The 72,089-nt window shown below is 45.5% G+C and overlaps 1 protein-coding gene across 1 annotated transcript; it reads right to left on the reverse strand.

Moving 5' to 3' along the window:
- Nucleotides 1-41,265: 41,265 nt before the first annotated feature.
- On the reverse strand, nucleotides 41,266-58,955 carry LOC118092454 (aromatase). The gene is made up of 9 exons (XM_035130480.1): nucleotides 58,811-58,955; nucleotides 54,144-54,294; nucleotides 50,635-50,789; nucleotides 49,031-49,207; nucleotides 47,177-47,291; nucleotides 46,376-46,490; nucleotides 43,837-43,999; nucleotides 42,097-42,338; nucleotides 41,266-41,520 (listed from the first exon to the last, which is right to left on the reverse strand). The coding sequence occupies exons 1-9, from the start codon at nucleotides 58,953-58,955 to the stop codon at nucleotides 41,266-41,268; spliced, it is 1,518 nt and encodes a 505-aa protein (XP_034986371.1).
- Nucleotides 58,956-72,089: the final 13,134 nt, after the last annotated feature.

Here is a 72,089-nt window from a genome sequence, read left to right on the forward strand (position 1 = left end):
CAACAAATTTTGCACCACTGGGCAACTTCCCCCAGCCCTCCCTGCACTACGCCACTGGTCTCTATTACTTAGCAAACGGAACTGTTGCCCTGATGTGGCTAATTTGGGCACAGTTTGCCCTTCAGGACTGAGGTCCAATTAAGGTCCATTTAACACTTTAAGGATGTGTAAGGACCTTTCTTTCATTTCTCTATTCATTTTCATTCTTAAACTTTATTCACGTTTCTTTCACACACACACCCCAAAAATGTAACTAGTTCATTCATCCCCCCCCCATTTATTTCAGTGGGGGACCTTTCTCTTTTTAAAGAAAAATTATTTATAATTTTCACTTTTACAAATTTCACATTTACATTCATCAAAAACAGGGGTCAGCAAACTTTTTCAGCAGGGGGCCGGTCCACTGTCCCTCAGACCTTGTGGGGGGCCGGACTATATTTTGAAAAAAAGATATGAACGAATTCCTATGCCCCACAATTAACCCAGAGATGCATTTTAAATAAAAGGACACATTCTACTCATGTAAAAACATGCAGGGGCGTAGCCAAGATGAAAATCAGGGGGGGCAAGGGGCGGGGAGCAAGGGGCGGGGCCAAGGGGCGGGGGCGGGGCCACATCGGAGCAGCCCGAAATCGGGCTGCTCCGACTCCCTCCTCCCCCTCCGCGATAGGAAGGGACGAGGGGGAGCCAGGATCAGCCCGAAATCGGGCTGCTCCGACTCCCTCCTCCCCCTCCGCGATAGGAACGGACAAGGGGGAGCCAGGATCAGCCCGAAATCGGGCTGCTCCGACTCCCTCCTCCCCCTCTGCGATAGGAAGGGACGAGGGGGAGCCAGGATCAGCCCGAAATCGGGCTGCTCCGACTCCCTCCTCCCCCTCCGCGATAGGAAGGGACGAGGGGGAGCCAGGATCAGCCCGAAATCGGGCTGCTCCGACTCCCTCCTCCCCCTCCGCGATAGGAACGGACGAGTGGGAGCCAGGATCAGCCCGAAATCAGGCTGCTCCGACTCCCTCCTCCCCCTCCGCGATAGGAAGGGACGAGGGGGAGCCAGGATCAGCCCGAAATCGGGCTGCTCCGACTCCCTCCTGCCCCTCCACGATCGGAAGGGACGAGGGGGAGCCAGGATCAGCCCGATATCGGGCTGCTCCGATCCCCTCCTCCCCCTCTGCAATCGCTGGGGCAGGTGGAGGGAAAGCCCCAGAGCCGCGCAAAGCGGTTGCCTGGCTTTCCCTCTGCCCGCCCCACAGCCAGCCGGCTAGAAGGGACGTCTCCCTTCTCCCTTGCTGGCTGTGGGGCGGAGGGGGGGAAAGCCAGCCAAACGCTTTGCGCGGCTCTGGTGCTTTCCCGCCGCCTGCCCCACAGCCAGCCAGGGAGAAGGGAGACGGCACCGGGCGGGCAGTGGGGCAGGCTGGCCAGTGGCCCTGCTTCTAGGGGGGGCAATTGCCCCCTCCTGCCCCCCTGCCTACGCCCATGAAAACATGCTGATTTCCGAACTGTCTGTGAGCCGGATTTAGAAGACGATTGGGCCGCATCCGGCCCCTGGGCCTTAGTTTGGTAACCCCTGATCAAAAAGAAAAGAAAAACCATTTATTCATCAACTTCCCTCCCCACCTTCCACGGTTCATTCTAATTATCCTCTGCTGCTACATATTTTAATTACTCCATATTAGTTTTTTTTCTCACTTTATCCCAACTTAATTAATTTACTCTAATCCTGCTGGCATTTTAATTAGCTCACAATGATTCTTCAGATACTCTGCAAATATTTCCCACTCTTCTTTAAACACTCTTTCTTCCTGATCTCTTATTCTGCTGGTTAAACTTGCCCTTTCTGCATATTCCATCAATTTCGTCTGCCATTCTTCCGTCGTTGATACTGTTCCCTCCCTCCATTTCTGGGCCTATACCATTTAAGCTGATGTGGTTGCATAAAGAAACTGGGTTGGGGTTTTTCATTTGCTCTCCGGGTCTTCCAATACCTCTGGTTGGTTGGCATCCCTCTGTCTTGGGAGACAATGGAGGAATGTGGTTTTGGGGATGAAGTCAAACTGTTGGAAGGCAACAACAAATGGTGTGCCACTATCTCCAACATTGGTGTTTTCCATCCAAGTGACATGACATTTTCAGGGGTTCCTCCAGACCGACCAATTTTCAAACAGATTGGAAAAGGCATCCCTTTTGTAGCAGTGATTTTTTTTTAAAAAGCAAGCATACAATAATATTCCCATTGCTTTCACTCAAAGACCCAGCTTTATTTCTCCTGCTTGTAGCTTCTACGTTTACATCAGCATATTTTTAGGCATTCTGCTACCCCTTCAATGGCTCAGGCTTGCAAAATTTCAGGTAGCTGGACAAAGACTTTCTGTTTGGAGGCAATAAAAAAATGGACAGAGATGCAACCTACAGGTATCTAAGCAGAATTTGTTATACTAAAAAATAATAATGAAGTACAGTAATTTTATTTTATGTTTTGTTCAGAAATTGCTCGCCCCATTTGTATTCTCTCAGAATCTCCATTTAACAAAGAGCAGACTGTTAAGAGAATTCTGCTTCTACCTGTTAATGCCACCTACCAATTAAGTGGAGAATTTTGAGAGGCATTTTCCATTCAGCCTAGGAACGAGTGCAGCAGGGAATTCTTTAATCATGGTTCAGGTACAGCCATCAGCACAGTAACCTCTCTGCTTCTTTGACAAAAATCACTGCTGGCAAGAGCTTCAGGCAATGCTAGCTTGTTCCATATACTGTATGAACAAGGAACACCCCTCTGTCAAGTTCCTCTTACTTCCTGTACCTTCTCAATATTTCCCTTCCATGGGAATACTGATGAGACCTAACACTGCCCTCACCAAAATGAGTCAGAGAACCTTGAGCAATGCATAAATCTGGCGGCAGCCCACAATACCCAAGAGGTATGCAGAGATCTTGCTCACCAGAGCAAATGCTTGATTTTATTCCAATGCGATTCTGTTTTTTACTGCTGTGGTGCTTCTGAACCCTGCAGTTGGCTGCCAGGGTTCCAAAGTAGCCTTCAGCCAGTTGCCACCTAGGTTGGCATTTTAATTCCTGCAGGTGACAAGGGGAGAGGCACACAGATCCATAGCTGCCAAGTACCCCGTTTCCCCCGGGAAACCCCCGTTTTTTCTTACCTGTTCCCGGCGGTCCCCCGTATCACTTTGTCTCCCGTTATTCTCCCTTATATTCTCCTGCCAGCGGCCTCTCCCCCCCCCCCGACTTGCCTATCTATGGGCACTGAAAATGGCCGGTGCCGGCTTCGAAAGTCACGTCTACGCATGTCCAGAAGTGCGTAGATGCGACTTACAGTGTCGGCGGTGGCCATTTTTGGTGCCCATAGATGGGCAGAGCGACACCAGAAGTTGCGTCTATGCACTTCCGGACATGCGTAGATGCGACTTTCGAAGCCAGCGGTGGCCATTTTTTGTGCCCATTGATAGGCAAAGCGACACCGGAAGTTGCATCCACGCAACTTCTGGTGTCATGCGGCTGCCGGTCCCGGATTCTGCAGTTCGGGACTCAGCAGGTATGCAGATCCCCACAAAAGGCACACACATCTCCAACAAGGCACCTGTCTCCTCGGTCACGAGGTGGAGAGGGTGGTTGCTGTTTTCTCCCTTGAAAAGCACATAGAGCTGAAAGAGGAAGTGGAAAGAGAGGCACTCTTCCCCACTTCCTCTTTCAGCTCTATGTGCCTTTGAAAGCTCAAATGAATTCTTCTGGAGATCCAGCTTTTACCCAGATTGTTTGGGAGCTAGCATGGAAGGAACACTCTTGATTTGCAGGGGGTGGAGGTTTTGACCAGGACTGCAGAGGGTGAAAAGCGGCGGCCCTGGGCCCTCCTTGATGAAGGATGGTCCTCTATTTGAAGGTGGTCCTCTGTTTGAAAGGCTGCCCATAAAATCACCGAATCGCAGAATTGTAGAGTTGGAAGAGTCATTTAGTCCAGCCAGGAATCTTTTGCCCAACGAGGGACTCAAACCCACAACCCTAAAATGAAGAGTGAGCTACCGGTACTTTTATTCCCATACCTTCTAATCTTTCTTGGATAAAAATAGGGCCATCCTATTCCATAATAATATATATATATATATATATATATATATATATATATATATATATATATATACCCCACCCATCTGACTGGGTCGCCCCAGGCACTCTGGGCAGTTTCTAACATATATAAAAGCATAATTAAATGTTAAACATTAAAAAAACTTCCCTATAAAAGGTTGCCTTCAGGGGTCGGATAACTCCAGACCCTCCAACATCTCCCCAATGAAAATAGGGACGTCCTACCATACCCTCCAACATTTCTCTGATAAAAATAGGGACAGCCAAAGGAAAAGCGGGACCTTATGGGATCAAATCAGAAACCAGGAGGGGCATACATTAAGTAAAATAGAAACATTGCCACCAGACCCCACCCCCACCCACCATGTCCCCCTCCACCTCTTCCCCCCTTTTCTTCCTAATGTAACACTAATGCCTCAACAAATGAAACTGACTGGTAGAAAATGTAATTTGAAAAAAGAGACATTGCACATAATTTTGTAAACCAAGAAATCTTTAATTAAAAATACATTTTTTTTAAAAAAAGAGAAAAATAAACCAGGAGGGCTTCTGTAAATCTTGGACTTTCTCTGGAAATAATAATAATAATAATAATAATAATAATAATAATAATAATAATAATAATATATTTATTATTTATACCCCGCCCATCTGGCTGGGTTTCCCAAGCCACTCTGGACGGCTTCCAACAAAATATTAAAATACGATAGTCTGTCAAACATTAAAAGCTTCCCTAAACAGGGCTGCCTTCCCATGTCTTCTAAAACGGACACTTGGAGGGTCTGCATTGAGAGTCCAGTTTAAAGAAAAATCACGTCTATAGTTTTTCTATAGACATCATTTCTGAATTTGCAACGTATGCAAATTGTTTAACCTCCTCCCTCATTTTATGCAAATTGCCTTCGCCTTTTGTCCTCTTTTTCTAGCGATGCATCACTGACCAGGCAGCGATGTGCTCAGAGAATCACCATCGCACACGAGAACCGTTGCTTCCTTCCTGGACACGCCTTTGCAAAAAGTTATTCTTGGATCCCTTCTAGGAGCAGAAAGGAGGAAGGGGTTAGGGTGTTACACAGAAGACGGAGATCTGCATACGCAATGCTTTTTCTCTCTCCTCCTTCTCCATGTGGCACAATTGAACTTGCCTCGCAAAGCCTTTGACATGCATCATGGTGATGATTCACTGAGCCTTAGAAACTGTTCCAACAGCACAGATTGTGGTGGGTCACAACTTACCAAAGATGGCAGAAGGGACCTTCCTGAGCCAAGAATCACATGATTGCATGATATAGCATCCCAAATGAGCTAGTTAGTATGCTTAAGGGACTTGGAAGGATGGAACTGTTGATGAGATTATCATCAATCTGTTAACAGTAGCTAAGCGGTGGTGGTGTCTAGTATCTTCACTGTACAACTTTCACTGTACAGTGGAACCTCGGTTTATGAACACCTCGGTTTACGAATTTTCGGTTTACGAACGACACGGACCCGTCTGGAACGGATTAATTCACTTTCCATTACTTTCAATGGGAAAGTTCGCTTCAGTTTATGAACGCTTCAGTTTATGAACAGACTTCCAGAACCAATTGTGTTCATAAACCGAGGTACCACTATATGCTGAAGATGCACATCTTTATCCCTGGCCTCTGACAGTTAAAGTATTTTGATGATGATGATCGTGTATATATCTCAAGGGGATGTATAAAACATCATGAAAATAGAAAGAGCACAACTGGGTTTCTTTGAATAACTTCACTGACACTGGAGCAACCCCACAGAGGTTTGACTTTACCCCCCAGAAGTGCACTCCATTATCTCTCACGACAGATGCCAAAATGCATACTGACCGGAGAATGTGCATATTGCCCAGGGGTCCTTTACCTTTACCTTTTCCTTTTAAACACACTGCATGAGAGGAGCACCACAAGGAGGGAGGTTTGCAGGAAGAGGAATGTTAAACCTTTCCTCCCATGAATCTTATGGAAATTGCACCCGCCCCACCAATGCTGCCATTCAGCTAAGGAAAAAGTTGCAGAATGGGGTCAGTCATCATGCGAATTGAAATTGGGCAAAACATCCTGTTTACATCCAGTTATGATGTAGGCTGCCAGCCAGAGTCTAGTTCAGCATGGCCACCGTAGAGGAGGAAAGGAGTCAAATGACACCAGGTTTTTTTCAGAGAAAAGAGCTTTTTATTTTTGCAATGCAAGCAGAGCAAAAAGGTGCTGCGTGATCATTCACAGCAGCACACTGTGCAGAATTTGTAGCTACATTATATACCCTTGTTCCTGTGGGGTGGGGCAGTCCAACCCCTCCATTTTGGAGTGCCACGTTGAAATATTCCAGCCTTGGACTGCCACGTTGAAACATTCCAGCCTTGGCTGCGTTGGGCAAGCGAGGTCCCTCCTAGCCCCACAGCAGGGGTCTTGCAAGTTCCCATTAAGCAAGATGATGGGGCAAAGTATTTCCTTCTTATATTATTTTACAAGCTCATATATTGTCCATGTAAGAGACGTGGCTTTCGGGCCCCCAGAAATGTAGCCTGACAAGCATTCATTTCCTATCTTTAAGGAATGCCTTTTGAGGAACAGCTCAGGGGGCTGGGTATGTTGAGGGGATGCCATATAGAGGAGGGTGAAGGGTTGCTTTCTGCTACTCCAAAGAAGGAGACACAAATTAATGGATTCAAACTAAAAGAATATTCCACCCGAGCATCAGGTGAGAGCATTACAATGAGAGCTGCATCAGGTGAGAGCATTACAATGAGAGCTGTTTGGCAGTAGAATTTGCCAGCAAGTAAAGGTCTCCAAGCAGAGGCTTAACAGCCACGTCAAGAATGCTCTGATGGTGTTTCCTGCTTGGCAGGTTTAATTAGATGCCCCCCCATGGTCTCCTCCAACCCAACTCCTTTCTTTAATATGAGAAAATATTTTGCCTGAATTTGAACTACATGAAGTGGGGAGAAATGAGATTCAGTTCTTGCTTAAGACAAACTTAACACACACGCGCACTTTACTTTGTAAGGAATGTTGTCCCTGCAAGCATGACTATGCTTTGCCCGCTGCTCAACCTGTTTGGGAGCTGTTCTTGCGGGGGTAGGTATGTGATTATCTTATCTATAGCCGAAGGCTATCTACTTCCTTCAATGAAAAACTGTAACAGACACTATAGAATAGGTTCCTCCTCAACGTTAAATTTCGATCGAACTTTTCTTTCTTTCTTTCATTTATCATATGCAACCCATTGAAGGAAAAGTTGCTACGGTATATAAATATATTAACTAATAGGGGTAAGCATGACTCCCTTAGAATCACCTTGTCTCAATACATTCGTGTGGCCAGGCTGCAACAGCCTCAGCCCCCAGGGATCATAAGGAAGGAATAAAGATGCTGACATTGTTATATGGAATTAAAATTAGGCCACAACTTTATTAAACTTCCGAATGTAGGAAGACCTTAGCTTAGGCCTTGGGCGTGTATCCCTCCCAGCCCCCCAGCCGGGGGGGAACTGGGGCTCATCAGGGTAAATGGGATATGGGGGGGGTGCTCTGTGAGACGTACGTGTAGCAGGCAGCCCAGCCCATATCCCTGCACGCAGGGTAGTTCACTGACGACCTTTCAGTGTATGGCCAGTGACACCCATATATATAATCCCTTTAAGAGGGGGACCCAGGAATCGCCGCTGCAAGGGGGTGAGTCACCACTTCACCCCCATGCCCCCATATAGGGAAGAAAAGACTAAAGGATTCCACCCAAGGCCATAACTGCCAAAGTTGTGACGAATTGCTACAGGGAAGACAAAACTTGCCACTGCAGGAAATTTCTTCCCGATCCTTCAACAGCAACCAGTCAAAGTCTGTAGAAGTGCCCGCTAAACAGAAAGAAAAAGTTAACCTGCAAACAAGAAACATTATACAAAGGGAGGGTGAATCTCCAGAGCCGACTGCCTGGCTATTGTCGGCTCCACCCCCTATTTATAAATGGGGCTGGTCCCACCTCCCAGCAAGAAACTTGATTACTGAGGCTGGGTGTGAACCCCCAAAATAAACACTGAGAGGCAAGCCAGCCCCTATTTGCCAGTAAGCTCCCTGGGAACTGTAGCACCATGTGCGATCCCGCAAACGGGATGTAAAGTATGAGTGCCCATTTTAAAAATCCAATCTGTTCCTGAGCTCCTCTATGGTCCCTTTGCTTCAAATTGTAATTAGGGTATTGAGCCGCTCTGTACAAAATGAAGCTCTGTGACTTCCCTGTTTACTCTAATGGGGAGTCTAAAAAAATGACTATAGATTTCCCTCCTTTTGGACAAATTGAATGAAGTTTGCAGGCAAAGGAGCGCCTCCTGAGGGAATTCAGCCTGCCAAATCGTAGGCCAATGCATCCAGAGTTTTTCATTTTTTCAACAAAGGAAAAGCCTACAATTTTTCCAATTTCTGGCAGAATTAGATGCCATTTGCAGGTGTAGGATCAGCCCCTTCTGAGGCGATGAAACCTGCCTCATCTCAGCCTGACAATTGTGCTGTTTCTGTAGCAAAGGCAGATGTTCCTATTTCAATAGGGTATAATAGGATTCATAGAGGAACAGGGGGTTTGCAGGGGTGGAGGGGGGGGAAGAGACCATGGATTCCCAGGAATGACTGTGGCAGGGCAAATGTTACTCTTCCAGCAAGGAAGAGTCACTGGAGAATGAACTTCTTCCCACCACCAGCCACAGATGAACAGGAAAAGCAAACACAGTTTTTAACTCGTCCTCTAAATTGCTGTGATTGGGGTACCCTGGGAAAATAAAGCACTGTGATGCAAAACTAGACCTGTCTGTCGAAATGAAATATCTCCTCACCTCTGCACCCTCACAGCTTGGATTTGTTTGTTGTGGGGGTGGTACTTAGCAAGTAGATCTGACAAGAACATTGATCAAGTCAGAGCAAAGTCACTTTTGAGTACGGTAGGTATGGATGAATCTATCAGTTTTGCTTTCTCATTTTCCCCCTCTTAAGTTCACTTTTCTATATTTCCACATCAGTTTGTGATTAATTTTTTTTAAAGAAAAAAGTCCTCATGAAAATTCATCAGTATTTTAGTGCAGTTTGCACCTATTTGCTTGCAATTCTGCCCAATATACACATTTTTGCAGAGCAATCGTCCTTTATGTAATCCTTCTACAGTGGTACCTCGGTTTATGAACACAATTGGTTCCGGAAGTCTGTTCATAAACTGAAGCGTTCATAAACTGAAGCGAACTTTCCCATTGAAAGTAATGGAAAGTGGATTAATCCGTTCCAGACGGTCCGTGGAGTACTTAAACTGAAGCGTTCATAAACTGAAGCAAACTTTCCCATTGAAAGTAATGGAAAGTGGATTAATCCGTTCCAGATGGGTCCGCGGAGTACTTAAACTGAAATGTTCATAAACTGAAGCATGGGTGTAATTGGTTCCGGAAGTCTGTTCATAAACTGAAGCGTTCATAAACTGAAGCGAACTTTCCCATTGAAAGCAATGGAAAATGAATTAATCCGTTCCAGATGGGTCTGCAGCGTTCATAAACCGAAAATTCATAAACCGAGGTGTTCATAAACCGAGGTTCCACTGTATATGCCATTTCCCACTAATCCTTTTTATGCACACTTCACCCTTGCATGTGCGTTTTTATTTTATTTTTTTGTGGCTGGAAGACAGCATTGCAAAATTTGGAGAAGCGCACCTTTGAAAGGATCACTATGGTCTGAGTTGCATATTGTTTTGGAAAGTGTGAATTAGTTCCTGAATTCAAATTCTCCCCTAACCCTGGAGATGACCACATGGTTTTTTGACATCCAAAATTGGAAATCTGGGGCATCCCTGACTTGCCTTGAGGTGCCTTGTTGTTAATGGTGTAGTCCAACTTAGAACTGTGAGAATCTTCCCTGAAAGATCCCCATTTGCCTCGTAATTCAGGGTACACCCCAACCAGCCTATCAACTCCACCCCACCTGGGGACATCTGAAGCCCTGCCATTCATAACCACCAGATGAAATGAATCCAAGAGCTCTGGCCAGGTAATGGAATAATTTTTAGAAAGTTTTAAGTTGAGAATAATGAGACAAATTCCAGTAGCAATCCAGTTTTTATAAATCCAGGACAAGGCCCTGAAAAACATGAATGGTTTATTTGACCTTGAAACTATGAAACTAGAGCTGATGAAGAATAAACCGATACAGGGCCTTGCCGAGCAGGCAGCTCAGTTCAGGGGCGGCTCGTGGGCCGGTTAAATGACCCTCGTGTGCCGCTTGTGGCCCATGGGCCTTAGGTTGCCTACCTCTGGTCTACACTGATTGACAGCAGCTTTCCGGAGCTTCAGATAGGCTTCTCTACAAGCCCTACCTAGAGATGCCAGGGATTGAACCTGGGACATTCTGCCTGAAAAATGGATGCTCTTCCACTTAGCTACAATCCTTGTCTAAAAAAAAAGTGTGGGGTGAGACATGCGCTGGGGAGAGGTATGGCCTGCAGAGAGTCCCAAGCACCATATAAGTGAGAGCCACAATGTACAGTGGCACTTACCTTCCAAGTCCCGGACTGCAGAATCCGGGACCAGCAGCCGTGTGACACAGGAAATTGCGTTGACGTAACTTCCGGTGTCGCTTTGCCCTTCTATGGGCACCCAAAATGGCCGCCGCCAGCTTCAAAAGTTGCTTGTACGCATGTCAGGAAGTCCACCGACGCAACTTCCGGTGTCACTCTGCCCATCTATGGGCACCAAAAATGGCCGCTGCCAACACTGGAAGTCACGTCTATGCACTTCCGGACATGTGTAGATGCGACTTTTGAAGCTGGCGGCGGCCATTTTTTGTGCCCATAGAAGGGCAAATCGGAAAGAAAAAAATGGCCGCCGGCAGGAGAAAATAATGGAGAAAAACGGGAGATGAAGTGATACGGGGGACCACCGGGAAAAGGTAAGTAAAAAAGGGGTTTTCCCGGGGAAAACAGGAGACTTGGCAGCTATGACAGTGGCACCTCGGTTTAAGTACACAATTGGTTCCGGAAGCCTGTACTTAACCTGAAGCGAACTTTCCCATTGAAAGTAATGGAAAGTGGAGTAATCCATTTCAGACGGTCCGCGGAGTACTTAAACTGAAAGTACTCAAACCAAAGCATAGTACAGGTCTTTCTCTGTCATTGTGAGAATGCAATGGGTTTATATGCATGAAATGCCTTCAACCTGACCCCAGCTCAGCCACGTCTCACCACCCAGCAACCTTAAAGGCACCCAGCTGCATGGCCATGAGCAAATGCCAAGGAGCAAGACTGCAATCTGTCCGTCTCCACCACAATGGGTAAAGAAAGAAAGAAAAGATAATCGCATTACAAAGACTTGGCCAGCTGCGGATCTAAAAAACGACCGCAAGTGATGCTGAATGATAAATATTCACAGAACTCAAACTGAGCCAAAGAACTTAGCAAGACGCTATGCAGACTTTTCTTCCGGAGGCCTTTTCTTCAAGGGGCCTCAAGTTTTGAAGCGTTTGCTCTCAACCTGTCGGAGCAGAGCAGTCTCGGTAGCGTAAAACAGGCATGGAGAATCTGTGGCCCTCCTGATGTTGTTGAACTCCAACTCCCATCAACCCCAGCCAAGGATGATGGGAGCTGTAGTCCAGCAACATGGTACGGCCACAGGTTCTCCACCATTGTCATACGGTAATAAGGGATTTCCATTTGTGGCTCTGTGGTTTCCAACAATGCCCACCCACTCCATTTTCAGAAGGATAATATAATGGAGACATCTTTGAGCAATGTTTCTGTTAATGCCCTAGGGATGAAACCGGAGGCGTCTGTCCCGTTTCCTAGTTGGGGACCATCACCACCTCTTGTTAGAGTTCAAGAGACATTCCTTATCTACCATGAAACCTTCATTATATAGAATACACACCCTTAATGCAATGACATCCTCCCAAGTATTATAAGAATTCTAAGGTCTCAAATTAAATGTCCGTAAATGTACAAGGCAAACACATACATAAGTATATAAACCAGGTGTCTGAAATAGTACAGGAGAGCAATCCTGAAGCCATTTTGACTCTCCCAAATTGACCTCAAATATTTCTCTGCAAAGAGGAAGGAAATGAGAAAGCCTTCCCATTGTCTTTTCGCTTACAAATCCTGTCTTAAGAGCATATTTGTGTATGAATAGGGTGAGCCTGTGACCTGGATTCAGGAACTAAAGTATTAACCATCACAAAAGAATGACAAGAGTGGTAATAGTTACAGGTCGGTAGCCATGTTGGTCTGAGTCGAAACAAAATAAAAAATTTCCTTCAGTAGCACCTTAAAGACCAACTAAGTTTTTATTTTGGTATGAGCTTTCGTGTGCATGCACACTTCATCAGATACACTGAAACAGAAGTCACCAAACCCTTATGTATATTCAGAGGGTGGGGGTGATGGGAATGGGTGATGGGCTGATAGGAGTGGTAAACCTGTAGATGACTGTTAACGACTGTTAATGACTGCAATTGGTCTTGAGGGGGGGAAGCAAGGGCTGAGGTGCTAAGGAAAGCTTGATCATGTATAATGAGATAAGAATCCTATGTCTCTGTTCATTCCAGGTGGTTCCATGGTTTTAAGCTTGGTAATGAGTTGCAATTCAGCAACTTCTGTTACCAGTCTGTTTCTGAAATTTTTCTGTAATAAGACAGCTACTTTGAGATCTTGTATAGAATGTCCTGGGAGATTGAAGTGTTCTCCTACCGGTTTCTCTGTTTTGTGATTCCTGATGTCAGATTTATGTCCATTTATCCTTTGGCGTAGGGTTTGGCCTGTTTGTCCAATATAGAGAGCTGAAGGGCACTCTTGGCATTTGATAGCATACACAGTGTTAGAAGATGAGCAATTAAATAGTCCTGAGATGGTATGTTGGACGTTGTTGGGGCCAGTAATGGTGTTGTCCGGGTGTATGTGGCAGCAAAGTTGGCATCTGGGTTTGTCCCAAAGAGTGGTAATGCAATCAATGACCATTATCAGGTATCCTGGCAGACAGGATTTCTGCTGTAGACCACCTCTTTCTGTGATGTCTGTATGATGTTTTAGGGGGGTGGCCTTGGGCTACAGGATGGGCAATTTCAAAATCTATATAAGGGCTTGCACACCATTGTTCTAGGTGCCTCTCCTCTCTCCATGCGTGGGGTGAATGGGGGACCCTGTTGCAACAGTTTAATAAAGATCTGGCTTACTAGCTGCTTTCCTTCTCAATATTCTCTGGTTGGCCTCTGTTATTTTCTCCTACCAATAGGGAATCCACTTAAGTACTCTATACAGGCTCTTGGATACCACATAAGGGAAAAGGAGCAGGTTTTTTTTTCTTATAACACAAGTGAGAAATGAAATTGCCCTTTTAGCTGCTTGGAAGATTTTCGTTGTTCCAAAAACAGAGCATAGGGTGCAGATTATTGCGCTGAAATCCTCATGAGTAACCAGTCTCCCTATTGCAATGAATCACAGGGCCTCTCAGATGACGAAAAGCCACTGTATCAGATAGCTCTTAAGAATCCCATTAGATCTAATTCTACTGGGGAAATAAAAGCTAGGTAAGACCTTTCTATAAATCTATCTCCTTTTTATTACTGTACTTCTGTTATTGTCCCAAACGGAATTGTGTGTGTGTGTGTGTGTGTGTGTGTGTGTGTGTGTGTGTATAAAAATGCCTCACCCATAAAAACAAGTTGCAGCTCCTAGAGTTACCTTGCATTTGAAGCCTGCTTAATATTAAAGAAGGGACCCAGGTGGCGCTGTGGGCTAAACCACTGAGCCTAGGGCTTGCTGATCAGAAGGTCGGCGGTTCGAATCCCTGTGATGGGGTGAGCTCCCATTGCTTGGTCCCAGCTCCTGCCAACCTAGCAGTTCGAAAGCACATCAAAATGCAAGTAGATAAATAGGAACCGCTATAGCAGGAAGATAAACGGCGTTTTCATGTGCTGCTCTGGTTTGCCAGAAACGGCTTTGTCATGCTGGCCACATGACCTGGAAGCTATACGCCGGCTCCCTCGGCCAATAATGCGAGATGAGCGCCGCAACCCCAGAGTCGGTCACGACTGGACCTAATGGTCAGGGGTCCCTTTACCTTTACTAATATTAAAGGAAGAGCAGAAATCAGAAATGATTCCCTTGTGGAACTCTTCCCCCCCCTCTCTCTCTGAGGGGGGAGATAAAAACAGAAGGGTTGCTGGATTTAGACACCAGTTGCATCTCTCACATATGTAAACAGCCTGACCAGAAATAATTATACTGGGTTGCTGACCCATCTTTCTGTTAGATGGGTGAAGAAAAGTCACTTTGGGGGTTTATAAAGGTATTCTAATTGGTTTTGTTTAGGATGCAATCCAAACTTCCTTCATCTGGGTGCCCCAATCCTACCCACCTTCACCCAAGAAGTAACGCCAGCTTCATTCTGCTAGAGCAAAAGTCCCACTTCTGCCAGCTGACTGGGGAGGCAGAAGGGCCACTGGTGGGATTCCTGGTGGTGGAAGCCCAACGAAAACCCCAAAATGGCGCCTTCTCAAGAAAAAAAGTGGCCCAGGATCTGCTGTGACCTGCGGGGACTTGTTTCCGCGGGGCTGGAAATTGCATCTGCGCATGCTCAGACGCTGAAAATGTAGACATTACATTCTTGATCACTGGCTGGGACTGATGGGAGTTGATGGAAGTCCAACAATACGCAGAGAGTACCACATCTTCTCCCTTTGAAACACATTACTGTATATGATCTTGGTGCATTGCTTTCCTTTACATTACTTTCCTCTTGAATAAAGATACGGTCCTCTTTAATAAATGGATCGACAATATAATAACACTTGCAGCTTATGAATGGACTGCTTACCATGACTTTGCTTGGATAAATATGACAACATTTCGAATGAGTTTATACAAAATGTAGCAGGCTATTAATATTTACACCTGTATTAGGATAATAATATCAAATTTATAAACGAATGTATGGGTGAAGGTATTTTTTGTATATATTCATAGATTGGTTTATTTCCTCTACACATTTTTGTGCCTTTTTATTTCTCTTTTCTTTTTCTTTGTATCACTTTATTTCATTATAACTGACAACTTTACACACAGACCCACACAAACACGCACACACACGTATGTATCTTTCCCCCTTTTTGGTTTTCTGTCTTTTTTTTTAAAAAAAATTTTTATTAAGTTTTACAATTTTATATTCAACACAATCATTTTTATCACAAAAAGTGGTTTTCTATCTTTGATTTCGTCATTGCTCCCTGTCCAAAACAGGAGCAACAGTCGCCCAGAGGCCTGTCTTTGAACGACGCATCTGGGAGAACGTCCTGTTTGATAAGGCGTTGTGTGTGTCTGTGTCCTTAACCCAAAGCCTAAAAGGGACGGAAGAAACTTTCGTATTCTTTGAAAAACGGTGACTCGGTATAAATGAGACGCAGTGTAGCTGGAAGCCTTTAATAAATCAAAAGTCAAAGTGTGTCTAAACTGGACACATTAGAGATCTTTGACAAGAATCCTAAACCAAAACAAACAGAAAACTCAAATGGGATATCAAGTTGATTTGAAGGCTCACGCCTGGGATTTGCCTTTAGAGATGTCATTGGGTCACAATGGAGAGGATTGATGTGCAGTATAAGAGTAATAAGAGAGCCTCTATGATTCTGGATGACTTACAGAAACACCTACAGAATGAACAGCCTATTTTGAGGGCAGCAATATTGCTTTGATCTCAGGGCTACAGATGGCTCATTGCGCCAACAACAGACCCTCATCTTCTAATATGGAGGCATTTTTCTTTTGCCCTTCCTACTAGCCTCAATGTCAGGCAGCAGAGGAACTAACCCCCATGGCAGGTTGCCAGGAACAGATAAAACAAGGAAAAGTCCTTTGTTGTTGTTTAGTCATTTATTCGTGTCCGACTCTTCGTGACCCCATGGACCATAGCACGCCAGGCACTCCTGTCTCGCACTGCCTCCCGCAGTTTGGTCAAACTCATGTTCGTAGCTTCGAGAACACTGTCCAACCATCTTGTCCTCTGTCGTCCCCTTCTCCTAGTGCCCTCAATCTTTCCCAACATCAGGGTCTTTTCCAAGGATTCTTCTCTTCTCATGAGGTGGCCAAAGTATTGGAGCCTCAGCTTCACGATCTGTCCTTCCAGGGAGCACTCAGGGCTGATTTCCTTAAGAATGGATAGGTTTGATCTTCTTGCAGTCCATGGGACTCTCAAGAGTCTCCTCCAGCACCATAATTCAAAAGCATCAATTCTTCGGCGATCAGCCTTCTTTATGGTCCAACTCTCACTTCCATACATCACTACTGGGAAAACCATAGCTTTAACTATACGGACCTTTGTCGGCAAGGTGATGTCTCTGCTTTTTAAGATGCTGTCTAGGTTTGTCATTGCTTTTCTCCCAAGAAGCAGGCGTCTTTTAATTTCGTGACTGCTGTCACCATCTGCAGTGATCAAGGAGCCCAAGAAAGTAAAATCTCTCACTGCCTCCATTTCTTCCCCTTCTATTTGCCAGGAGGTGATGGGACCAGTGGCCATGATCTTGGTTTTTTTGATGTTGAGCTTCAGACCATATTTTGCGCTCTCCTCTTTCACCCTCATTAAAAGGTTCTTTAATTCCTCCTCGCTTTCTGCCATCAAGGTTGTGTCATCTGCATATCTGAGGTTGTTGATATTTCTTCCAGCAATCTTAATTCCGGCTTGGGATTCATCTAGTCCAGCCTTTCGCATGATGAATTCTGCATATAAGTTAAATAAGCAGGGAGACAATATACAACCTTGTCGTACTCCTTTCCCAATTTTGAACCAATCAGTTGTTCCATATCCAGTTCTAACTGTAGCTTCTTGTCCCACATAGAGATTTCTCAGGAGACAGATGAGGTGATCAGGCACTCCCATTTCTTTAAGAACTTGCCATAGTTTGCTGTGGTCGACACAGTCAAAGGCTTTTGCATAGTCAATGAAGCAGAAGTAGACGTTTTTCTGGAACTCTCTAGCTTTCTCCATAATCCAGCGCATGTTTGCTATTTGGTCTCTGGTTCCTCTGCCCCTTCGAAATCCAGCTTGCACTTCTGGGAGTTCTCGGTCCACATACTGCCTAAGCCTGCCTTGTAGAATTTTAAGCATAACCTTGCTAGCGTGTGAAATGAGCGCAATTGTGCGGTAGTTGGAGCATTCTTTGGCACTGCCCTTCTTTGGAATCGGGATGTAGACTGATCTTCTCCAATCCTCTGGCCATTGCTGAGTTTTCCAAACTTGCTGGCATATTGGGTGTAGCACCTTAACAGCATCATCTTTTAAATTTTTAAACAGTTCAGCTGGAATATCATCACTTCCACTGGCCTTGTTATTAGCAATGCTTTCTAAGGCCCATTTGACTTCACTCTCCAAGATGTCTGGCTCAAGGCCAGCAACCACACTACCTGAGGTGTACGAGACCTCCATATCTTTCTGGTATAATTCCTCTGTGTATTCTTGCCACCTCTTCTTGATGTCTTCTGCTTCTGTTAGGTCCTTACCACTTTTGTCCTTGATTATGGTAATCTTTGTACGAAATGTTCCTTTCATATCTCCAATTTTCTTGAACAGATCTCTGGTTTTCCCCATTCTATTGTTTTCCTCTATTTCTTTGCATTGCTCATTTAAGAAGACCCTCTTGTCTCTCCTTGCTGTTTTTTGGAAATCTGCATTCAGTTTCCTGTATCTTTCCCTATCTCCCTTGCATTTTGCTTGCCTCCTCTCCTCCGCTATTTGTAAGGCCTCGTTGGACAGCCATTTTGCTTTCTTGCATTTCCTTTTCCTTGGGATGGTTTTCATTGCTGCCTCCTGTATAATGTTACGAGCCTCCATCCATAGTTCTTCAGGCACTCTGTCCACCAAATCTAAATCCTTAAACCTGTTCCTCACTTCCACTGTGTATTCATAAGGGATTTGATTCAGATTGTATCTTACTGGCCCAGTGGTTTTTCCTACTTTCTTCAGTTTAAGCTGGAATTTTGCTATAAGAAGCTGATGATCTGAGTTACAGTCAGCTCCAGGTCTTGTTTTTGCTGACTGTATAGAGCTTCTCCATCTTTGGCTGCAGAGAATATAATCAATCTGATTTCGATGCTGTCCATTTGGTGATATCCATGTGTAGAGTCGTCTCTTGTGTTGTTGGAATAGAGTGTTTGTGATGACCAGCTTGTTCTCTTGACAGAACTCTATTAGCCTTTGCCCTGCTTCATTTTGAACTCCAAGGCCAAACTTGCCAGTTGTTCCTTTTATCTCTTGATTCCCTACTTTAGCATTCCAGTCCCCTGTAATGAGAAGAACATCCTTCTTTGGTGTCATTTCTAGAAGGTGTTGTAGGTCTTCATAGAATTGGTCAATTTCATTTTCTTCAGCACCGGTAGTTGGTGCATAAACTTGGATTACTGTGATGTTAAAAGGTCTGCCTTGGATTCATATCGAGATCATTCTGTCATTTTTGAGATTGCATCCCATTACAGCTTTTGCCACTCTTTTGTTGACTATGAGGGCCACTCCATTTCTGCTACAGGATTCTTGCCCACAGTAGTAGATATGATAGTCATCCGAACTGAATTCGCCCATTCCCTTCCATTTTAGTTCACTGATGCCCAGGATGTCGATATTTATTCTTGTCATCTCATTTTTGACCACATCCAGCTTACCGCCATTCATGGTTCTTACATTCCAGGTTCCTATGCAATATTTTTCTTTACAGCATCGGACTTTCCTTTCGCTTCCAGGCATATCCGCAACTGAGCGTCCTTTCGGCTTTGGCCCAGCCGCTTCATCAGCTCTGAATCTACTTGTACTTGTAGATTGTACATGCTCTTCCTCAGTAGCATGTTGGACGCCTTCCGACCTGAGGGGCTCATCTTCCAGCGTCATAACTTTTATATGCCTGTTGTCTTTGTCCATGGAGTTTTCTTGGCAGGGATACTGGAGTGGCTTGCCAGTTCCTTCTCCAGGTGGATCACGTTTAGTCAAAACTCTCCACTATGACCTGTCCATCTTGGGTGGCCCTGCATGGCATAGCTCATAGCTTCTCTGAGTTATTCAAGCCCCTTCGCCACGACAAGGCATTGATCCATGAAGGGGGGAAAAGTCCTTACCACCTGCTTTTTCTTCAATATTTCCAGAGAGAGGTTTGAGAATGCACCCTCTTGGAATAGTGGTGTTGTCCGGAAGAAATCTCCACGCCCCTTCTCTCCCACTTCCTCACTCATCAACAGCACAACCCCCTCTATGGTTGCTGCTTAGGACCCTCTGTCTCCGAGCTCTTTGCTCTCTTACTTTTAAGGTTCACCGGGTTCTGGGAGATGGTGGGTCTGGAATGCTTTCTAGTGATAACATGTCAGCCAGCTGCTGCTCCGGCTCTGCCTCCTCCTCTCCCATTATTTCCCAACTTTCCCCCTCATCTTTCTCTGAGCTGTGACCTCCCTCCAACCCCTGTTGTAATTTGGAACTGTCTCCTTCTTCTCTGGGAGGGTTAGGCTGGGGAGGCAGTCTCCACCATTCCTCCTCTGCCCAGTCCCTGACACTCAATAGCTATGTTCTACCCTCACTGTCGGAGGTAGCATGCCTTTGAATAACAGTTGCCGGATATCACAAGTGGGGTAAGAGATGCTGCAATCAAGCTCTGCTTTTGGGCCTCCGATAGGCTTCAGGTTGGCTACTGTGAGTACAGGAAGCCGGACCAGGCAGGCCACTGGCCGAATCCAGCAGTCATGCTGCTTTCATACGCGCCAACACTCCTTGGATGAAAATAGGGACATGCACATCATGCTCTCACTACCTGATTCCAACTCTCTGACAATGCCCGAGTACAATGGCTGATGGGATTGCCAACTGCTGTTTCCCGCTCTCCCAACCCTTCTGGCATTTTTTTTCTGCTGTGCATTTTGATTCCCCCCAGGTTTCCCCAACATATTGATTTGTTTATCGCTCGCTCACATAAGGTTGCAATCGCGAAAGAGCAGTTCGGAGGATTCTTTCCCCAAAGAATCATGTGAATTGTAGTTTGTTAAGGGTGCTGGGGATGTAGCTCTTTGAGGGGATGGGAGTCTCCTCACAACTGTCGCCAACTCTTAACAAACTACAGTTCCCAGGAGTTTCTGGGAGAAGCCTCTATGTGGGGCTAGCTTTGAAGGTGACCCGGAAACTACAGCTAATCCAGAATGTGGCAGCTAGACTGGTGACTGGGAGTGGCCGCCGAGACCACATAACACTGGTCCTAAAAGACCTACATTGGCTCCCAGTATGTTTCCGAGCACAATTCAAAGTGTTGGTGCTGACCTTTAAAGCTCTAAATGGCCTCGGCCCAGTATACCTGAAGGAGCGTCTCCACCCCCATCGTTCAGCCCGGACACTGAGGTCCAGCGCCGAGGGCCTTCTGGCGGTTCCCTTGCTGCGAGAATTGAGGTTACAGGGAACCAGGCAGAGGGCCTTCTCGGTAGTGGCACCCACCCTGTGGAACGCCCTCCCACCAGATGTCAAGGAAATAAACAACTATCTGACTTTTAGAAGACATCTGAAGGCAGCCCTGTTTAGGGAAGTTTTTAATGTTTGATGTTTTATCGTGTTTTTAATATTCTGTTGGGAGCTGCCCAGAGTGGCTGGGGAGGCCTGGCCAAATGAGCGAGGTATAAGTAATAAATAATAATAATAATAATAATAATTAATTCCATGGCTGTTGACATGGTATAAGACTTTTTAAAATGTATGGTGTAGATATGCCCTAAATCATAGAGGAACCACCCCTGTGTCATGGAGGGTAATGTACCATGGGGGGTGGGAGAGCCAACACACTTGCTTCTTCCTCTCCCCACTCCTGTGATCTGTTACGGAATGTGCTCTCTGCTGCAATATGAGAGTTTGTATTGAAATTCCATCAGCTTCCAAAGATGCACCTGTTTGCACTAGCATTTCCTTGATCTCTCAACCTGCACCTCCTCTTCCGATTGCTGGGTTGCTTTCAACGGGATCATTTTCTTGCATATGTTAATTATGGATGCCTCTATTTTAACGTTTAATGGGTTCGCGATATTGCATATTTTAATCACGGAGGCTTAATGTCGTGCAATTGACAAATTAATGTTAAATAACCCATTTTCATAGGTTGGTAAACTTTAGAAGCCTATTTTGGCACGAAGCGTGATAATGATAGGTGCATGTATGTGTGTTTTAAATGTGGGGAAGCGGGTGGAAAAGGGGTCGTCCCTTAAGTGGTAGAGTCCAGAATTTCTTCCACCTCGTTCTGTGCAAAGTGTAGACAAGTGCTTGGATTCCATCTGTCACCCTCGCTTGGAAACGACGAGAAAGTATTGCATTTTCACGGGGCAGGTGACACCAGCATTCATTACAGTGACAACAATATTTCTTCAGAAATGCAGGTCTCACCAAATAAAGCAAAATAAGCCTTGCGTGGCAAGTACTACATTAATATGCCTGGAGAAAATTGAGTGTCGGTGCTGAAAATATTGTCACTTCTCTTGATTCTGAAAAAAAAAAACACGAGGGAGAAAAGGAGAGAAGAGCGGAGAGTGATACAATGGTTTAATGATCTTATGTGGAGGTTGAGTGGCGCCTATTTCCAGATGTCTTAAACGTTCTATGGGAATATATTTACATGGTTTCGTAGCCCACCACATCCCAAAGCCTTGTGGTGGGCACCAATGGCAAAAAAACGTACAATGATTCCATGCAAGGGGTGAATGAATATCTATGCCAGGAATAATAATAATAATAATAATAATAATAATAATAATAATAATAATAATTTATTTGTACCCTGCCCATCTGGCTGGGTTTCCCCAGCCACTCTGGGCGGCTTCCAACAAAGATTAAAAATACATTAAAATGTCACACATTAAAAACTTCCCTAAACAGGGCTGCCTTCTGATGTCTTCTAAATGTCAGATAGTTATTTATCTCTTTGACATCTGATGGGAGGGCGTTCCACAGGGCGGGTGCCACTACCGAGAAGGCCCTGCCTGGTTCCCTGTAACCTCAATTTTCACAGTGAGGGAACTGCCAGAAGGCCCTCAGTGCTGGACCTCAGTATCCGGGCAGAATGATGGGGGTGGTGACACTCCTTCAGGTATACTGGGCCGAGGCCATTTAGGGCTTTAAAGGTCAGCACCAACACTTTGAATTGTGCTTGGAAACGTACTGGGAGCCAATGTAGGTCTTTCAAGACCAGTGTTATATGGTCTTGGCGACCTTCCCCCGAACAAGGGGAGGAAGAAAGATCTAGATTGGGAACAAAGTGGGACAGGTGGGGAAGAAACCAGCAGTGCCTCCTAGTCATTGAGAGACTGCTGTAGAAGTGGCAGGGGGGGGGATTGCCAAGGAGGGGACATTTCCTGTCTCCAAGGAACGCACTGCAGCCGTCACTGCCACCATGGCAGCCGCAGTGGGCGATGCATCCCTAAGAGGCCAGATCTGCTGCCCCTGTGGATCCTGCTGTCTGAGGCAGTCACCTCACCTTGCCCCATGGGTTGTCCATATCTGGCCATCGCAGCTAGTAGCCATGGATAGCCTTTAGCTTCCATGCATTTGCTTAATCCTCTTTTAAAGCCATCCAAGTTGGCGGCCATTGCTGCTTTAAGGGTTGAACCCCATATAGTTTAACTCCCTTCCAACTCTCTTGCTCACGCATGCCGCCTTGCCCCCGCGATTGAGGGAGCCTCGGGCTGTGCGATGTCAGTGCGCCATGCACACACGCCCCATGGCGTGCACACATAACATCAGTGCACCCTGTGGCATGCACACATGACGCCAGCATGCTCCGAGGTGTGCTCGCACCATGTGGACACACTGTGGGGTGTTGTCAGGCTTCAGGGAATCAGATCCCTCCCCCGGTGGCAGTAAATAAGCAGAACCAAATGAAAGGAGCATTCTTACCAGTTAGTTCTTTAATAATCACAGTGAGAGACAAAGGAATGCATATCTCTGTGGAAATGTAGAAATGGTGTTGCTCCCAGTAAAGGTTCACCCCCTCTGTTCCTATTAATCTACATCATTCCTACATTGGGTAATCTGAGTTTGTTGCCTCTGCGCTTTCTGTTCTATCACTCTCAGAGCCTGTCTAGTCCTAGGCAAGGGGGGGGAGGGTCAGGGATGCTGTCTGAGGACACTGAATCTGCCAGCTGTCTCTCTCCTGGTGTTCCCTCTTCTAGCTGTTCCTCACCTAGTATTTCCCAGCTTTTCCCCTCTGGACTATGCCCTTCTGCAAACCACTCTTCTAAATCAATACTGTCCTCCTGCTTTTGGGAAGGTTCAGCAGAAGGGGCGGCGGCTCCCACCATTCCTCTTCAGTCCAGCCCCTGACATGTGTCTGGATGTGACGCGCGGATGCCCCATGGCATGCATGCATGGCTGTCACAGAACTTTGGGGGGCTGACCCTTAAATTTGAAATTTTGGCACCCCTGTTCTTGCTCCAGTACGATGTGGAGGCCCCATCCCACCAGTGTAGCTGAAGTCAGAGACCCTTCCAGATCTGATGAATATCACCAAGTAGATACTGGTCTACCTTCTCTCCATGGCTAGCAGAAGGTGTACACTCACCGCAACTCATGTCAAAAAAGGCCTTGCTGTGCAGGATGCCTCCACGGTGCCACTGGGGTGTTCAGGTGTTTGGAATTACCTGAACACCTGACTGCTAGCACCAGCCACCTGTTGCTTGACGCAATCCGCACCATTGTGTGCATGTGTTAAAATAAAATATGGGTTGCCATTGGAAACCAAGGTCGGCACCTGGTCTCTGAGGGTATGTGTGTTCTCTGTGCAAGCTTTGCAGCCCACGCTAAGCTGACGTGGGCTGCAAAACAAAGCACTCGGCTTGAGGGAGCTGAGATGTGGGGATCCCGTCGTCTGATGCCAGGCCTGTGTTTTCAGTGGAAACAAGCTTATATCCAAACAGCCAGAATGTAAGGGGATCTCACCCACATCAGTGGCCACCCAAAGTTAATCGCAGTCTAGGACAAGCTGACCTGCTTCAGAACATAAGAAGAATCCTACAGGGTGAGGCCAGTGACTCATCTGGTCCAGCAACTTCCATCATGCAAAGCTCACAAGCAGGTTATGAGTGTGACAGCACTCTGCTCACCTGTGATTCCCATCAAGTAGGTATTCTGAGGGATGCTGCCTTCTACAGAGATGGTAGAATGTAGAGATCATGGCTGGTAGCCATTGATAGTCTTATACTCCTTGAATTTGTCAAATCCTCTTTGAAAGCCATCTGTGTTGGTCGCCATCACTGCTTGAGTTGCCACCTGTCCTGTATAATACAGAATTGTCCCATATTTCAGTGTAAAATACTACATCCTGTATTGATACAGTTCTGTCAAATTGGGAGGGGTGGCTAATACCCCAGAGGACAGGATCACACTTCAAAATGACCTTAACAGATTAGACAACTGGGCCAAAGCAAACAAGATGAATTTTAACAAGGAGAAATGTAAAGTACTACACTTGGGGGGAAAAAATGAAAGGCACAAATACAGGATGGGAGACACCTGGCTTGAGAGCAGTACATGTGAAAAGGATCTAGGAGTCTTGGTAGACCACAAACTTGACATGAGTCAACAGTGTGATGCAGCAGCTAAAAAAGCCAATGCAATTCTGGGCTGCATCAATAGGAGTATAGCATCTAGATCAAGGGAAGTAATAGTACCACTGTATTCTGCTCTGGTCAGACCTCACCTGGAGTACTGTGTCCAGTTCTGGGCACCACAGTTCAAGAAGGATACTGACAAGCTGGAAAGTGTCCAGAAGAGGGCAACCAAAATGGTCAAAGGCCTGGAAACGATGCCTTATGACGAACGGCTTAGGGAGCTGGGTATGTTTAGCCTGGAGAAGAGAAGGTTAAGGGGTGATATGATAGCCATGTTCAAATATATAAAAGGATGTCATATAGAGGAGGGAGAAAGGTTGTTTTCTGCTGCTCCAGAGAAGCGGACACGGAGCAATGGATTCAAACTACAAGAAAGAAGATTCCACCTAAACATTAGAAAGAACTTCCTGACAGTAAGAGCTGTTCGGCAGTGGAATTTGCTACCAAGGAGTGTGGTGGAGTCTCCTTCTTTGGAGGTCTTTAAGCAGAGGCTTGACAGGCATATGTCAAGAATGCTTTGATGGTGTTTCCTGCTTGGCAGGGGGTTGGACTGGATGGCCCTTGTGGTCTCTTCCAACTCTAAGATTCTATGATTCTGTCCCATATTTCAGGTCTTCCCCCACTCTCTCTCTGCCAAGTTAAGGATCTGGCGGTCCCCTTACTGAGAGAAGTGAAGTTACAGGGAACCAGGCAGAGGGCCTTCTCAGTGGGGGCACCTTCCCTGTGGAATACCCTCCCTTCAGATGTCAAGGAGATCCACAACTTTTAGAAGACATCTGAAGGCAGATGTACCAGGAAGTTTTTAATGTTTGACATTTTATTATGTTTTTATATTTTGCTGGAGTGGCTGGGGTATAAATAATAAAATTATGATTTATTATTATGATTTATTATTATTATGAATTATTATGAATTATTATGAATTATTATTATTATTATTATTATTATTATTATTATTATTATTGGAGCCAGTGTGGTGTAGTGGTTAAGAGCAGTAGACTCGTAATCTGGGGAACCGGGTTCGCGTATCCGCTCTTGCACATGCAGCTGCTGGGTGACCTTGGGCTAGTCACACTTCTCTGAAGTCTCTCAGCCCCACTCACCTCACAGAGTGTTTGTTGTGGGAGAGGAAGGGAAAGGAGATTGTTAGCTGCTTTGAGACTCCTTCGGGTAGTGATAAAGAGGGATATCAAATCCAAACTCTTCTTCTTCTCTCCAGATGCATGTGTTTGAGAGGGTGTGTGAAAGGTCATGTATTTAAGTTCTGGGTAGCCAAGCACAGACGGGTTTACAAATCCATGTGTGTATTTGAGCACGTGTGACAAATTCCAGAGGGGCCATCCTTTTAGGCTGCAATAGATTGTAATGGATTGAAGTCACTTCAGCAACAAGATGGGGAGGGGGAATCGCCTCCCAATTGCCCCACCCCACCCTGTCCTGTATTTTGCCAGAACAAAGGTGGAAACCCTAATCACTGCCTCCTATGGGAGTAAAAATAAAAAAAAATTCCTTCAGTAGCACCTTAAAGACCAACTAAGTTTTTATTTTGGTATGAGCTTTCGTGTGCATGCACACTTCTTCAGATACACTTGAAACAGAAGCGTCAGACCCTTATGTATATACAGAGGGTGGGGGTGGGTGGGTGGGGAATGGGTGATGGGCTGATGGGAGTGGTAAACCTGTAGATGGCTGTTAACGACTGCTGCCAAAGAAAGCTTGATCATGCATAATGAGATAAGAATCCAATGTCTTTATTCATCCCAGGTGGCTCCATGGTTCCACACTGAGGAAGTGTGCATGCACACGAAAGCTCATACCAAAATAAAAACTTAGTTGGTCTTTAAGGTGTTACTGAAGGAATTTTTTTATTTTTTGCTTCGACTCAGACCAACACGGCTACCTACCTGTAACTAGTCCTATGGGAGTGAATGATTAGCCCCAAAGGAAGCTTCCTTCATGGGTCTTATAGCAGGTTTGGGTGGGGATAAGGTTACCAGATTTTCCCCCCAAAGAATCCGGGGACACTTTTTTTAAAAAAAAAAGAGGAAAAAAAAGTTACCAAAAAAGGTTTTGTTTTGTTTTTTAAAAAGAAGTAATATCTTCTCTTCTGTGGTCTCCTCTGTTGCGCGGCCTTCCTCTGGGCCCCGGCCTGCTCTCTCAGAGTGCTAGCCACCATGGAGTAGGCATGGTTTGGGCCTGGGCTCTCCTTGGTCTCCTACCTTTTCTCAGTGGTGGAATCAAGGTCAGGGCTTTTTCTCCTTTCTCTTTCGCTCTCTTCCTTCTCCTTCTCCTCTCTTCCTTCTCCCTGCGTCGGCTCCAGGGTTTACCTGGCCCCGGAGCGCCGCTGGGCGGTTGTCCGGGTGGTCCCCATAGCTGCCAAGTACCCCGTTTTCCCTGGGAAACCCCCGTTTTTACTTACCTTTTCCCGGTGGTCCCCCGTATCACTTCGTCTCCCGTTTTTCTCCGTTATTTTCTCCTTCCGGCAGCCATATTTTTTCTGATTTGCCCTTCTATGGGCACAAAAAATGGCCGCCGCCGGCTTCAAAAGTTGCATCTACGCATGACCAGAAGTGCGTAGACTCGACTTCCAGTGTCGGCGGCGCCCATAGATGGGCGGGGCGACACCGGAAGTTGCGTCGACGCACTTCCGGTCATGCGTAGAAGCTACTTTTGAAAGCGACACCGGAAGTTACGTCGACGCAACTTAGGGTGTCACATGGCTGCCGGTCCCGGATTCTGCAGTCCGGGACTTGGAAGGTAAGGTGGTCCCCATATGATGTGTCGTTGAACCAATCACGCAACATTCATTCCCTACTAATAAATCTATAACACTTAAAATATAAATCCGGGGACTGTCCCCAGGAAACGGGGACATCTGGTAACCATAGGTGAGAAACAGTTTTTATTAGGATCCCCCTCATCACATAGCCCCTTGATCATTACTGCCCAGGGACACAGATGCTATTTATATGAGAAAAATCAGAAACATGAAGTATACATGCTCAAAATTGTCAACCAGTTTGGTTCTTAGGAAACTTTGGAAGGCTTCGCAAACCAAAAGAAAAGGGGGTGGGGGGACAACTCTTGTGGCCTCTTAATAGTTTTACTGGATGAAATCACCCTAAGGGAACGAAGAAGGACATTTTGTTTTATTTCTAATTTAGGCGCAAGCAAGTCTTTGTTAATGGGTCTGAGACTTAAGCATCCCTCATGCATGTGATTGCCTTTGTTTCGGACCGTTTAGGAAAGCTGTTTTCAATTAAAGATCAGAATAGGAAAACTGTCATCGAGTGTGGTGTCCATGCCAGTGTGGAGTTGCACCAGGAATAGCAAAACACGGGAAGGGAGCAGAATATTCAAGAATAAAAATGTGGCAAGCAGGATCCGCAACAAAAAGTTGCAGTGTGGAGCGCTCCAGTTTGTAATTTAAGTCCTTCTATTCCTGTTCCCCCATGCTTTTCTGTTTCTCCCTTTCCTCCAGAGAGTGTGTATTCTGCAGCAGCTGAGCATGCTCAGTGCTCATTAGACTTTGCTTTAGTGCAGGCATCCCCAAACTGCGGCCCTCCAGATGTTTTGGCCTACAACTCCCATGATTCCTAGCTAACAGGACCAGTGGTCAGGGATGATGGGAATTGTAGTCCAAAACATCTGGAGGGCCGAAGTTTGGGGATGCCTGCTTTTGTGTGTGTGTGTGTGTGTGTGTGTGTGTGTGTGTGTGTGTGTGTAGCTCCCCAATGGTCCACCTGCCCCAAATATTTTTTGTACTTCTGCAAACTTCAGGACCCCCGCAAAATCTCCTGATCGACAGCAGGTAAGTACTGCAGACCCCGTTTCTCAAAAACCAAGCCACCGACCCCTTACTTTTGAAAATTTGGATAGTTTTGTTGTGTGAAAGGTGCCACAGACTCCCTGGGTAGGTGACACAGCCGCCTGTAGTCCACAGACCACCAAATGGGAACCACTGGTCTAGAGAAATGACTATTCCTAGCGTTCTGAATTAAATGATGGGTGGGCCTGTTCAACCATTGACCTGGTGTTCAGGGGACCATGATCCAGGCCATGCACCTGTTTCCCATCCCATTGGCAGTTGGTGTGCCAATTCCAGTGGACGCTGGTCCACGAGGGAAAATGGGGCACTGCCTCACCAATTTTATTCTGACCTCTGCTATCCCTCTCTCCCTTCCTCCTGCCTGCCTACTTACAGCCAGTCCAGGGTGAGTCCCCAGCTTTCAACTGCCTTCTCCTTAGTCTCAGTGTTGCCCTTGTAGAACTCATTAGGAAGGAGGATGGGAACCAAACTAGAACTAGCTGGCTCTTCTTCTCATTGGTTTTGGCTCCACCTAAAATTTGCCTCCTTGTCTTTTGTCCTCCTGGTCCCAATAGACACAAGCCACCACTGGCCAGTCCCATGCACCATGGTTTATTACTACTGTATCACCATTAGGGGAGCGGGTGGCACTGTGGTCTAAACCACTGAGTCTCTTGGGCTTGCTATTCAGAAGGTCAGTGGTTTGAATCCCCGCGACGGAGTGAGCTCCCGTTGCTCTGTCCCAGCTCCTGCCAACCTAGCAGTTTGAAAGCACACCAGTTCAAGTAGATAAATAGGTAGCGCCGCGGCGGGAAGGTAAACAGCATTTCCATGCACTCTGACTTATGACATGGTGTTCCATTGCTCCAGAAGTGGTTTAGTCCTGCTGGCCACATGACCCAGAAATCTGTCTGTAGTCAAATGCCGGCACCCTCGCCCTGAAAGCGAGAGGAGCGCCACAACCCCATAGTCGCCTTTGATGGGAATTAACTGTCCAGGGGTCCTTTACCTTTACCTTTTACCATACTATCACCATGCTCTTGGGTCAGAATGAAGCTGAGCTACATGCATATGGCTTCAGAGCAAGTGCAGAGTTCCAGTTTCTTGGTAGCATTCCTTTGGGAGGGAGTTGCATGAGGTTAGGGTCAGGGTTGAGAAGGCATAGGGTTGTTGCCAACGTAGGTCTAAGTTAAAGTCACTTAGCAGCACATTTGTTCAGTGGGCAACATGCTTGGTGCCAGTGAGATGTTCTTGTGCAAGAGAATGCATAAGCAGGTTGCCGATAGCTTTGTTGTGAAACAGATTGCACAATCCATTGCACAAGTAGTATCTGCTAGCGCAAATGTTGCATTGTATTCCTCCAATGGATTCCTCCTCACAGGAGTCCTGGAGCTAGCAGATAGAGAGCACAGGATACAGCCTCCTATCCCTAGTACCTGGCAGTCTAATAATAATAATAATAATAATAATAATAATAATAATAATAATAATATTTCTTTAAAAATGTCTAGGGGTACTCTCATTTTGACTCAAGAAAATTATCATTTTATAGTTCGAACTGGGAAAAATAAATACAGTAAATGGACAAAAGTACAAAGATTCACAAAATGTTTAGGGGTATGCGTATCCCTGCGCCCCCTCAGATAAAAAGCACTGATAATAATAATAGACTGATCTTCAAGGTGGGAAACAAGCAGGTTCTCTGATGCTGATCTTAAAACACAGGCAGGTTCATATGGACACAGGTGGTCTTTTAAATGTGTAGGATTTTGTTTGCTTAACTCTGTTAGGATACTGTTCATCAGCTTTGAATCGAGGTGAAATAGGGAAGGTTTCTATGATTTCATTTTCATATAATGTAGAATGCATCATAAATTCCCTCTGTGCCCCCAGGTAATGCACTTATTTCCCTTGTCGTTTATTGCATTTGTTGATTGTGGAATACAATTTAAGAAGGATGAAATCAAATTTCCGTACAAACTACAAGTTAAAGGTAAACTTTATAAAGCACGGCATGAGAGGTGGGCAGTCGCCTACCATTACAATTGGAGGCATTCATGCTGCTAAAACTCTGAGGTCTCGTTTCTCAGAGCCTGGCTGTGGAAGTGGACCCTGCAGACCTCATTTATCCTCTCTGCTGCCTTCCTGGCTAGGACGTCTTGATTCCCTGGCATGTTAGAATGATTGCCTTAAAGACTGCATATTGAATTTCAAATCTCTCTCTCTCCCCCCCCCCCCCACACTCACTCACACAGAGTTTTCAAAGACCTGAAAGCTCACCCACCCCTGTATTGACCTGTAAGTTCACACTTAGATCATCTGGGAAGAGATTTTATTCTTGCCACTGCACTGTACAGAATATGATAGGTTTGTGTCTCCAAAATGGGAATTTCTCTCCATGGTCACCTGCACTCTGAAGCATTATCTATCTAAAGCTTCAGACATCTAGTAAAGTCCTTTCTTTCTGCCCATCCTTTCTGTGATGCTACTCCTGGTTTCAGTTTTTATAATATTACTTTACTATTCAGGGCCGTCTTAAGCGCCCCTGGCGCCATGGTGTGACAGATCCCTCCGGCGCCCTCCCACCCCGTTTCCCAGTGCTGTGGGCGGGCGGGCGCAGCACGGCTGCCACAGGCGCTGCTGCACGGCGGGCGGGCAGGCACAGCGCGGTTGCCGTGGGCGCTGCTGCGCGGCAGACCGGCCGGCCAGCGGGTGGGCGCAGCTCGCGGCGCCCTCCTGGCGGGCCGGCGCCATGGTACCCTGCGCCACCCAGCCTGCACGTAGGGCCGGCCCTGTTACTGTTTTTTTTAAAATGTTGTACAGTTTTGTTTTTATCACATTGTTTATTTTCCTACACCACTTTAGAGATTTTTGAAATATTAAGTGGTTCGGATTTTTTTTAATAAAAAATTAAAAAGAGGTAATTCCTTCTTCCTGCCTTCCCTCCATTTACCTCCCACCCACAACCGTAACTCTAATGTTCTGTACTTAATCGATAAGCTCACACAATCTGGCTCATTTCTGCTTCCTTTAGACCAGATGTTTTCAGGGTGCAAGCTCTATCACTCCTCAGGGGCGTACCCAGGATCAAAACTAGGGGGGGCAAGGGGGGGCCCAAGGCACTGGAGAGGAGGGGCAAGGGGAGGGGCCAAGGCATGGGAGGGGAGGTGCCACAAAGTGGGGACATGGGCAGGGCTACAGAGCCCAGGTGAAACTGACTCCGGTCTAATGACACCAAAAGGGGGGGAAATCCAGGTAAATAATAAGGCGGATCAGAGAAAGGTCAGGACAAGCAGCTATAAAAAGGGACATTCTCAATGAGCCTGCTGAGGACCAGCTGTGGTTATGCAAGAGCAAGGACAAGGCATATCCCATACACACATGGGCACTCATATTATGAATGAACAGCATCCTTCGCCAGCCTGGCACCTTCCACGTGCTTTGGACCACAATTGCGCTGCCAGAGGCATATGGGAGTTGTAGTCCAAAGCACACGGAGGGGAATCAGCTTAACAAAGCCTGCTGTACAGAAATAAAGTTTGCCTGCTTTTGCCTTATCCCATCTTTTGCCTTATCCCATTCTGGGCTGCATCAATAGGAGTATAGTATCTAGATCAAGGGAAGTAATAGTACCACTGTATTCTGCTCTGGTCAGACCTCACCTGGAGTACTGTGATTCTATGATTCTATAAAAAGTATTGAGGGAATTGGGGGGGGGGGCAAACTGCAAGTTTTAATATTGTTCCATGCCACCCCAATACCCACAACAGTGAGATTCCATGGGCCCAGGCACTTACCCAGGGTTCATATTTCCACAGTGGAGACAGTGGTGTCTTTATGATGTATTGCTTATTTACACATATTTATAAGCTGAGCCTACAATACAGGCGCTACATAATTATATTTTGTCCACAATAATTTTCACACACCCATCTTAAATCAATCTCTGCCTAGGTAAGCCTGTATAGGATACCAGCCTGAAGCACAGAAACTATCTACAGCCGCTCCTTTCACTTGAACCCCTCACAGAAATCCTGTAGAGCTGGCCTGAAAGGGACCCCCGGGATCATCTAGTCCAACCCACCCCGGCAATGCAGGAATCCTGCCCACAGCGAGACCAACCCCTTTCATACGTCCGGATTCCTATAAGCCTAGCAAGCCGAATACACCAAGGTCCGGACTCTTCTGCCCTGCAAAACACAACCCAATCGTCTGAATAGCGGACAATGTCAGCAAAACAAAAAGGCAAGTTTGAAGACATGGCAAACAGTGACAAAGTTCGTTATGAGAGGGAGATGGAAAGTTATATTCCTCCTAAAGGGGAGAAGAAGTAAAAGGACACCAATTCCCCCCAAAGCATTGCCCGAAGATAAAAAGCGACCACCCAGGTTTTTCTATTGGTGAGACAGCAAAGAAACTAAATACCGTAATACATAACAACATAAAAAATATCTGTTGCCAATGCCAACATACAATTGCTTCCAATGAAGCTACATGCAGACTCTTTATAGCAGGGGTGGCCAACTTCCAAGAGACTGCGATCTACTCACAGAGTTAAAAACTGGCAGTGATCTACCCCCTTTTCGGGGGTTCAGGTCGAGGTTGTTGAGCTTTTTTTTTAAGGAAGGAAAGCCATCCATGTTTTAGGGGGTTCAGGTCAAAGTTGACCTTTTTTTTTTTAGGAAGGAAAGCCCTTTTTGGGGGGCTTCAGGGCAAAGATGTAGAGCTTTTTTTAGGGGAGCCAAAGTTGCTGAGCTTCTTTGGGGGGAGCCAGTGATCTACCACAGACGTCCAGTGATCTATTAGTAGAGCATGATCTACCTGTTGGACATGCCTGCTTTATAGCAATGAAGGGGTGCTGGCCCTTTAAGGCTGAAAGAGAAAACGGAGACATCCACCCTTCCTAACACACATCTATTAAGAGCACATCACACAGTGGCTGCCCAAACAGCTTGGATGATAAAAGACACAAAGGAGGGAGGACAATTGGGGAATATAACACCAGTGCCTTCCAAGCCTCCTTATGCAAAACACCCAGTTAAAACGGAACTGCTTTCACACCTCATTATCTCTGGAGGTTTCATTAAACTGATGAAGATCCCCCCTCCCCAAGGACAAGAGTAAAAGCTGTGGTGCTGACCATTTGCTACCTGAAACAAGGAAACAAAGCACAGGAGCTTTGGAAGGCTCGCCCTGTCCAGCCTCCTGAGAGAGAGAGAGAGAGAGAGAGAGAGAGAGAGAGAGAGAGAGAGAGAGAGAGAGAGAGAGAGAGAGTGTCTGGGAAGGAGGGGAGGATGGGAAAAGAGGGAAAATGGAAAGGGGGCTTGGGAGAGAAATGGGATAGGCGGGGGTGGGGCAGAAAAGCAATTCTCTTCAATCCTTCAGCAGCCTCACGTTCTCTCTCTCTCTCCTGCCCCCTCCCACCGTGATCCCTGAGGGGAACATGAGAGTGGGTGTGGTGTTTTACAGTACTTTAATCCACACCCCAGCTCTTCCAATTCTGGTTCTCCATTGCCCCCTCCGTGTTTGCTCTAGGAAGAGCAGCAGCAGAATGAGCTGAACGAGCGAAGGCTGTGGGGAGGCAGCCCGGGCGGGTGTTGCACTCTCTCCCCTCCTCTCCCTCGCAGCGTCCTTTTTTTTGCTTCTAGGGAGGGGCAGCTGCCCGCCCTGCCCCGTGCTGGGTACGCCCTAGTCACTCCTCACTGCTGACCATACCGGCTGTGGCTGATGAGTGTTGTTGTTCAAAGCACTCCAAAGGGAACAAGTTGGGGAAGTCTGTTTTAGAGCTCTTATCTCTTTTCCCGCAATAGAAGTGAGTGTTGCATATAAACAACAACAACTAAGAAATCTGTAGTTTCAGCAAAGCTGTGATTGGGCAACCGCACCCGTTCCTCACTCAAAAGAGATGTTGCTCTCTTTGGCATTCATTGTGAGCCTGGAAACTCCATCTGCAACCGATGGGGCGAGTTATTAAATAATTTCTTGCCTCTAGGGCACGGGTCAGCAAACTTTTTCAGCAGGGGGCCGGTCCACTGTCCCTTAGACCTTGTGGGGGGCTGGACTATATTTTGAAAAAAAAAAATATATGAACGAATTCCTCTGCCCCACAAATAACCCAGAGATGCATTTAAAATAAAAGGACACATTCTACTCATGTAAAAACATGCTGATTCCCGGACCGTCCGCGGGCTGGATTTAGAAGGTGATTGGGCCGCATCCGGCCCCCGGGCCTTAGTTTGGGGACCACTGCTCTAGGGACTCAACTACCATTCACATCCCATAATTCCTTGAAGCTCACCAGTCCCTGCTTTTGAACAAATGCACATGTTTGTGTGTGTATACAACAGGCACACATAAACACACCTTTTCTTTGACTGCACAAATTTCCATATCTAGGGAAACCCCAAGTGTGTAGAAACACACCCACCAGTATTTATGGCCCGAGTTTCCATCCAAACATGGAAAAATAGCAAAAGCTCAGCTGAATTAGACCAAAAGCCTATGTCAGGGGTGACCAAACTTTTTTCAAAGAGGGCAAGATTTGATGAAGTGAACATGTGTGAGGGCCGACCAAAGTTGTTGGCCTTTTTATAGGATTGAGATTGTTCAGCTTTTTTTTACGATTGGAATTGTTAAGCTTTTAAAAGAATTTTACTCTAGGAATGGGATGCGGGTGGTGCTGTGGTCTAAACCACAGTCTAGGGCTTGCCGCTCAGAAGGTCGGCGGTTCGAATCCCCACGACAGGGTGAGCTCCCGTTGCTCGGTCCCAGCTCCTGCCAACCTAGCAGTTCGAAAGCACATCATAATGCAAGTAGATAAATAGGTACCGCTCCGGCGGGAGGGTAAACGGCGTTTCCGTGTGCTGCTCTGGTTCGCCAGAAGTGGCTTAGTCATGTTGGCCACATGACCTGGAAGCTGTACGCCGGCTCCCTCGGCCTGTAAAGCGAGATGAGCACCGCAACCCCAGAGTCGTCCGCAACTGGACCTAATGGTTAGGGGTCCCTTTACCTTTACGCTAGGAAATAAACTACCACAGCATTAAACCAACAGACTTTGGACCTTCCTGGCCTATGTAGTCCAGTATCCTCTCAGTAGCCAGTCAGTGGCTAGTCAACGTGGCAGCCTCCAGCCAGTGGTCAGGGCTGATGGGAACTGAAGTTCAGCATAACCTGGAGGGGATAAACTCTTTTGGATGGGAGGGATTGTGAATTCAGAAACAGCAGAGGGGGGACCTCCTAGCTGCTTCCTTCACCTCTCTGTAGAGTTCCAGATACAGCATTAACCCTGTCAAACATGGTGAGCAGAAGCAGGCAGGGCGGTGGATTCAGAGAGGCAAATCAAGTCGGGGGGTGGGTGGGTGGGTGGTGGGGAAGAATCAATCTAGAACTGGGCTAGAATTCTGAGAAAGAGAAGGTCCCAACCAGAGTGGAATGGCAAACTAAGTTGTTGGAGTAGGCAGAGATGGCGAAAATGACCGGGAAGATCAGAAATCAGGAAGACCAAGACTTCAATAAAGATTGGGGAAAATTTATATTATACTTGGGAGACTACTATAAACAATTGAACTCTTTAGCAGGATTCAAATAACACTTGTGATGTAACAAAGACTTTGGATGCAATGGATAATTAAACAATTAATAATATGTAGCAAAAAAGGTTAGCAAAGAACCCATGGGGGTGGGGTGGGGTGTGGAAGGAAGTCTAAAGATTTGGAAGAATCTTGGTTATTTGTTCTTATATGCAATTTTGAATGTAATTATCAATTTGTAAAACCAGATTATATATAATTCTGAGAAAGAATGCCCCTGAACATCAATGAACAGGTTTCTTTCTTCTTCCTCCCTCCTCCCCTTTCTTTCCTCTACTCACCTGACACCACAACATTCCATAAATCCAGGAAGCTCAGAAGTCCTTATCAAGTGGTGCCTTTAAAACAACAACAACAACCAACAACATCTTTCTTTACAGACATATATACTTCTGCATATGCAGGGAGTCCCACGAGCAAACAGAAACTGAGAGGTGCTCAAGCGCTCTTGTTTTGTTTGGCATTTGTTATTTTATTTGATTTTTTTATATTAAAGGGAATTAGGATGATGACATTTTCTGTGAGCGCCCTCTGCTGCCTGACATTCAGCACAGCACGTAAGCTGAGGACTCATCCTCACAGATAAACAACAGGTGACCCATAGATTTTGGTTTGCTTCTCTTCGCAAAGGAACACAATGAACTGTCTTGTACTGAGTCAAAACACTGGTACGTCCAGTTCAGTATTGCCTAAACTCGCTGGCAGCTGCTTTCCAGGATTCCTTCCAATCAAGAGATCTTCCTAGTCCTACCTAGAGATACCAAGGATCAAGTCTAGGACCTTCTGCATGCAAAGCAGATTCCTACCCCTGAATTGTCCTTCTGCCGTAAGGCAGCATATTAAAACCTCTGTACAAAAATTTTACAATACAATTTTACCTAAAAAATGCTAGCAGTTGACACGTTACAAAAGATAGCCCTCACATTGCTTACTTTCACCCTTTAAAATCAGTTTTTTTGGGGGGGGGAGTCTTGGAAATTTTGCATTTCACCGAAACGAAAGAAAGAAAGAAAAATATTTGTCATGGCTTTAGGTGACTGAATTAGTGGGCGTTTCCCCCTTCTTAAAATTTTAAAGCAAGCTTTATATGAAAGCTTCCCCCAACTTTATGTTATGTTATGTTATTATTTATTAATTGTGCAACCCACCTCCCCGCCAAATGATGCTCAAGGTGGCTAACAGCAGTGGAATGCAAAGTATAGTACAAAATAGCAGTCAAAAACGTACAAACATCAATAAAAATCAATAAAGCCGATCGAAACAACAGCCAGTTGAACAAATTGCAACATATTAATTGTACCCATAACAAGTCAGAGCGTGACATTGAAGGCTTGTCTGAATAAACACATCTTTACATGCTGGTGGGAGGCCATTGGAGAAGGGGCTTAGATGGTCCTCCCTTGGCAAGGAATTGCCAAGCCTGGGTAGCAACACTGAGAAGTGCCTCTCCTGAGTTTTTACCAAATGCGCTTCAGATGTTGGCCAGACCAGAAGAAGGGTCTTTCCTGGAGATCTTAAAACCCAGGCAGGCTCATGTGGAAGAGTACAGCCATTCAGATAATCTCGGCTTGTATCCAGCTAAGTTCTCCTTAGAGAAGACCCACTGAAGTGAAGAGACCTAAGCTAGGCTGCTATCCTAATCATAAGCCCATCTGCCCTATACATTTAAAGTACAGTGGTGCCTCGCTAGACAAATTTAATTCGTTCCACGGGTCTATTCTTATAACGAAAAATTCGTCTAGCGAATCCCATAGGAATGCATTGAATTTTTTTTTTGCCCATAGGAACGCATTAATTGAATTTCAATGCATTCCTATGGGAAACCATGATTCGCTAGACGAATTTTTCGTAAAATGAATTCGTCTAGTGAGGCAACCTTCGCTAGAAAAATCCTTTCTTTAAGCGAAAATTTCGTCTTACAGGGCGTTCGTTAAGCGAGGCACCACTGTAGTTTCATTCCACTTTAAACAGTCATGGCACCCCACAAAGAATCCTGAAAACTGTACAGTCGTACCTTGGAAGTCGAATGGAATCCGTTCCGGAAGTCTGTTTGACTTCCAAAACGTTCGGAGACCAAAGTGCGGCTTCTGATTAGCTGCAGGAAGCTCCTACAGCCAATCGGAAGCCCCAGAAGCCCTATTGGACATTTGGCTTTAAAAAAAAGTTCGAAAACTGGAACACTCACTTCTGGGTTTTGATCATTTGGGAGCCGAAACATACGAGTACCAAGGCGTTCAACAACGAAGGTATGACTGTGGTTTGTTAAGAGCCCTGAGAGTTGCTAGGAGACCTCCTATTCCCCTCACAGAGCTACAAATCCCATAGTTCCTTGGGAAGAGGAGTTGATTATTAATCTGCTCTGGAAATGGTAGTTCTATGAGGGGAAGGGGGGGTCTTAGCAACTCTTGGCACCCTTAACAAACTACAGTTCCCAGGAGCCTTTGGGGGGATCCATGACTGCTTAAAGTGGAAGGATATAGCATTAAATATATTGGGCATGTGGGGCCCCTGTCTACTCAGATTAGTCCCATTGAATTAACAGTCAAGGCACACCTGCAATCCTAACCGAATTGACTTCCAGTTAAATCAGACTAGGATTGTAGTTTAGTCATATCCATTAATTTCAGTGGCTCTACTCTGAGTATGACAAGTATTTGATACCACCCCAATGTAACTAGTACCTTGAATGGTGCCCGCAAATGGACCAATAACCAGTGAAATTATTGTCACAGGGAAATCACATTCTCCTTATAACGAGCCCCAGATTGTATTAGAGTACCAATGAACAGCAACTGACTTTGAGCAGCCCTTTAGATCAGGCATCCCCAAACTGCAGCCCTCCAGATGTTTTGGCCTACAACTCCCATGATCCCTAGCTAAGAGGACCAGTGGTCAGGGATGATGGGAATTGTAGTCCAAAACATCTGGAGGGCCGAAGTTTGGGGGATGCCTGCTTTAGATACATTTCCCAAGCAACTTAACCACATCAAACCATAGCTGCCAAGTCTCCCGTATTCCCCAGGAAACCCCTGCTTTTCCAGCTGTTTATTCCTGCGCGGTGGCCATTTTGGAACTGGGCAGAGCATGCTCAGAAGTGACTTTGATGCTGCTCTGCCCAGTTCCAAAATGGCGGCAGCGCTACTTCCAGTCTGCTACTTCTGGTCCGATCCCTTATTTTTCAGGCAGGAACTTGGCAGGTATGCATCAAACGTGTCTATGTTTAGAAAATGCCCCCCCCCCCGCTTTGATCTGTGCAACAGCCACTGCACAACGAGATCATCCCCAAAATCAGCAAAACCTTTCACAGGAACTGATCACAACAAAGCAGTGCTTGAATCCAGGGCAAGAGCGTGAAATCATACGAACAGTCAGTTTAGGCATATATGTTTGCATGCAGAGTCAGGGGAAAAAACACACCACAATAATAAATCACAAGAACCAGAAATTAGTCCTGCAGAGCTTAGCAATAACTCTTTGAAATCAGTGTACTATCTGGTGTGGGTGTGTTTGGTCCAGTTCATCAACACAGAGCAAAAACTGCAGGGACCCACAGAAGTCAGTGCCAGTGATTGGCCAGGTGGGGTCACTAAAGGAATGATCAGGCAAAAACCAGCAAGTTCCGTTGCTGTCAAGGCTGATGGATAAAGCAGAGGGAGAGGTTCAACTCTTGAACCGAGCAACTTGTTGTTCCTTGAGCTTAGTCCTGGAAGAAGGAGGTAAGCTGAGTTAAGAATCAATGTGTGGAGAGAAAAGGGGAGACAGAGTTGAAGCCAAGAGTGAAGAGGCTGAGGCTTGAAGAGGGAACTCCTAGTTCTTCTCCCATTCTAAGGTATTCATGAACAGTGTCTTCTCAGTAGCGTGGAGATCCCTTTTGAATTTCATTTTAAATTTAAGACTGGAATGCCTTCAGCCCCCACCTTCCAGGAGCCCTGAATGGCTGCTGCTGGGAACGCAGCCCACGGGGGCACCATGTTGGCTAAGCTTGTCCGAAGGCAGTCATCACGAAAAGGTGGAAACTCTGAGCCAGGAATCAGACGTAGCGAATGCTTCTGTGAATGCCCAGAGAAGTCCCACCACAATCCAGAAACCTTCATAGTCCTTCCAGATGTGAGAGAGCCAATGGACAGCTGACCCAGAAATTGGAGTCCTGGGGAAATTTGCTGCCCAGGGAATTTTCCAGCTTGTCATTTCAGTGGTGGACCAGAACGGGCTGGAGAACATAGATCTGTGGCCTGCCAGTTAGCCCAGGAATTTGCTGAATGCCTATGCTGCAGAATGGGGCAGCATTTAGATTTTTGTGTCCCCCTCCCCCCCATTAGTCATGCCGCTTTTAAAAGAGCAGTGGCAAATAAAAGATGGCAGCCATATGCTTCGCTGCAAGCAGACACCCAGCTCGTATTCACCCAACTCATACTCTCAGCCTGGAAAAATAGTTGTGTGAAATTGACCCGAACCCCCACCCCGCACACATGCACCCCACAACATACAAAACAAATGGGAGAAAAGTCACCCATCAAGTCCGGAGAGAATATGTGTGCCCCTCTCTTTCAAATCAAACAGATGAAGAAAACCAGTGCTTTGCTGTACCCCAAAGTGAATCAGGATGACTTGCCATGATAAGACAGCAAGCACAGCCGTCAATGAAATCTTCATGACTCCGCAGTAGAGTTACATTGTTCTGTTGCTTTCAAAGAAGTCTTATCTGTGCATGGTGCAGCTCAAAATTTGACTCCTCCTTCTTAATCAACCGTGGTGCGAGAATCCAGCTGCTGCCTCTTGCATGATTCTTATCTCATCTCATCTCATCTCCATGGACCTACGTAAATGGGTTCTTCAGTGCTTCTTGCAGAACAGAATTTCCATCACATCACAGCTGCACAGAATAATTCGCAAAGATACTTGTAGGTCCTCCTTGCATGAATGTTTTTTATTTTTTTTTGTATACCCAAAAAATGGTGCTCCGTCCTGAACGGCAGCCAGAACCTGAGTTCTATCAAATGGCCACTTGCACCAGCAATCTATTCATTGGATGAGTGAATGGATGCTCCCCAGATGGATGAGAATTCTTCATTTGAGCAGAGTAGTCCAACCAATCAGTTTTCATTAGGGTAGCCCAAACAATCAGTGTTTGGAGACTTCGTGGGCTGTTTTATTCATCACGATGGTTGTTGCTGACGTTATTTCTTGGCACAAAAAGCATCTGCAGCAATGGCTGCCTTTCATCTGGATGCAAAGACAAGTCATTGTTTTTTGGAATGTGGTTAAGACCTTGGTCTTTTAGAGTCCGGATACTGCACCTTCTCAGGAGAGTCACCAGGATAGCCTTCATCATCACCATGGCAATAAACTTCCCAACACAACCACGGGGACCAAATCCAAAGGGTTGAAAGTAACGATGGGGGACCTACAAAAAAAATATTTCAAAGAAAACTCAGAATTTAAAAATTTCATAAACAGCACCCCAAAACACTACACACACACACACACACACACACACACACACACACACACACACACCAAGGGAGATCTGTTCATCCCTATTCCACAACTTTATTTTCCTTCCAGTTCACTCTTCCCTGAGTTCCACTCCAAAATTCTGGAGAAATTACCAAAAGCAATTCTGGAGCACAGTTTGCTGCAGTTTTTGTGTGACTCCCTCCTCATTACGAATCAGTTTCTATACACTGATAAAACACTACAGAAAAAGAAATCTTGTGTCAAAATTCTTTTTGGACAGTGTTTTACTGGTGGGGACACGTGCTCTTGTGGCAAGGTTGGATTTGAACTCATATCTAAGTCTGCCTTTACCTATTAGACTTAATTTTATCACCAAGAACTTCCCTGTCCTATATAAGACAGGATCCAGATCATATGTCAGTGGGGGGTCTTGGGGCCCTAGCAATTACTTGAAGAGACCAGATACTGATGCTAGTGAAGCAACAGCCTCAAACAATTAAAAACAAACAAACCCCAAACTTACGTTTTTCTCAAAATTGTCAAGTGAGAATTCATTTGGCTTTGGGAAGAACTCAAGCTTATGTATGCGCCCGATGTTCAGAATGATGTTGGTTCCTTTCTTGACAGGGTAGCCATCAATCACATCGTCTTGCAAGGCTTTGCGCATGACCAAGTCCACGACTGGCTGGTATCTCATGCTCTCGAGAATAAAATTTTCCACCACTTTTAGCTTTGGCATGTCCTCACTTTGGATATCTCTGTCACCTTTAGGAAGCATGTAAGATAAAGCAGCTGGTCTCTGATATCACCATTGAGAAAGAGCTGAAATGACGTTTCTGCACAGATTTGGAATATGGCAGAATTCATTTGTAAACTTCTAAAGCCAGCTTTTAAAGTTTGCTTCAGTATAAAAACCTAAAACGTGAGTCTTGCTGATCACTTCTGAGAAACAAGACTATCAAGACTACATCCTCGCTTGATGTCTCTGTTGTGGGACTGAATCACTTCAGATAGCAGGTGGGAGAATCATGTGAAAACAAAACAAAACCAACTCCCTGCACAGCCCAAACTAACAGAGCCATGCGTGGTGTGCTGAAGCCCTGAAGATAAGCTGGCTGTTGGGGTTTCAAAGACCCATACATATTTCTCTGCAAACAAACAATCAGCGATCCTGTAGAGAGACCCTTGAAATGATGATCAACTGGTGGTGGTTGCAGAGAGCAGCACAGAGCACTTTGAAGTTCCATCCGTCAGCTTACCGTATTGTCAGGGCTCCAAAGTGCTGTGCACCTCATGTGGCAAGAACTGATCACATGGGCGTACCCAGCACGGGGCAGGGGGAGCAGCTGCCCCCCCTAGAAGCAAAAAAGGGAGAGCACAGCACAACAGGCAGGGATGCTGCCAGCTGTGCTCCACCTCAGCCTGCTTGGCTGAAGCGAAACGGCAGCAGCGGCAGCGAAGCTGCCTCCGTCGAGGGGAACTTGGACCTGGGCTAACTTCAGCCCACACTACTTCAAGTTACAGCGAATGAAGTGCTGCAGAGCATTGTGGGGCAGCACTTTCTGTGCTGTGCTCACTGTGACTTGAAGGAGTGTGGGTTGAAGTTAGCCAAGGTCCAGGTCCAGGTTTCTCTCGACGGAGGCAACTTCGCTGCTGCTGCCTCGTTTTAGTCACCGCTGCCGGTAAAGGAGCGGGCAAGGCAGAAGCACAAGCGTGCCACTTCGGCAATGGCTGGAAAACGGCCCCTTTCCCTCTGGGGTGTGTGGACATTGACCACACCTCCTGGGGGGATCCTGGCCATGTCATTGCCAGCTAGCCAATCAGGTGGCTGGGGGTGGTGGCATGGCTGGTGTGCCCCCCTAGTTTTGATCCTGGGTACGCCCATGACTGATCACCCAATGTCGTGGTGATGTGAGGCCATCTACAGCTGTGTAGGAGACCATTCCCAGTTCCCCACTCCTGCTTTTGTTGGTTAGCAATAGGGCAGCAACATTTCACCCCAATGGAAGTTTCCCGAGTGCTTTGAATGCCACAGAGAGAGTATCACAATAAGTAATCCAGTCTAATTTTTGAACATCCAGCAGTTATCAAAGGCACAAGAGCCATTCTATTCCCTGCTGCCCAATTAAATCGGCAAGCCTAGTGTTCAGTGGGGCTTTACATAAAACTTTTGGATCATTTACTTCGGACCCTTCCTAGCTCAAAGTACATATTTGTTCATTAGAGAAATCACCCTTCTCTTCCATTGTCACTGAGTGCTTACCCATCACAGACTGTATTTCCTTCACCATCTCCTTTTCCACCTGAGGGTGTTCTGCAATCAGCACTAGCATGAAAAACAGAGTCACCGAGAGAGTATCCGGGGCAGCTATCAGCATCTCCAAGACACACTGGTTGACCATCTCACCAGTAAGGTCCCCACGGCTCTGAAAGATTGAATGGGCAGATGATGGCTGCTAGACTTGGTTGCCAACAACAGTGTTAAATTCTACTCAGACCAGTGAGCAGTGAGAGAATAAACTCAATAGGGTAGTGTGTCTAGGGCAGGCATCCCCAAACTGCGGCCCTCCAGATGTTTTGGCCTACAACTCCCATGATCCCTAGCTAACAGGACCATTGGTCGGGGAAGATGGGAATTGTAGTCCAAATCATCTGGAGGGCTGAAGTTTGAGGATGCCTGGTCTAGGGCAATGCATCAGAGGACCAACAGCTGGTTGTGTTTTGAAAATGTGCAAATCACTCAATTTTGGTTTCTCTCAGGTTCTCATTTCCCCCTCAATCTTCACTCTAGTTCCCTACATTTCCACAGCATGCATGTGGACGTTTTTTAAAAAACTCTGGTGGCAATTTACCTGTAATTATGTGCAAAGTTCTCCTAATATACATGTGGTGTGATGGTTAGAGTATCGGGAGAGTATGGTTAGAGTACCTGGGAGACCAGAGTTCGAATCCCCACTCAGCTATGAAGCTCACTGGGTGACCATGGACCAGTCACTGCCTCTCAGCCTAACCCTCAGCACAGGGTTGGTGTGAGGATGAAGAAACCAGAGGCCTTTTGGGGGGGAATAATAGGGGAAGAGATCCCCAAGAAGGATAGGACTACATTTCTGTATGCCACGACAGCAGCAAGAATATTGATAGCAAAGAACTGGAAGAACCAGGAGATACTGACAACAGAAGAATGGCAAATGAAAATGATAGACTTTATGGAACTTGCCGAGCTGACAGCGAGACTGCGAGATCAAAGGGAAGAAACAGTTCAGGAAGATTGGAAGAAATTTAAAAATTATTTTAAAAAATATTGTAAGATATAAGCTTTAGAAATCCTAGGGGAACATTTGTAGGTTTGGGGGGGTAAAGAGGGATCATATAAGTTAATAAGTTAGTTATATGTTTTATAGAAACAAAAGTTGATAATGTAGTAATAAGATTGGAATGGATAATACTGTACATGAAACCGTTAAAAGAATTGAAGAAATGAACCCAGAAGGGAGAGATTGGAGGAAGAAGTCACCCTAAAATGCAATTGAGACAATGTGAAAGATGAAAGATTTTTTTTTGTGTGTGTATGTTTGTATTTGTTTTGTATGTTTTCTATATCTTATAAAATGGATAAAAATATTTATATATATAAAAAATGGTTGGTGTGAGGATGAAATGGTGAGGTGGAGAACCATGTACACCACCTGAAGGTCCTTGGAAGAAAAAAGGTGGCATGTAAATGCCATAAAACAAACAAATAAACATTTCTAATATGCACACTCTTCCAAACCAACTTCCCCAAATATAATGCATTTTTGCATGCAATTTCTATGCACACTTTACCCTAGTATATGCATTTTTGTACACATTACTTGGCAGGAAAAAAGTGCAAATTTCGAAGGACGGCCGCGTTTCAGTTTGCATACTGTTTCAGAAAGTGTGGATTGGGCAGGTTCGCCGATTTCGCCGATGGAATCCCATCTCTCTCCCATCCCTACTGGGCTTGTGGTGGGAAAATCCAGGACTAAATGAAGCAATTTGCTCATCTGGGGGGGGGGAGAGGGGGGAGTCATAGGTCCATGGCAGAACACATCCTTTGCATGCAGAAAGTCCCAGGTTCCATTCTCTGGTGCTTCCAGGCATGGGCATAGCCAAGGGAGCAGGCCCCCCTAGATCCACAGAAATTACTGAAAAGCATGCCCCCCCATGATCCCCACCCAAAGCTCACAACTTTGATGGATCTCCTAAAAAAAGCTCAACAACTACCACCCCCAACAAAAACCTTGGCTACGCCCATGTCTCCAGGTAGCAGATGAGGGGAAAGCTCAGTACTTTGAGTGCTGCTGTATGTCAGAAGACTTAATACAGAGCCACAGTCACACAAGATGACTGTGGAGGACCTGGCTATCATTGGCTACCAGCCATGGTGAGGAGCGGGACTCTTCATGGTCTCATCTAGCAGGACTCTCCTAAAGTTCTTAAGATACATGAGCTATCTGTTCTATTACAGTCATACCTCAACATCCGAATGCCTCGACTTTTAAGTCGACAACGCCCGGAAGTCTTTTCGCCCCGCGCGCCCGGCGTGCGTGTTCTGCGCCTGCGCAGAGCGGCGTGCGCGGTCGGTGCATGCGCCGAAGTGGCGCTTCGGCATCCGAAAACCTCGACTTACGAAGACGGCCGCGGAACGGATCGTCTTCGTAAGTCGAGGTACCACTGTATTTAAAAAGGAACTTTCTATAAAAGCAGCATTTTTGGGTGCCCCAATGTGAGGTGATAAATTACAGTTCATGCATTATTGATTTTTTTAAAATAATCACCTGAGCAAAAATCAGCTGTGATGCAAAATCCATGTGGTCCTCCAGTTTCTCAAGTGTGAAGAGCTTTTGTCGTTTCTTCTCTATTAAGATTTCGATGACTTCTTTCAAATCCTTCCTAAAACAGAAGGAATCCAGTGTATCGCTTAGTACCTGCAATGCCTTGGTGCAAAAATCAGACAGCCCTGCATGTTTCAACCTACACTGCAGTTGAACAGGAAGTGACACTTGTGTACTGCAGACACAGACATGCACACCCAAACAGACACCCCACCCTCAACCTTTCACAACCTGTGGAGACCATACCCTCCAATTGCCCTGATTTTCCAGGGACAGTCCCGGAATTACAGAAGCCATCCTGGTTTCTGATTTGATCCCAGAATGTCCCACTTTCCCGGTGTGTGTGTGTAGATGCAAAAACAGAGTCCTGTTTCTGCTGGAAATAAAATACCTGCACTAAAGGAAAGAAATGATGACGCTGGCATTCGAAGCCTTTCCTATAATTTTGAAGGAAAAGGTCACCAATCCACTTTAAATTATTTAATTGCAATGCTTTCTTAGGAAACACGTGGAGTGTTTAGTCCTTGATTGTAAGTGGAGCCTTACACCGTCTACTCAGAAGTAAGTCCCGCTGTATTCAATTGAGCTTACTCCCAGGTAACTGTGTAAAGACTCTGCAGAATTACACTGCAATCCAAGCACTTTTTACTCCTCCCACAAACGAAGAGTCCAGAGCAGTTGTGTAGGCAAGGCAAGCAATCCTGGCCCACTCTCAGTAAAATTGCTACGGTTGCTGGTACTTACGCAGACTTTTCATATTTTTTATACAGCCAAGAAATCTTAAAGAAGATGTCAGGCTTCAGGAGCAGCGCTTGCCAAGCATCAAAGTAGTTTTGGATTTTAAGCACAACATCGTTTTCTGAAATTGAACACAAATGACAAGGGAGGAGACAGAAACATAAATGGAAAGAAACTCCAATACCGTGAACAGCAACCCCTTGATGGGGCCAACTAGAGCTATCTGGGCTAAGCATTGGAATAGGGGTTGCCTTATATACAAACCCTTCTGGAAAATTGTAAGGCTATGTTCTGATTCATGTACTGTATATTCCTGCATATAAGACTACTTTTTAACCCAGGAAAATCTTCTCAAAAGTCGGGGGTCGTCTTATATGCCAAGTCATCTTATTAATACAGTGAGTATATCCCAAACTCTATATTTTAACTGGAAAAGTTGGGGGTCGTCTTATACGCCTAGTTGTCTTATACGCTGGAATATACGGGTATTCTTTTTTCCAGAAAGTGTGGATTAGGGAAGTTCGGTGAGAACTGAATCTTAATTTCTAGACCATTCCAAGCAGGGAATTACATCCGGGTGACCGGGGGGGGGGGGGGTCTCCTGTAACTATTGATTCAGTCACTTATTTAGGAAAATTACATTGCTTCCTATCAGTGGAGAAGGGGGAGGGGGGGCAGAAGTGGCAGCAATGAATAAAGCAAATGAAGGAAAAAGACTTCAACAGGCAACTGAAATGGTTAATTAGGAAGAAAAACTGAGACCCAACTCTTTTTGGTGGGTTCAGCCAGTCTAATACCAACCAGGTGATACGCTAAACCAGCTTTCCCCAACCTAGTTCCCTCCAAATATTTTGGACTACAATTCCCATCATCCTTAGCCAGCATGGCCCATTGCCAGGGATGATGTGAATTGGAACTCAAGACATCTACAGATTCCCAGGCTGTGGAAGTCTGTAGTAAACCCACAAGGACTAACTGACAATCTCACACATTAAGTGGGAAGCAAGACTGTGCCCACCCACCCCAAAGGAGACTATGGGTTGTAGTGAACAGTCCTACTCAGAGTACACCCATTGAAACCAATTAACCTAAGTCATGTCTATTAAGTTTAATGGGTCTACTCTGAGTACTACTTCCATTGTATTGGAAGGAGCAAAGATCACCAGTGTCAAAGCAATGATTCTTCAATCCTCAGCTTCCTTGGGATTGGTCATGTTGTTTAGATGCCTGATTATCATCTTCCAAAGCAACTACTCTATTCCAAACTGAAAAATGGAAAGCGTAAAGCTGGTGGTCAAAAAAGAGGTTTAAAGACCCTCTCAAGACAAATCTAAAAAACCAACAACTGGAAAACACTGGCCTGCGAATGCTCCAATTGGAGAACAACCTTTACCAAAGGTGTCATGAGTTTTGAAGATGCTCACGTTTGGCAAATCCACACCGTGATCAGCTCCCACCCAGAAACCTATGTCCCCACTGTGGAAGGACGTGTGGATCCAGAATTGGCCTCCACAGTCTCTTACGGACTCACCGTCAAAACCGTATTCATGGAAGACAATCTTACTCGGCCACAAGTGATCGCCAGAGAAGAAGAGACTTTGAGTAGGGCTTGCAGTGAATGGCTTAACTGGATACATTCATACACTATGTACATAGCTAGGCATCCCCTCCTCCCCCAAAAAGAGATTTTGTACTTCTGCCTGCCTTCCTTGGGGTTCCACCAAACCTCCCCAAATTTCCCTCTTATGTGCAGATAGTGATGATTTGGCTAAATAAGTATCCACACTCATCAGTGGACTTTGTAAATTGAGGGGATGATTATGGAATCATGGAGAAACCTAAGAAAGATAATTTCAGTACCGTCAAGAGGAATCCCAAGAAAAAGTCTGTTTGATGTGTCCAGCATGATACGTCTCATGAGATTCAGGCTGTTGATGTATTCAGGCTTGGGAGCCGCTTCCTTTAGCTGGTTCAAATGTTCAGCCGTTGAGTTAACACAAATAGATACCATCCGCACGAGACCCGGGCCAGAGAGAGCTGCAATTTCACAAATTTCCTTATTGTCTAGATAGTTTGGTACTGAACTATATAGCCCAAGGGGAAGTGCCCAAACGAGGAAGCGAGATGGAAGTCTCTAGGGCTAGCACTTGGCTTCAGTCAGCCTTTAATTAATATCACACACAATTTTATACCCCCTCATGTAATTTCTAAGCAGTCTCCAAGCAACCATATGAATGCAACTGTGGCCTTCAATTCACTTTCCTAAAAACTAGACAAAAACAAAGCACAACTGTCTATATTGAACTAAGCAACATGGGCAACAGGGGATTAAAAGTGAAGAGGCAAAGCCCAGGAAAAGTTTGGAATATATATACAATTTTTAATTACTATCTCCGCCTCATGAATTACCTAAGGGAGGGCAGGCCAGAGGGAGGATGCTAGTGCCAAGAAGGATGTCTTCTGGATCCTCACCGAGTGACACTAAACAAGTCTTGGACTGACCAGAAGGGTTTCATCAGAAGATCCTTAAAGATCAGCTTGGTCTGCACTAGGGGAGGCAGTCTGCTGGCTATGATGGTCCCAAGTTGTTTAGGGTGTCTAGTGTCAGACGAAAACCCCTCTGAATTTGGCTCAGTAGCTAGGAGGCAGCCAGAGCAGATCCTTCTGCACTGGTGTAGCATTTGTAAAGATGGGTGGCCCAATAAGCACCCTGGCAGCTGCATATGGAAGTCGCTGCATCTCCAGAACTTGGTGCAAAGGTGGACCCACACAGAGGACGTTGCAGTAGTCTAGCAGTGAGGTTATCAACACATGGGCCTCCATGGCAAGGCTATCCTGTGCACGAATGGGCATAGTTGGCACACAAACTAGAACGGGTAAAGGGTGCTCTGAGTCACTGAGGCACAGTGGCAGCAGGGGCATCTAGGACTTCCAGTTAGCCCCAGTGGTTTGACTGGGTTGGGCCAGTCAGTGACCTGGGCAGGTCGTCATTCATGTTGAACCCTGAGACCAGGCCTGGAAGTATCTTGCCGTTGCTTGAGTTTGAGCTATTCTTGCTTATTTGGCATGGCAGCCATCTTATCCCACTTATTTACAGTGGTACCTCACTAGACGAATGCCCTGCTAGACAATTCTTTCGCTAGACAAATGGGTTTTGCGATCGGAGGTTGCCTCGCAAGACGAATTCATTTTGTGAAAAATTCATCTAGCGAATCGTGGTTTCGCATAGGAATGCATTGACATTCAATTTATGCGTTCCTATGGGCAAAAAAATAAAAATAAAAATTCAATGCATTCCTATGGGATTCACAAGACGAATTTTTCGCAAAACAAATTGACTCAGAGAACGAATTAAATTTGTCTTGCGAGGCACCACTGCATTTAAATGACATAGACTGGCCGCACTTTCAAAACAGGAATAGATGCTGTGTCGCTGCAGGGAGAAGCGGAACTCCAGAGCTTACCTTTGGTGAAGAAGGGTCGTATTTCTTTCCAGAGTTCTGGGTTATTGTTAAATATGATCCCGTTCTCATGCATGCCGATGCACTTTAAGCCCAGCTTGCTCCCAAATCGAGAGGTGTAATGCCCATATTTCATTACGTGAAACATACCTGAAGATCTAGCAAGCAGAAGAAAGACTATTAAGACCACAAACACATGACACTTCATTCTGTTTTCTTGATGTTTCCCTAACTGTTAACTTTGGCATTGTGTTCAAGATTCCATACCATGTAAAATCCACTTCCGGAAAACAAATGGAATGTCACACACGTTTAGCACTCATTTCCGTGTTATTTGAATCCTGGAGAAAAACCACATTTGCAGCCCCCTTAACCCAGAAAATCACGGGAAGAAAATGACAAAATTTTAAACAGTATCCCAGCATGTTATTTCCTGCAGTTTTCATGGGGGAATCGTGGGGGAACAGAAGTGCATGTGTGCAGAAATGGTGGGGGAACAGCAACGTCGCTGAATCAGTCTAAAGGCACAACAGGTACTGCAGTGTGAAAGGAAGAGGAGCCCTAGGGTTATATTCTGGAAAACGAATGCAATATTCCCCATGTCAACAAACGCCCCCAATGTCAGCAAATTGCTTTCAGTCGGATCATCGCCACTGGCCAATCTCTTCCTCTGATGGAACAAAATAAAACCCACAGATTTTTTTATTTTATTTCTTAGCTCAGCACAGAAGAAGACATAACAAGTTGATTGGTGGAGTGTTTGACATTGTCTTTTATTATGATAGCTGTACACAACTCCTTCTGTGAGATTTTGGGTCGCTCTGCAGCACAGACACTATCTGCAAAGCTTTGCAGACCATCGCAGTCTTGCGAGATCCAAAACCAGAACAGATGCTGAAAGCTAGGCAGGCATGTTGAGGCTGAAGACATGGGTGGGTTTGAACCTCAGCAGTTGGCATCACCAGAGGCAATGGCCTGGTTTGTTCCCACCCCTCAAGGATATCCCAGAGGGTACCACTTGGCTTTCTCAAAGAAATGGCGAGCTGCTATTGGGACTACCTTCACCAGACATCTGCTGAGGCCTCTGCCCTGCAAGGGGCAGTTTCTGATTTTTCCAATCTGATGTTCAGTTTTACACACTTCCACATCCGTTTGCAATTTTTATTTTTTCAAGAGAAGACGTCAGGAAAATTCTTCAGCATTTTAGCACAAGTTTCTCCATGCACATTTCTGTAAAGCATTTTTCTTCAATACAATGCATTTCTGCACATTCTTTTCACAAACATATGCACTTACATGCACACATTTCCCATAGTGTATACATGTTCTTTTTTTAAAAAAAATTGAATTTAATTGTGACTACCAGGTTACAGAAAAAAGAAACGAAAGAAAAGTTAGTTTCAAAAAAGATAAGTTGCTGCAATTGCTAATAAAGAAAGAGCCCACATTTGAGAACATTTGTTGAAAGATGGTTCACAAATAAATCATGCTAATACCAGAAATAAATTAAAATGTATGATTCAGGTTTTCATCATTTTTCTGTTTGTGAGCTGCTGTGGTTTATCCTAAGACCAGCAACTGATGCTGAATGTCCTCAAGAGGGAGCTAAAAGCTAAAAAATATCAGAGTGGTGTCAACAGCAAAGCTCCACAGTGCAAGGAGTCACATGGGGAGGAAAATGCAACCAAGACAACACTCAACTTCTCGCCTGGCCTTCTCCCATCTCTTTACAGAGATGTGCTTTGCAGAAATTAGCGGGTGACTTTTTAATGGCACAAAACTACATAGGACATGAGTCAAGGCATTTGCTTCCGAAGGCTGGGTTTTTCTGATAGCCTTGATAGCTCAGTGGGCTAGAGCCTGGTGCTGATAATGCCAAGGTCGCAGGTTCAATCCCCGTTTGGGACAGCTGTATTTTCCTGCATTGCAGGGGGTTGGACTAGATGATCCTCAGGGTCCCTTTCAGCTCTACAATTCTATGATCTATGATGTGTTCTCTGACCTCTACAGACTAGCCAGCATCGGGGCTCCTAATCGTGATTCGTATCCTGGCATGTGGCGGGGGGGGGGCTTCAGTCCCCCCCCCACTGAAGCCCTGATTCAGACTGGGCCCCTTACAACAAAAGCAGGCAGTGTTTTCTACTGCTCTTTCTGAGCCTGGTATTCTTTACACAGAGAAAGATTCCATTTCAAATTTTCCTCTTTAGATTCTCCTCTCACTGCCATGGAAAGCCAGCAGTAAAAAGAGTGCAGTCAGCTCCATAAAACTAGTGAAGAAGGATCGTGCCAGGGTTGTGCCAGAATTGGATTTAGGGTGGTGTAGGTGGTTCCCCCACGAAGGGCACTGAGCCAAGTGAGTGCAAGATTGAGAAGTGAGAAGATCCATAACTGAGAAGATCCATTTGGGGGTGCCAGATTTTGACCTCACCCAGGGCACCATATTAGAAAAATTGCCCAAGTCCACCCCTGGTTGTGCGCTAGCAATCAGACCTTGCTTAGAACATCATTGTAATTAATCAGTATATACGTTCTCTCAAAATACATAATAAATAAATTAGAGTAACCAGATGCGAACACTAAAAAGTCTCAAATGTCACGCCCTTTCCTCGTAGAAAACACTACATTATGTCAACCAGATCACCTCACGCTCTACAGTGGAACCTTGGTTTATGAACACCTCAGTTTATGAATTTTCGGTTTACGAATGCCGCGGACCCATCTGGAATGGATTAATTCACTTTCCATTACTTTCAATGGGAAAGTTTGCTTCAGTTTATGAACCCTTCAGTTTATGAACAGACTTCCGGAACCAATTACACCCATGCTTCGGGTTAAGTACGCTTCAGGTTGAGTACTCCACGGACCCGTCTGGAACGGATTAATCCACTTTCCATTACAGTGGTGCCTCGCTTAATGAATGCCCTGTAAGACGAAATTTTCGCTTAAAGAAAGGATTTTTCTAGCGGAGGTTGCCTCGCTAGACAAATTCGTTTTACGAAAAACTCGTCCAGCGAATCACGGTTTCCCATAGGAATGCGTTGAAATTCAATTAATGCGTTCCTATGGGCAATTTTAAAAAAAAAAATCAATGCATTCCTATGGGATTCGCTAGGTGAATTTTTCATTATAAGAATAGACCCGTGGAACGAATTAAATTCGTCTAGCGAGCCACCACTGTACTTTCAATGGGAAAGTTCGCTTCAGTTTATGAACGCTTCAGTTTATGAACAGACCTCCGGAACCAATTGTGTTCATAAACCGAGGTACCACTGCACGCTGTTGACACTCTCAACAGACTCTGAAAAGTTCATGAGACAGGACTTGCAGAAGCCACACTGCCTGGCTCTGCTTCAGCAAGGCTTCTTCTTCTTCTACCTGCTTGGTTATTTTATCTTTAATGGTACTTCCCACCTGTTTTTTCAGGACAGATATCAAGAAATTTCCTCTTACATCTGGACACTCTAATAGCAATAGGTACTCTCCATCCAGATTTTCAGAAATCAAAGATTTACTTGCTAATAATGAGGGTCTCTTCTCCGTTGATCCAGACTCTCATAAATTCACCATACATCTTGTTGTAGTAGTTACAGGCACTGCCAACACCCATCCAGAGGAATCTCCAATGAGAAATAAGGGGACCAATCCCCATACAGTAGCCAGGGCCTAAAAGAAGAGGGCGGGGGAGAGATGGATTTTATCAGTAGCATCCATTCATATATAACAGGCACGTCCAACAGGTAGATTCTGATCTACCGGTAGATCACTGGACGTCTGTGGTAGATCACTGGTAAGCTACTGGCTCTCCCCAAAGAAGCTCAACAACTCTGGCTCCCCTAAAAAAAGCTCAGCATTTTTGCCCTGCTTTCCTCCCCCCCCAAGAAAGCTCAACAACTTTGACCTGAACCCCTAAAAAATGGGGCTTTCCTTCTCCTGAAAACCCCCCTGAAAGGGGGTAGATCACTGCCAGTTTTTAACTCTGAGAGTAGATCGCAGTCTCTTGGGAGTTGGCCACCCCTGATATATAATATTTTGTTTGTTACTATGTTGTGTATGTTTGTGACGTTATATTGTAAACCACCCTGTGATCCCTGGAATAATAAATAAATAGATAATTTGAACAATGCGGTGCTTCAAATATTCCCTTATTGTGAGGATAAAAATGGGGAAGGGAGAACCTTTTATGTTACACTGAGCTCTGGGGAGGGCGGGTGTAAAAGTGGCATACACAGGGCTTCCCCCCCGCTCCAAGCCAAAACTTGCTGGAACTCAGAACTCAGCTGGAACTCACAAGGCAGCTTGTCATGTACAATAGGAGTTGTAGTCCTGCAACATAGGTTCCCCAATCCTGATACTATCTGAAAGGCTGTTACAGTAATTGAAAGGATATGAGAGAGCTAGTTTAATCTAGCCTGGCATTTGCTTTACTACGTTGTTTATTTTGAGAGCATGCGGCAACCTTTTACGCCGAATGATCTCTCAAGGCTGCCCCAGTCATGTGCTCCAAAGGCGGTTTAAAACATCCAGGAAAATGCAGACAATGTTTTGAAAACAGAGCAAGGCAAATGTGTGGAGAAATTAAGATGTTGGCTCTTCTCCAGGATGTGGAGAATGGAAAGACCAAATGCATTTTAGCATGAAATTGCTCCACTGAGATCAATGAAGTGATGCTCTCACAAGAAATTCTACAGTGTCAAGGTTCCTGATTCCTCTTACTTTACATTTTTACAAGGCAGATTTAAAATAGCTTCTTGGCAAATACGTATGTTCTGAGTTCTTGATATATCCTGTGCTTCTTGTAGGTAGTTTTAATAAAGGATAACATCCCATCCTAAACATCCCATCCTAAACTTGCTTGCTTAGAAACAAGTGTTGGGATCACAACACTGGACTGGTATCTTAAGTCTTGTTTCCCTGAGAAATAAAAAGGTAAAGGGACCCCTGACCATTGGGTCCAGTCGTGGCCGACTCTGGGGTTGCACGCTCATCTCGCATTATTGGCCGAGGGAGCCGGCATATAGCTTCCAGGTCATGTGGCCAGCATGACAAAGCCGCTTCTGGCAAACCAGAGCAGCACATGGGAACGCCGTTTACCTTCCCGCTGTAGTGGTTCCTATTTATCTACTTGCATTTTGACGTGCTTTCGAACTGCTAGGTTGGCAGGAGCTGGGACCAAGCAACGGGAGCTCACCCCGTCACAGGGATTTGAACCGCCGACCTTCTGATCAGCAAGCCCTAGGCTCAGTGGTTTAACCCACCGCACCACCTGGGTCCCTAAATGCAGCTAATTTAGTCTGGCTCCCACCCAGAGTTTCCAGTAGGCAGAATCATCTTGCTGGATGGGACAGAGCTGGGAGCAATGCTATTTTTCTAGAAAAAGAGGTGCTGGAACTCACCATGAACACCTCCCTCGTTCTCTTCAAATGGCAATGGCACCCACCTGAGAGTTCTGGCTGAAAAAAAAGCCCTGGCTTGGAGGCAGTGACAGAGCCAAGGTCACCCAGTGATTTTCACTGGCTGAATAGGGCACCCATCCCTGGAATGACCAAGGTGTGTGTCGAGAACACAAGGGGCTAGCATAGTCCCCCTAGTCCACTGACTGCATGCCACTGGTGTTTAGCATTTCAAACTTGAAGGACCAGGCACTTTGAGAAAGGGGATTTTCCCCGTTGATGGGCTTACGGGAGATGAGAATCCAGCAACCCTGATTCATGGAATCCTCTGCTGCGAGGTCCCACTCACTTGTATGGCTTTCAGGGGGAGTTAAGCATCAAGTCAGAAGGGACCTCACAGGAACAAAGGATATGTGTTATGCAGTCACACCGTTAGGTCAATCTAGCTCAGGCATCCCCAAACTTTGGCCCTCCAGATGTTTTGGACTACAATTCCCATCATCCCTGACCACTGATCTTGTTAGCTAGGGATCATGGGAGTTGTAGGCCAAAACATCTGGAGGGCCGCAGTTTGGGGATGCCTGATGTAGTTCATGGCTGCCTATATCATGGGTAGGCAAACTAAGGCCTGGGGGCTGGATCCGGCCCAATCGCCTTCTCAATCCGGCCCGCGGACGGTCCGGGAATCAGCGTGTTTTTACATGAGTAGAATGTGTCCTTTTATTTAAAATGCATCTCTGGGTTATTTGTGGGGCTTGCCTGGTGTTTTTACATGAGTAGAATGTGTCCTTTTATTTAAAATGCATCTCTGGGTTATTTGTGGGGCCTGCCTGGTGTTTTTACATGAGTAGAATGTGTCCTTTTATTTAAAATGCACCTCTGGGTTATCTGTGGGGCATAGGAATTCGTTCTTTTTCTCTTCTTCAAAATATAGTCCGGCCCCCCACAACGTCTGAGGGGCAGTGGACGGGCCCCCTGGTGAAAAAGTTTGCTGACCCCTGGTCTATATTGACTGACAACACCTCATCAGGATTTCAGACAGGGGTCTGCCCAAGCTGTGTTTGGAGATGCTGAGGATTGAACCTGGCACCTTCTGAAAACAAAGAAGATATCGGAACTGACTTCCAGTGAGTTCCAACTGGGAAAAAAAATAAACCCTGGCTGGGGACAGTGACCGAGCCAAGGTCACCCAATGATTTTCATTGGCTGAATAGGGCATCGAACCATGCCGCTGACTGACTTTCTATGACCAGTTTATTCCGGTAGCTCTTAACCAGAAGGTTGGTGGTTCGAGCCCACTCAGGGGCAGCTTTGGGCAGGAACCCTGCATTTCAGGGTGTTGGACTAAATGACCCTCTGGATCCCTTCCAGCTCTACAATTCTGTGATTCTGTAATATGCAAAATCCTGTCTGAACATGGGAAACAAGCAAATAAGCAATTGAAGCAACACCAATGCCAATAGATATGTATTAGGAGCAAGGCACTAACAGCAGCATCCTACAGAGGTCTACTCGGAAATGAGACTGAGTTCATTGAGAGTTCAGGCTGCAGTCCTAACACTGAATGCAAGAGGAGACAAAGTTAGGATAGCACTCTGTTCATGCCTCAGATGAATGAATGGCAGGGACAAGTCACATGAGAAAGAGATTAGTTCTAATGGGATGAAGTGCGAAGGGGAAGATTCAAATTGCAATGAGCTTTCAGCTCCTGAGAGGGGCCATGCACTTTTTAAAATTGCAAATAAAATAAAAGGTAAAGGTAAAGGTAAATGCGGGTGGCGCTGCGGTCTAAGCCACAGAGCCTAGGGCTTGCCAATCAGAAGGTTGGCAGTTCGAATCCCCGCGACGGGGTGAGCTCCCGTTGCTCGGTCCCAGCTCCTGCCAACCTAGTAGTTTGAAAGCACGTCAAAGTGCAAGTAGATAAATAGGTACCACTCCAGCGGGAAGGTAAACGCCGTTTCCATGCGCTGCTCTGGGTCGTCAGAAGCTGCTTAGTCATGCTGGCCACATGACCTGAAAGCTGTACGCCAGTTCCCTCGGCCAGTAAAGCGAGATGAGCGCTGCAACCCCAGAGTCATCCGCGACTGGACCTAATGGTCAGGGGTCCCTTTACCTTTACCTTTAAAGGACCCCTGACAGTTAAGTCCAGTCGCGAACAACTCTGGGGTTATGGTGCTCGGTTATAATTTGATTGCTTTCATTTGCCATTTCTAATTCTCTTTGAAGCAGATGTTTTTCCCCCTGTCTTCTGCTTATATTTAAAAGTGGAAATTGTAGGCCATCTCATGCACAATGGGTTGTATTCAATGTTAGTCAGAGTAGTGTGACACAGCATGTTGGACTAAGATCTGGGAGACCTGGGCTCAAATCCCTACTTTATGCCCTTCACTAGGCTAGCCTACCTGCCAGGGTTGTTGTGAAGCTCATATGAAGAAAGGGAAGATCCATGGATAGAATATTGAGATCCTTAGAGGAAAGCCAGGGTATAAATGCAGTAACCAGTGAACGAATTGAAATTCATGGACATGACTAGGAACATAGGAGTCAGACCATGGTTCCATCTAGTTCAGTATTGTCTACACTGACTGCCAGCAACCCCCCCAGCATTTCAGGCTGTGGTCTCTCCCAACCCTACCTGGGGAAGATGAACCTGGGTTCTTTTGCATGCAAAGGAAATGGTCTGCCACTGAGCTTCAGCCCCTTCCCCAATTATCTCAGATCCTTTACTTGCAATGGGTCTTCTCTGAGTAAAAGTTTTGGATGCAACCCTCTGCTTTGAAAGAACTTACCTGGTATGGTGGTTGCTTCTTCACAAGTCCACATCAGGAACAGGAAGCCTATGAGGAGCAAGACAGGGACAGTGGCAACTGGCATCGTCTCTGAGACCACTCTGGTGATATTGTACTGCATTGGGTTGAAGGCTTCCATGATCATCTCTAGCCAATCGATAGTCCTACAAGAGCAAAATGAAAACCCAGCGTATTGGGAGAGCACTGACGAAACACTCTGGCACTTTGGGGTGTTGTCGTTCCTGCAACTGATGCCTTGCAACGCCCCCCTTCTCGATCCCGTAAAGTGAGAGAGCCTGTCCCACTATTAGCTTTGCTTTATAACAAGGCCGGTGGTTGAGATTAGACAACGGCAGCAGCAAGTCAAAACAAGAGAAGATACACTCTTTCTTTCGCCCCACCAAACAAAAGCGCCTCTGACCTTGGAATTGGAGCTCAGGTTTGCTGGCGACATGTTAAAGCCAAGAAAGTTACTATCTCCCAAGCTTCCCTCAAGTAAGCTGGTCGGTTGGTCAGGATGCAGACCCTGGGACCCTGTGCCAAATTTCTAATCAAAGGAAAAGGAAATTAAAAAACCCTCCGCTGTGAGCAGAGCACTGGAAAGCCTTTCATCCTCATCACCTTCCGACAACTGTTGCAAGGGGGTGACAGGAGCGACCTTGGGTTTCAAAGATGATTGAACATTTCCCCTGGCCATGCCGGGAAGGCTGGGCCATGCTCGTGAATGAAGAATTGGCAGGGTTTGCGGCTAGAATATCTTTGCGTGGATTGTGCAAAGCTTTCATTTGCAATGGTCATCCGTTCGGCTTCTCAAGGCTGGCCCAAGGAATTTTGCTGCCCGGGGCAAAGAACAAAATGGCGCCACACAAACACTCCTTCTGCGTAGAGTAGCCGACAGGACTGGCTGCTGAATCCTACTTCAGTACTGGCAACAGGGCACTGCCCAGCCACTGAGGGAGATTGTCAAGGCAGTTATAAAAATGGAGGGTAACACACAACACACAGCTCTCTTGTCCAACAGAAGGGCCTGCTTCAGGGAGACCAGGAGGAAGGGCTGAGGGTCAGTAAGACCTACATCAGCAGTTGATACTTCCAGGAGGCTGGGGAATATATGCTCCAAGTGTCCCGGTTTTCCATGGCCGCCGCTGCCAGCCTCTTCCCTTGGGCAGCTCATAGCAGCTGTTGGATAGTGGATGAGGAAGAGGGAGAGGGGGTCACCTCTGATGCCTAGCCCTGCATGGCACACCGGCTCTGGGGCCAGCCAGAGGGCAGGGCTGCCCTGAGAAGGAAGAAAGGAGGAGCAGAATGGAGCGCAAGGAGTCTTGGTTTATTTATTTATTTGAAAATGCTTTGTGCGTCTAATCTTGCCCCTTTCAAAAATGTATTTATTGGTGTGTGCTTTTCTTTTTGCAAACCTACCAGGGACCCAGGTGGCGCTGTGGGTTAAACCACAGAGCCTAGGGCTTGCTGACCAGAAGGTCGGCGGTTCGAATCCCTGCAACAGGGTGAGCTCCCGTTGCTCAGTCCCAGCTCCTGCCCACCTAGCAGTTCGAAAGCACATCAAAGTGCAAGTAGATAAATAGGGACCGCTCTGGCGGGAAGGTAAACGGCGTTTCCGTGCGCTGCTCTGGTTCGCCAGAAGCAGCTTTGTCATGCTGGCCACATGACCTGGAAGCTGTCTGCGGACAAACGCCGGCTCCCTCGGCCTATAGAGCGAGATGAGCGCCGCAACCCCAGAGTCGGACACGACTGGACCTGATGGTCAGGGGCCCCTTTACCTTTTTACCCGAGAAAAAAATAAAATGAAACCGGGATCAAGGAGTTTTCTCAGGACGTTATAGGGCATGGCATGTGTACTGTGTCCTGTTGGGGGGTGGCGGGGGTGGCGGCAGGCACTCGCCCTTCCTCTCATAGGAAATGCTCTGCATGGGGGGGGGGTTGAGGACAAAAAATAGGGGGGGGGGTCAATCCAGTAGCAGGGAACTGAGAAATGTCCCTATTTTCTTCTGTGGAATGTTGGAGGGTATGTGGGAAGAGACTGACCATCACTGCCACTCCCACCATTTGCCTTTTGCTGTGGACAGCCTCCTCTGGAGCAAGGATATGAGTCCCTGCTATATTCCACCAAGCTTGGCAAGTGGACCCCTGCCCTCTGAGCTGTATTTCAGCCAGGATCCTTGCAAAGCAAGAAGACCAGTACCAGAAACTTTGGCTTTGCATTTATGTACTTAAACCGAGATCAGACATTTGTTTTTCGTTAGGTAATCATTGAAATTACCCTGTGATTGACATGCTCTATATTTCATATATTCTGATGTTTTGAATTTTTTGCTGTAAGATAAAGCACTTCAAACAAAAGAGTAGATAAGGACGGACGATTTTACTATTTTGTTGAGATACATCTGGCATGAAACCAGTGACAGAGTTTTGGTTAATGAGAATTGTTCCTGGGACAGAAAAAAAACACAGCACAATTTTTCCCGCGTTGCTGCAAGAACAGGGAAGAAGCAAGTTTCATCCTCTCCTGGGATAGATTGATCATTATCTGATTAAGTTTGGACAGACAGGAGCAAATGCTGGCTCCCTTGGTCTTTGAGGTGAGCACCGCAACCCCATAGTCGCCTTTGACTGGACCTAACCATCCAGGGGTCCTTTACCTTTACCTTTACCTTACCTGGGTGGGTTACTCTACGAACTACATACTGGGAACCAATGCCCTATAACATCCTTCCTGTGTGTTAATGCACATTTTTCTTAATCTCTGTCTTCCTTTGCTGTCTAAGATCAGGCAGCAATTCCGAGATGTTCCCTGTCCTTGAATCCGGGCCAGATGAGATTTTGCTGAGAAAGAATTGCGGAAAGTTTTCAGATATAGGGAGAATCCATTTATCCCTTAAGTGTCTGCGCAAATCACATTCCAGGACATAGTGTCCTACATTTCCAATGATAGAATACGAAGACTGACAAGCTCTGTATCTGTGGTCTATTAATTTACTTAAATGTGAACGGTGACAGGTAAATAACTATCAACTGAAACCCCCCTGCTCCTATTAGATACTGAAACCGACCTCTTATTGCTTCCAGGAATTGACTGAATGAAAGAACCATTCAGTTGCTACCTGTAAGCTATGTATTTGGGCTGGCCATGGATCTTGTGTTGAGACGGGGGGAGAATTTTGACTCGGTTCACATTTAAAGGTGTACCTACCCAATTCACACTTCCTGAAGCAACTCAAGAACTGATCCACAGCCATCCTTTGAAATTTGCAAGGATCAGACTTTTGCGATGTAGTTCCCCAACTGAAACACATTTACAAAAAAATGGTATCTGTTCTTCTTGTTCGTAAATAGTGGGCAAGGTACCATACTCTATATCCCAGGTCTCTCAGGCTCCAATGTCAAAAGGGCACCACGGGGACTCACTGAAAGTGGGCCAATGCATGAGGCACAGGATCCACGCAATAATATGAATCTCTAAATGCATAGGAGCAGAGTGATCACAATTTTATGTTGGCAGATACTTTCCTTGATTTGCCTTGTACAAGCTTGATGGGAGGGCGTTCCACAGGGCGGGCGCCACTACCAAGAAGGCCCTCTGCCTGGTTCCCTGTAGCTTTGCTTCTCACAGTGAGGGAACCGCCAGAAGGCCCTCGGCGCTGGATCTCAGTATCTGGGCTGAACGATGGGGGTGGAGACACTCCTTCAGGTATACAGGACCGAGGCCGTTTAGGGCTTTAAAGGTCAGCACCAACACTTTGAATTGTGCTTGGAAACGTATTATTACCGGTATTATTATTATTCCTCCCCTCTTTCCTCCCTCCCGTTTTTTCTCTTTGACTTATTTTCTTGCAGCCATCACTTTTCCTTCCTGCCTCAGCAGAGGATTCAAAAGGTGCAGTTTGCAGACACTGCCTTACGTAGTAATTCTGCAGCAGCAGCAGCAACAGCAGCAACCCGGAGAGTAAGGTCAACGACTGGAGTCCCTTTCGCTCTCTTAGGTACCATTGTCCTCCCCCCCGTATTTCATTCAGCACACTGGACAAAATATTGGGCTGAGTCATACATTCAATTAGAATTTTAAAAAAGTGTGGCTTTTTACTATGTTTACCTTCAAAACACTCTCAGCAAAGTTCAAGCAACAAGTCTAACTGTACCTTGGACAGAGCTGCCCTGTGTCCCGATGGGGATTAATTTTTCCCTGCTGATATTTTTGAGGTTATGCGGAATAACCTGAAGTCACAAGGGTGAAGTCGTTCCCCACCCCACCCCCCACCCCGGGGGCTTGGCCCGTTTGAATGGGAGTTAAAATAGTTCAGACCGAACCTAATCTAGCTAACCCAAGGAGCGGCCAAAAAAAACGAAGGGGAAAGTTTGACATTATGAAGACAGAGAGGGAAAACAGGAAAAAATGTGGGTCTAAGTCCGCTGAATCAAACTTCTCCCCTTTCTCTAGCCCCGCTGCTCTGACCGCTACGGTTTCCAAACTTTTATGTATTATTTATTTATTCCATACAATTTATAGCCTGCTTGATTGTAAAAAGAAAAGGGGGGGGGCTGGAAGCCCTCAAAACGGTTTCAAAAAAGAAAAAGGAGAAAGCAAGAAAATTATCAATAAGAAAAATTACCAACAACAATGTAAGACTTTCGAAAAGGTTAAATGGAACCATAGAACTGTGAAGGGACCCTGAGGATCGTCTACCCCCCTGCAATGAAGGGATATACATGCAGCTGCCCCCAAATGGGGATCGAACCTGCATCCTTGGCATTATCAGAACCACACTCTAACCAACTGAGCTACCCTAACATTACTCTAAAAACAGATTAAAACTCGTGTCAACTTTCTTAACATCTGGACAGGCTTGACTAAACAAACAAACAAACATTTTGCAGGTGCTAAAAAGTGTACAGTGATATCAATACAAAAATTTAAAAAATCCTTCAGTAGCACCTTAAAGACCAACTAAGTTTTTATTTTGGTATGAGCTTTCGTGTGCATGCACACTTCTTCAGACACGAAAGCTCATACCAAAATAAAAACTTAGTTGGTCTTTAAGGTGCTACTGAAGGATTTTTTTTATTTTTGCTTCGACTCAAACCAACACGGCTACCTACCTGTAACTAGTGATATCAATAGGCAGGGAGTTCCAAAGATACTGCCACACAAAACGATCAAGTTATTACAAATGTGGAACAACTATTTCAGTGGCACTTGTAGCAATGCCAGTTCTGCCAACCAAAGTTTTCCCTTTTCTCGCGAGGAAGCCTATTCAGCATAAGGGAATTTCCCTTTAAAAAGGGAGAACTTGACAGCTATGTTGAATGAGTGTATATCGACTAAGGCAGTCTCCATTCATACTTCTGTATATTGGCCTAGAATCTTTTGCTGAAAGTCTAGTTGAGAAGCATTTTAAAAAATAAAATAATAGGACTGCGTCCTAAGGACATATAGCTGGGCTACAGACAGGAAGGGATAGGGGTGGAGTATAAATTTTCAAGTAGCACCCAACAAGAATAGCTTAAGTGGCTATTATTTACAGAACACAGAGCTGTTAAGTGAGGGACACAACATGCCGCTCAGATACCTAGGATATAATAAAGGGGTAATTGCTTCCCCTTTAAAGGAGAATGGGGCAAAATGAGGATTTGCAGGATGATCTGTCTTGAGTCTTTAATTCCGCTGTGATATATTTCTCCCTCTCCTCTCCAAAGCACATGCTATAATGCCAGCTTTGTTACTTTTCAGGGGGGAAAAGACCAAAAACAGCAATCATCAAAAGTAGCTTCCAGAATAGATGGTAATTTCACATTGCACCTTTCGCCCTCCATTCAACAGCTTTTTGAAGGAGAACAGTGGGGACATCAGCTCATAATAGCCATCAAAAGGAGAATCAGAGGAGCAATTGGTTCCCTGCATCTCTGTTTATTGTGGGGTGTTTTTTTTTTTTTGGAGAGGGAGAAAATCTGTCCTTTGTGACCCTCCCTTTGCAAACTGTATCATTATTTTGCAAAATCCCATTCATCTCTGTTGCTTCCAAGGGCTGCCTTAAAAGTTAGAAAAGCAAAATAAAAATACACTTAAGTTTTCAAAGGTGCTTGGTGGGGTGGGGGTGGGGGTGGGGGTGAGGGAGAGAATGAAATATTTCATTAAATTTCGCTGAGGCTCAAGCTACACTTTCCATAGCATTGAATGGTCCTTTCCTTTGTTGGAATGCTGCGTGGAGGAAAAGGCTGGCTAACTCTCTGCTTTCTCTGCTCTAAGTCACCCTCCCAAATATCCTCTATCTCACGGTCCCAAATGACTGGTTAATCATGGGATCAGAGAGCTGGGAGGAACTTCAGAGGTCTTTTAGTCTAACCTTCGGTGCATGGAGGAAATCTACATGGAATCATAAAATTACAGAGTTGGAAAGGGTACCAAGGAAACCATTAATGGCTATGGGAAATCCTTGCCGCAGAAGGGTTTCCTGGCACGTGATGGCTGATGGAATATGAGAGCCATATGGAGAAAGTGAGGTCCCTCAAGCATGAGAGAGGGCAAGCCAGGTGTGTGTGTGTGTGTGTGTGTGTGAGAGAGAGAGAGAGAGAGAGAGAGAGAGAGAGAGAGAGAGAGAGAGAGAGAGAGAGAGAGAGAGAAGGAACTAAAGAAAAAGCAGGTTTTGAGACAGTGAGACAGAAAAACTAGTTTTGAGAGTAGGGGTGCTTGCAAACCGCTGCAATTTTCAGTGGGGGCGGGGGGGGGGATTTCATCCCATACTGCAAATCAAGGCTGTGCTGTTATAGCTGATTGTGCAACAAACTCACTCCACCCCCCTCCACCCAAAGGAATCAGAGTTTTTGCCTTAAGGATGGACACTGAAGTGTGTAGGATAACTGTTGGTTGTTGCAATGTCTCGCCTCCCTACAAAGAAATCAGAATGAATGTTCCATCACTAACCAATGCCATCTATTCTCCCAGCGAACAGACCTAGAGGAATGAACAACAAACAGTTCAACTGGAAGCAACTACAGAATCACCGAACTGTAGAGTTGGAAGGGGATCCAATGGCCATCTAGTCCAACCCCCTGCAATGCAGGAATCACAGCTATAAGAAAGAAAAAAACCCTTACAGGGATTTCAACCATTCAACCCATTAAAAAACCTTCAAAGAAGGAGAGTCCACTTCATTGAGAGTCTGCTTCCCAGGTTGACTCTCGAACAGCTCTAACAGAATGTCCTTTCTTGCAAACACAAGGAAGTTTGAGAGAGTGAGAGGATGCTGGGATTGAAAAACTATTTATATGCAAATCTCTCTCTCTCTCTCTCTCTCTCTCTCTCTTTCTGTCTGCCTGGGGTAGGGGTGGGCAACCTTCAGAGCTTGCCTGTTGAGGGCTGCATGATGCTGGTGTGCAGGGCAAGAGCTAATGATGGGCAGAAACAACAGAGTCCTGGATGAACTACTAGTCTGTTATAATGGCCAACTGCTAGTCCCTGTTCTCTGTGACTATCTGAAATTAGAATTCAAAATCCTATGCAGAAATGAGCCTTGTTGGGATTGCTGGGAGTAATCTCAAAATAAAAATTAAATGGACTTTTTTAAAAAAAACTACAGCAGACCCATGCAGCTGCTGTCCTGGAAACCGAGGGAAAGTAACTCCTTTCTGACTTTAGTGTGCTATACAGACACACTTGGTATAGAAGCCTACCAGTTTGTCCTCATGCAGCTGAGCAGTCTATTCCCCAAGCCATGCAACCAGAAAAGAAGGTTTTGTTTAAATTATGTTTATGAAATGAATTAATCTTTGAAAGTACACAAGAAGATAAACACTTTTGAAAGCCAGGGAAAATAAGGAGGGAAGGAACTAGGGTGGAAGGGGAAAATGCGGCAACTTTGCGTAGTTCAGGGGTCACAAAAAATGAAGCGTTTCTTCTTCTTTTTTCTTTTGGCAAACCAAGGTTTCCTAATAAAATGCATTTTTAAATGTTACTTTCACAAATATATGCATTTTTGTGCACACAGACCCCAGTATACACATTCTTGTATACCGTACATTCCTTGGCTGGAGAACTGCATTGCAAAATTAGGAGAAGTGTGAGTTTTGAAGAGCGGCAGCATTTCGATTTGTGTACTGTTTTCGAAAATGAGAATGATGTACAGTAGGTTTGCCGTTAAATGCCACCTGAATTGAATTCGCCCCCCGTCCCTCCCTGCACTCTAGGAAGTTATTGTGGGTCTGTTGATTTGCTGCTTCATAGGAAGTGTCACCCTCCACTTAGGCTCACCTTTATGCCTGTAAATAAAACTCACAGATTACAGAGATGCCTTAAGTCCACCTTAGAAGAAATCCTGGGAAGTGCTACCTCTCTAGACCATATCACTGGTCGGAGAAGTGGAGAAGAACACATTAACAATGCGGCATAGTTTATATCTCATGTACATGACTGGTTTTCCAAATAGCAAAAAATATTGCCAAGGCATTTAGTAATCCACAATGTGCACTCTCTCTCTCTCTCTCATATCCATCTGAATCTGGGTTCTGCTACTATATCCGAAAACTTCTTTTTCTTTCTCCAAAACAGATGATCATCACCATCCCTCCTTCCTTTCCCAAATAAACATAGAACAGTATCAACAGAATGCAAAGCAACTCAGGGATTGAATGCATTTTTTATTTTTATTTTTGCAACATTCTACGGAGCTGTTAGGCATTGTAGCCATTGACAGAATTACTTCTTTTAAAGGAATAACCTTTGGGAATGCCCCTTGATATTTAAATGAATATCTAGGGTGTGAAACCCATGGAAACATATGAAAACAAGGAGAGAGAACATACATTTCAGAACAAACTTATTTTTAAAACAATGGAAAGAGAAGAGCAAATTTAATTTTGGGGGCTGACTGGGGAATTTCTCTTTTCCAGTAAGCTGACTCAAATTGTTCAAAAAGAATATCAGATAAAAATAGGCTTGTAGGTCTTGCCAATGTCGTCAGTGGGGAATCACCAGATCATTCATTCCTCCAGTTCAGCTACAGGTAATTATTTTGCATGAAGGTCTTTTAAATTTATCAGTTTGGTCAATTAAGTTCTCCCCCCCCCCTCGGTCTAATTTGGGGTAACAAAATGCAACCCAAATTTCAACACTGTCAACAAAGAAAAGCTTCTTCCTTTTGGGTGATGGAAATAATGCAAAAAGTAATGGAGTAGAGAAGCAACTTTGCATTGTGTTGCTCTAGCATGCAACACCATTAAAAGTTACAGAAATAGCCTTCTTTTGCTGCTTCTTTCAGCTCAAGAAGATTTAAGCCCAAAGTAAGTTTGGAGGAAAATTCTGATCTTCCCTGAGTTACAATAACCACAGTTGTTCAGGCAGGGGGGAAAGGTATCCCCCCCCCCAAAAAAAACCCACCCCAGGATACATTGAGATGAAGGCAACTCAATAAATAACCCACAATCAAAACTCCAATACTTTTTCATATTAGTTTTTCATCCCACTATAACACATGTTAAAATAGAAAAGTTTAATAAAGTTACCTGGTTGTTTTCTCACTTCCGTTTTCTAGGTTCTGCTCTGGAAGTCAGTTAAATGGTTCTGCTCTGGAAGTCAGTTAAATGATGTGTGTGGTCTTTCTAAAGATCAGAAAAGATTTCCTGGTGATCACTCTTTATGTAGCATCTTTTCCTGTCTTTTCTTTTTAAACTAAAGGTACTCCTTGTTGCTAAGAGATTGGTTGCTAAGAGATTTTTGTGTATGAGGAGGTGGCAGGTCAGGGGGCTTTGCAACCCCAAAGAGAATTTTGTAAATTAACCTCTTTAGCAGAATGTACTTAAGCCCCCGTCCCAAAACCCACTGACGGTGGATTAAAAAAGGAATCAAATTGAAAAGAAATTAACCTGTTTGAATGCTCAGTGGCTTGACGAATGGGTGAGACAATTTGACGAAGAGCAATGATACGCTGTTAGTTAGGCAAAAACTTTGCTGTTAGGCATCACAATGTGAAGATGAAGGTGAAATGAGACGTTACGATGCACGTAGCAATTGCAAACTTGAATGTGGCAATCCTGGCCATCGCTCCCTGTCTGGTTATATAGCATGGAAGATGTGCTATCATTACTTAGGGCATTTCCTTGCCCTGTGAAGGAGAAATGGAATGGAGAGTAGCAGCCCAACACAATGGTGCTTTTGTTGTGTGCTCCATTTACCTAGACATTGCCCAGGGAGAGATGAAAAAGAGGACACACCTAAATTTTGGGGGGATTTTGGTGGCAGCTGCAATATCTAGTTTTATTTACCTGTTTGTCTGTCTGTTTTCTGAAAAGCATTTCCACCCTTCATCTCCATGGATAATAGGGCAGTATAGAAAGGCGTGAAAGAAGCCATTTAAGAAGGATGTTGACAAGCTGGAACATGTGCAGAGGAGGGCAACCAAGGCGATCAAGGGTCTGGAAACTGAGCCTTATGAGGAACGGTTGAGGGAGCTGGGCATGTTTAGCCTGGAAAAGAGGAGACCGGGAGGAGATTTGGTAGCCATCTTCGAATTCCTAAAGGGCTGTCACATGGAAGATGGAGCAAGCTTGTTTTCTCCTGCACTGGAGGGCAGGACTCAATCCAATGGCTTGAAGTTACAAGAAAGAAATTCCAAGTAACATCAGGAAGAACTTTCAGGAGGTTGTGAACTCTCCTTCCTTGGAGGTTTTAAGCAGAGTTTGGATGGTCATCTGTCATGGGTGCTTTAAATGAGACTTCTATGATTCTATGCAAAAAGGACAATGCAACAACAAAAATATAATCATTATGAATGTCAGGGAATTCTGATGGAAATGGGAGTGGATAGTATTTGCTCATTTGTCCCATGTTCATTGTTGCTTTCAGGATGCAGTAGATACATAGCTGATTATGCCCTCGCCCACTGCTCCCCCCCAAAATAATAATGTTTAGGGGTACTCTCATTTTGACTCAAGAAAATCACCATTTTATAGTTCAAATCGGGGGAAATAAATACAGTAAATGGACAAAAATACAAATATTCCGAAATGTTTAGGGGGCTGCGTACCCCTCTGACCCCCCCCCCCCGAAAAAACCACTGCCCCGCGCCAATTTAGATCTTCCTTTATGAATGGATTGGAATAAGGTGATGAGAATATAATTAAGTAAATTATGCAATTTTGTCACAGTGGGCAGTGAGTCTAATTGTGTAGGTTTTGTCTGAAGCCTAACAGTGGAAGGGAAAATGAAGCCTTCTCACTTCCCTAGTCATCATAAACATATTGAGGCAGATAAAACGAGAAGGGAAAACCATAACCCAGCTTCCAATAGTCCAAATCGGGCACTGAAATGATTGTAGGATTGAATCCAGTATTCAACGAGCATTTGACAACAAACCACAGAGCAATGGAAGCTTTAAACTCTTTAAGCTAGCTCATATTCTGTCTAGAAGAGCACCCCTATCTTTTGCATGTGTCAGGCAGACAAAACATAACTGCCGGCCCTAATGTGCATAATGCCAGGGCTGCTGTTTGTGTGGCCTGGGGGGGGGGTCACAAGGGCCAGATGGAAAAGTACAAAGGGCCTGCACTAGACTCTCAATTGTTGTTGTTGTTTACAGGGCTGGCCCTATGGCAAGGCTGGGGGGTGCCAGGGCCCCGGGCTGCCAGGGGGGCGCCACGCTGTGCCCGCCAGACAGCCACGCTGGGAAACGCGGGGGGGGGAAGGATCTTTGCACCACGGCGCCAGGGCGCCAGATATGCTTAATATGGCCCTGGTTGTTTATACACTACTGGGAAGCAGGTGATGCTGTGGTCTAACCACTGAGCCTCTTGGGCTTGCTGATCGGAAGGTCACCGGTTTGAATCCTTGTGACAGGATGAGCTCCCGTTGCTCTGTCCCAGCTCCTGCCAACCTAGCAGTTCAAAAGCACGCCAGTGCAAGTAGATAAATAGGTACCGCTGCGGCCGGAAGGTAAGCAGCATTTCCGTGCACTCTGGCACTCATCACAATGTTCCATTATGCCAGAAGCGGTTTAGTCGTGCTGGCCCTATGACCCGGAAAGCTGTCTGTGGACAAACGCCGGCTCCCTCGGCCTGAAAGCGAAATGAGCGCCGCAACCCCATAGTCGCCTTTGACTGGACATAACCATCCAGGCGTCCTTTACCTTATACATTAGCACTCTGCATGCACAGTATACACACACCTGATGTGATCCAGGGCACGATCCTGCACTTTGGGATCGACCCCAACCCAGGCCAATCTGGGACCGACCTGACCTGCACCAGGGCCCTGAATAGATTTGGGGTCTGACCCTAATGCTAAATTAGGATTTAACCAAACATGCAGTCAGGAGATGGGAGGAGGGAGAGGGAGACGCTATGTTTCCTCTCCCCACCCATGGCTGCACTGCAGGGAACAGGATTGAATCTTCTGCTCACCAGCTGGTGAACGGAGAATTCAGTCCTGCCGAATTCCACTCTGCCAGGGAGTTCTCTGCTGGAAGTGAGCACTGCCTGCCTCTCCTTCTCCACCCCCTCCCTCCCTGACCACCCCACTTATCTGCCCCGAATCACTCTGAGTGGGCATTCTATCTCAATCTGATTTGGGTGAAGCCCGGTTCAGCCCAAACTGGTTTGGGATTCAGGCTTCGGATGATCTCCATGTACAGCCTACTATTATTTAACTGCGATTGCACAAATATTTGCAGAAGCACCTTCAGCAATCATTCCCGGGATCCACACAGCGGTAGCAGCCGAGACAAACTTTTTCTAAAAATAGGCAGCACGGCAGCTGTAGAAAAATTGTTTGGTGGCCCAGGGCAATTGTTGGTCTTGCATTCTCTTTGTAGAAGTTCTGCATTTACTTATCAATACAAATTCTTTTGCATTCGAACCGCTTGTGCCAAAATGAAAATGCAAATGTGTCTCGTAAGGTCAGCATCAAAGCGGTTAAATAATGCGAAACATTTTATTTCTTTATTTTTTGTAATGAAACTCGATTCAGTGAAGACTTCTTTCATGCCCAAAGAATTCCTGGAACTTCGTATAATGAAATTGGAATAACTGGCACTGTTGTTTGTGACAATGATCTCTAGGTTGGACGCTAAACATTCTTCGCCCTGTGTAGGCTTTTGAGTGAATTAACAAAGTTCTTTTTTATGCCATTTGAAATGAGGTAAGTCTTGTCGAAATTGACAATGGACCTTTGTGGAGGGAGGATGCAAAATGCTTTCTAGAACAGCAAGCAGAGTATTTTCCTTTTCCATGACACCCCACAGTTCTTTATAACAGCACCTAAAAATAAAACCTCTTTTTC

This window comes from Zootoca vivipara, chromosome 14 (genome assembly GCF_963506605.1).
Source record: "Zootoca vivipara chromosome 14, rZooViv1.1, whole genome shotgun sequence".
Taxonomy (NCBI): domain Eukaryota; kingdom Metazoa; phylum Chordata; class Lepidosauria; order Squamata; family Lacertidae; genus Zootoca; species Zootoca vivipara.

What these genes read in the sequence shown, in the direction of transcription:
- LOC118092454 (XM_035130480.1), bottom strand. Translation starts at nt 58,955, where the DNA reads ATGATCATGGAAGCCTTCAACCCAATGCAGTACAATATCACCAGAGTG. An exon ending in ACGACCCTTCTTCACCAAAG is followed by an intron (nt 49,208 to 50,634) that starts GTAAGCTCTGGA and finishes GTGAAATTGCAG; the next exon opens with CTCTCTCTGGCCCGGGTCTC. An exon ending in GGAAATACAGTCTGTGATGG is followed by an intron (nt 42,339 to 43,836) that starts GTAAGCACTCAG and finishes TGCTTCCTAAAG; the next exon opens with GTGACAGAGATATCCAAAGT.